Source organism: Vulpes lagopus, chromosome 23, assembly GCF_018345385.1.
Source record: "Vulpes lagopus strain Blue_001 chromosome 23, ASM1834538v1, whole genome shotgun sequence".
Classification (NCBI taxonomy): Eukaryota; Metazoa; Chordata; class Mammalia; order Carnivora; family Canidae; genus Vulpes; species Vulpes lagopus.
The window spans coordinates 35,906,881-35,978,969 of NC_054846.1; positions in this window are offsets into that span (position 1 = coordinate 35,906,881).

A 72,089-nucleotide genomic window follows, 5' to 3' on the forward strand; every position below is an offset into this window, starting at 1 on the left:
AGATCTTGTGCAAGTGAAAGTAATTACTTCTATTGTATCTTTGACCCTTTGTCCTGGTTAGTATTTGACTCTCCAGTAAATGAAGTGGTATATGTCTTGGAATAAACTGTAATAACTGGTATAATAATGCCTTTTTAATCTCGAGTTACACTTGTTCAGCAAGTGAAATTAATGGAATTTATCTAAAGGATTCAACTCAATTAGATACATCATAATCCATCATCCAAAGCAATCAACTCAAGACATTATTATAATTATGCAACTATAATATGAAATTGCTGAAAACTCATAGTTTGTGTATCCAACCGAAACTTTATGTAATAAGGACTCCTTCATTTTATACATTCACCATTTCTCTGTTAAAAGGACAATGACAGTGACCTTCTAGCAGTAGAACATACATACTTTTTTATTTTTTATTGGAGTAGTGGCCAATTTTCACTTTTTAAAAAAGATTTTATTTGAGAGAGAACATGAGCTGGGGAGGGGTGAGGGAAAAGCACACTCCCCACTGAGCAGGGAACCTGATGATGTGATGATATGGTACTCGATCCCAGGACCTTGGGATTATGATCCAGCCAAAGGCAGACGATTAACTGACTGAGCCACCCAGGTGCCTCATTCACTGCTTATTTATAACTATTGAGATAACAGAACTAGACGTGTATTCTTTCCAATGATGCTCTCTTTCTTCCTGCCGTAGGTTAAGTGAGCACTTTTCCTCCTTTCTAAATATCAATTCTGACCTGAGTAATACTGAGTTGTGATTTTTTCAATTAAAACAAGAATTCTGGCAAATAAATTGATGAGATATGACGAGCCTGCAAAGAGAGTAAGACTTAACTGAGCAGAAATAAGTCAACTTAAAATACATATTGTAAACAAAGCTGTTCAATGTGTAAAGCATGTTACAGAATTATGTTCTCTTTTGTGTTCAGGAAAAAAAAACTGTTAGCTTATAAAACATGTTATAATTCAGTGTTTTCCTTATATTCCCTTTTGGTAACTTCCAATTTTCTATAATTAGGTGAATGTTATGTAACAAATAGGTAGTAAAAGTAAAATTATCAAGTGCCATTTAAACCCAATATAATCAGAAAAAAAAGGAAGGAAAATTAGACCTTGATAATTCAGGAAAAATCTTTTAAGAAATATCTCTGTGTAGTCGTCTGAGGAAAGAAAGTTACCTGAAACCTGAATTGTCTCGTGCGAGTGCACAGGTACGAAAACTGCTGGATTTAGTGGTTACTGTAGAAATGTATAGAAGAAAATGTGGGGAATGAAATCAATGGATTCCAAGTGTGTTGGATAGTGTATTAGATAAGAGGGATGGCTCCTATTTACAATTATGTACTCATTACAAAAATGTAAAATACATTTGTTCACCTTATAAGATACAATTGTTCACATTGTAAGATAATGGTTTTAGCATTGTAAGAGAAATTGCCCTCCCTCAAGTCATTTGCTTCCCATTCTTTTCTGTATCTTCATTCTTTGCCTCTGTTTTCTTCTGCCTGAATAACATTCTTTTCAAGTGTCTTTTTGTTAAGAAGGTATTTTGATAATAAACTCAATTTTTTTGTTGTTTCAAACACTTGCATTTCACTTCCCTTTTTGAATCTTTAGCTGCATATCTAATGGTAGATAGATACTAATTTCCACCTAGTGCTTTTAAGTTATTATTACACTGTCTTTTGCCTTGTGGGTAATGAAGAATCCATATAGATCTTGCTTTGTGTGTAGTCTGTGGGGGTAATTTGCATAGGTCTTTCCTTTTATGTAATCTGTCTTTTTTCTCTCCTTATTTTAAATCTATTTTCATGATTAACTTTTTGTAATTACACCATGGTGGTAGATATCCTCAATAAGTATCCAGGAACGCAGTATTTGTTTTCAGCTCACAATTTTGTTATGCAATGTCAGGCAGATCCAGTGTGTTTCAACTTGGGTCTCCCTACAACAGTGACTTTATTCTATGTGTCTGAGAGCCAAATGTCCATTCAGCAAATTGCTTAGTAAGGTTATGTCCAACTGTGCATTCAAGAACTGAAGAAAAATCAAAGGGTGTGCTCACAGATCATTTGGACTCATTGTTTTTTTTGTTTTTGTTTGTTTTGTTTTGTTTTTTGGACTTGTTAAATGAATTCAGCTCACAACTCTATCAATCACTTGACCTTTATAATTTTCCTCTCTATCAACAGACCACCATGGTATTTGGGATGCTTAGGGATGGTTGTAAACGTATAGTTTGTGACCAGACATCCCAGTTGTGTCTTGGATTTTTCTCCCAGTACAGTCATCATGTTAAATGCTATAAATTCCAAGCACACACTTGTTACTGTGTCGCAAGAGCCTTCCTCTTCCTAAAGGGGCTTCATTCCTTATATCATTCAGGGGGGTCTGCCTGTATGAACTGGCTAAAGTCTAGAAATTCATTGCAGGACACTGATTTTCCATTATGGTATTTCATTTAGATCTCCTCTATTAGATCTAGATTTAGAATGTTTTAGTATACAGATGAAGTAATATTTGACTGGGCAGTTGACTGACAATGCAATAGGTGCTCTCACTGAATATCACAATTTGCTCTGCTATCCAATTATTGTAATTTGCCTGGTTTGTCTCTGGTTGATAAGTATCATCACTTGAACTTTGTGACTCCAGGGTCTCATCATCCCTCCCCCTGCCCCCCGCCCCCTGCCAGATCCCAGAAAACTCATTTCAGGGCTGTTATCTGCCACCAGGATCTTTAGCTTTTATAATATAGCCACTATAGAGTTTTCTACAAATGCTCAACCTCTCGTGTTGTGAGTACTCAAATTTGCATCATTAGGGTATGGCTGGGAGCCTGTCACATGTGACAAACACTCAAAGTCCTAGCCTATTAAGATTTTTAATAAACTTTTACATTATTGCTTTGTATCTCCATTTTTTCAAAACTACTATAGTAAGTTCTTCTTGATCCAGTGTTGTAGTATTTCTTCCCTGCACTAATACTAGAATACATTCTCATACGTAATCCCCAGATTTTACCACTTTTCTCCAAGGAAACTGTCACAAGTTGAGTTTTATTTGGTATGCAAATGTGGAGAGGCTAACCTCCACAAGCAGAGAAGGAAAACTTATTTGGTTGACAAAGGGACTCAGTGTCTTTTGAAAGTTCAAATTATTTAAAATCAGTATAATCCCAAATATTCTCATTCCAATGTTTAGTCTCCCATTTCCTCTAGAAAGTTCTGATTTTAAAAAAAACAAGGCCCAGGGATACTTTGAATTCAACATGTATTATATTTCTGCTAGCTGAAATGTCAACTTTGGGTCTGGTTTTCAGACCATTGGTTGGTACCATAGATCCCTAGTTACAAAGAAATTCTCTGGACTCTGATTTGTGTATTTAAAACCTTGAGTTTGTCATTTTCTTTCTGTGCTCTCCCTAGGGCAATGAGACTGGGCCACCAAACTTGTGCTTGTTTTCATTATATTCTCCATTGTATTCCAATGCAAAAGCCAGTTTGTCTTTCAAAATGCTGCCTTGAATGGTGATACATTAAATAATTTGTTTCATTATTGAAGCTGCATGCCATGAGCTACCACTATGCCAGTTATGTATTGGCAACATAGTATGCTTTCTAGTGCAGCCCCAATTAAATAAATAATCTCAGATTTTTATCTTGAGGTTAAGTTTCGAGGGAGCTATTTCTTATACTAAGTACTATATCATTTATGAATTAGGAAAACAAAGACCAATGTAGAGGTTTAAAACAGGTTTAAAACAAAAAGAGCTTTGTAAAAGCAAAGTAGAGGCTTTCACACAGGTTGGAAGGTCTAGAACCTGCTTCTTAGGATTTGAAATTGCTAAGAGGGTCCCAAAAAGTGTGGGAAAAGTTAACCTCCATCTTCCTGTCCCAAATTATCTCCTTTAATTGTGGGAATCTGTCTAGATCCCTGCTAGAAAGGGAATATGAGAAATGTGGTTCAGGTTTTCTAAATTTATGCTGGTATGAAGTGCTTTCAATGAATGGAAGAACACTGAGTACCAACAAATAGGGCAACAGGTATCTCTAGACTGCAGCTGCTGCTAACAGCTCACAGGGTAGCCATTAAATTAGTTCATGTTTTTACCACCATCCTTTCAAGTCCTTTTGTGATTCTGACCCCAGACCATTTTTCTTTCTTGGAAGACTATACACATAGACTCTCTTTCTGTCCATCTCTCTCCTTCTCTTCTTCCTCTCCCTTTTTCTCTCCCTCTGCCCTATCTCTCATCTATTTATTATTAAAATCAAAATGGGAGTATTTAAAAATTTTAAGACTATCTTTCAAGTATTGTGTCAGGTTTCAGCAGGGACAAACAGTAAATATACTTGGCAGGACAACCCTGTGGACAGAAGAGGCATCCCCAAAGAGGATGGAAAAGACACTACTCTCTCAAGATCCAGAGCCACTCCCAAAGATAACCAAAATAAGAAAGATTTAGACCACTGCCACGAGAGCTGGCAGTAGTTGGTAGGACCCTAGCTACAAATGGAGTGCAATCCACATTCCTGTCCAGCCACATTTTTGGGGTCCTCAATCTGACATTTGAGCTGTCTGCACACATATGAACCTGCATGTCCCAGGCAAGCAGAAAACCAAGTCAACTTTTCAGGGAAAAAAAAAAGAGAGAGAGAGAGAGAGACAAAACAGGAAGTCAGTAGTTGTTTCTGGAACAGAAATGATCAACAACTAATGGGTACTTGAAAGCAAATTCACGAGTCACAATTTGAAGATCAACTCTTACAAGTGTGGGTTTTGTGGTTTTTTTTGTGTGTGTGTTTTTTCCCCTACAATATGAAAGATAGGGACAATGTGAAATTTAACCTGTCTCTTGATCAAGCATCACAGAGCAATTTGAGAGAGCTGACTTTGGTAAGAATTCTTATCCTTTGCCAGCTTCTGCAGTTTTCCCAAGACTGTGTGCGAGCTCTGGAGTGAGCAAGGTGTCCTAGCAGATCTCACCCTGGTCACCAGAAACTGTAGAAGGGGAAAACAAAAACAAAAACAAAATCCCCTCTACCTTTAATCTTGAGACCTGCTTTCCCCTAGGTTGCCTCAGAAATGCATGAGCTTATTTTGATTAACATTTCTTCCATGTGGCCACTGTAATTCAAACTTAACTTTGACAAGGTTATCCTGCTTTTTCAGCCTTAAAACCAAATTTTATTTACCTGCCACGTCCCAGCAGACCCCCTGCAGCTTAAATCGCACCCAGTCCGACCCTGATCCCCGACCAATTTTTATGTTGTACCCAGTCTGATCTGGTGCTTAGTCCAGTTTCTAAGTCGGATCCAATTTCCAGATTTAGTCCAGAGAAAGAAATGCTGGAATAGTCTGAAAGTTCATAATGGAAATGCTTCAGAGGCTTCTATGAGGACTTTACCTGCAACCTCCGGAGGCAGCAAGAAAGCAGCAAGCTCCAGGGCTGCTGCAGGTACCCATCCGGTTGCTTGGTGGTCCTGGGGGCAGGGGGCACAGGGGTGGCCCCCTTTGGTTCTCTCTTCTCAGCGTTACTAACAGAACTGTTCAGTGATAAACTGAGGCGTGTTAAGATTTTAAAGGGTTTATGTGAGGAAAATCTATTTGAATTGGACAGTACCTAATATAGCAAATAGAAAGGAGCTCTAAGGAGCCATAGGAAAAAAGTCTTTTATGGGCAAAAGGGAGCCAGGAAAATAAGGTTAAACTAAGCTAAAAATAAATAAATAAAAAAACAAACAAATAAACAAAAAGCAGGCTAGTTATTGCAGTTACTTTCCCTTAGGGAATTACTTTCCAAATTCTGATCAGGTCATTCCTGATTGTGTAGATTCCACTTCTGGGAAAGCCAAAAACTGTAATAAAGTCTGTATTTGGTGACATGGGACTTAGCGTAGGCCCATCTGGGGACCATTACCTTGTTTTAACAGTATCAATATGTATTCAAGCATTTTTAACTAGGTGTAGCTATAAGTTTTCTCTATTATCTTAGTGTGGGATCTATATTCAGAAGTATTAATTTCCAGATTAATCAGTTAAAATGCTTATTAATATTCCTGCTTGTGGAAATTGTTTTGGATACAGTTCCAATCAATGACATTTTGTCAGTAAGTATCTAGTCTAGATCCATCATCTGGTTGGTTTGGGTTTTGTTTTTTGTTTTTTGTTTTTTGTTCTGTCCATCATTGGGTTCTAAGCCCAGGGCTCTTTTCATACCTCTGCAGCCACACTCAGGGCAATAGGGGTATCAGCTCTCTCCAGGCTTAAGCATATTCTGTTTGCATGCTTACATAAGGGAGGTAAAATCTACCACAGTTGTTTTTCTCGGCCACTGTTTTTGTTTTTTTTTTTTATATAACTTTGATTCCTTCCTTTAATAATATGTGCCAGTTTGCCTGATTCTGTGGAATGTAAAATAAAGGGGAAATAACTTCTGACCTCAGAAATGTTTACATGCAGTTATATGACATGAATAAGTAAATTATTATTTTAAAACAAAATAAAATATGAAGACAGGATCATGTACAGAGCCAAGAGAGGAAATATTCCTGAACTAGGCGATGTTGTCTGTGATAAGCGCAGTAAGTTCTCTAGTATTGTCCGCTTTTTGCCAGATGTGGAATTCCTGAAATGAACAAGATACGCACAAGGACTCCACAATGATTTGGCTGAGACATTTTTACAACCTTTCTGTAGTCTAAGTCACTTCCTGCCCAATCCTTTCTTTTTCTCTCTCCTTTTACAAGTGTCCTATTTATGCTGTGGTCTAAAGGCTCTCTACCATACTCATTTTCTTGTAGTTTATTCTTTATAGGCCTTTTCATCAAAACTATCCAGCTTACTTATTCCTGTATTGGTGTTGGCTTGCAGACAACCCAAAAGGACACAGGTGGTTCTGAGAATGTTTGAGAAAGAGGTATTAGGATTGGCTGAGTTATGTATGATGCAGTTGGCCATAACCCCAGGTAAGTATGGGACATGGATAGTCTCGGCCACAAGGTGGCAGCCTAATTGCTAAAGGTTTTAGCATTTGGTCAGGTGAAAAACATCTTGGTTGGAGGACACCCCCAGCGTTGGAAGCATGCGGGGGACAAAGCCTACAAGAAAGATGAATGCCTGTTGGAAGGAAATTGAAAAAAATGAGGTAGATTAGTAAACAGTTAAGGACTATGTATGAGATCCAGATGGGTTTTTTTGTAACTATTATGTTAATACGTATCTGTCTCTCAGATATCAGCTATGAGTACAAAGTACACAGACTTTATTATGTCCAATCAATAAAAAATATTCCTTGAGTATAAATACTTTGCATTGGAAGAGTCAATATTAAATGGCCTCATGAAAACCATTTTGTGGAATTGTTAGAATCTTTAATTATTTATTTTCCTTCTTAGTTGTGGACTCATCTGTATGTAGATGGTGTGTGTGTGTGTGTGAACATACATTCTCACATGCATGCACATAAATACAATCTTTTTCTTAAAATAGAATAAGCTCCCCAAATCTTGTGTAATTGGTTACACACCCAGCATGCTATATTACACAGTATAAGAAAATGTTTCTAGGTCCGAAACCAAAATCGACTTAAACCACTCATGCCCAATGTAACTCTTTTTTAGAACTTTCATCAGAGCATCAAGAGCACATGTTTAAAACCTCAGTTTCTCCACTTCTCTCTTAGCCTGAGAGAGAAACTGAATTCTGGTTTTTTGTTTTTTTTTTTTCCACTGTGAAGTCTTTTGGCTCTGTCTTAAACTTCGAGACAAGTTTACCTTGTCTCAACATTACCTCAAGTGGCAGGATTACCCAGAGTGTACTAAAGATTCAGGGTAATATGGCCTGTAACTTTCCTGTCAGAATTTGTTTGACCAAATGTCTCAACTTCTATGATAATGCTGTATTTTTATTGTTAGCCACATTATCAATTGTCCTCTGTGTAACACACTACTCAAGATTTAATGAATCACCACTTGCAATTAGACAGTTTGGATTCAGCTTAAGTGAGAGTTCTTTTGTTCTTGATGGACCAGGTTGATAGGTTGGATTGAGTTACCAGTTCACAACTGGCATGAGTAGGGCCTTTCTACACATGGTCTGTCATCCTCTGGCTGACTAATCTAGACTTGTTCACATAAATGTCATAAGGCTCCAACTGAACATGTGCAAGTTTTCTTGGTATAAAGGCTCAGAACCGACCCACAGTCTTTTATATCACATTCTATTTGCAAGATTCAAGGAATGCAAAAGGCAGGATTCCCTTCTTTCTTGTGGCTGGATAACTTACCACTATATGTATAGACCACATCTTCTTTCCATTCAACCATTCATCTGTTGATGGACATTTAGCTGTTTCCATGTTTTGGCTATTATGAATATTATCAGTGAACATGAGAGTGCAGAGATATCTTTGAGATTCCATTTTCATTTCCTTTGTGTATATTCCCAACAGTGGGATTGCTGAATCGTATGGTAGTTCTATTTTTAATTTTTTGAGGAACCTCAATACTGTTTTCATAGTGGGTACATCGATTTACATTTCCACCAACAGTGCTTGAGGGGTCCCTTTTCTCCACATACTTGCCAACACTTGTTACCTATTATCTTTAATAATAACCATTTCAACAGGTATGAAATAATATCTTTTCAGAAGTTTTCTTGGTGGTTTTGATATACATTTCCCTGATAATTAGTGATGTTGAGCACCTTTTAATATGCCTATTGGCTATTTGTATGTCTTCTTTGGAAAAGTACCTATTCAGTCCTTCTGCCAATTTCTTAATTGGTTCTTTTTTTTCTTTTCTTTTACTTTTTTTTTTTTTTTTGCTATTTAGTTGTATGAGTTCTTTATATATTTTTGACTATTAACCCCTATGTGATATATGATTTGTAAATATTTTCCTCCATTTAGTACATTACCTTTTCATTTTGTTGATTGTTTTAGTGGTCATAAGTAATATAAGGATTAGTAGAAGAAGTGAAAGTTTTCCAGATCTAAGATAGCACTGTTGAGGGACTGACACCTAAACTGGGGCTTAAAGAAGGAGAACATGCCACTGGAAATGGAAGGGGGGTTGGCATAATAATGAATGTTAATAGATAATGAGAAGACATTTTTTTCCAAGTGAGGCACTATACCTTCTTCATATTTGTATTCAATCTAATGTCTAGCCAATATTTAGTCATGATATTTTTTTCCTATAATTTAACTTTTAAGCTAAATCTGGTAAAGTAATATGAGGAAGTTTGTTCTGACAGAACAACATCTTGTATCCCTGAGGTAGACAGGGATAAAAAACAAAATTGTGCAGGGGTGTCTGGGTGGATCAGTTGGTTGAGAATCTGATTCTTGGTCTCAGTTCAGGTCTTAATCTCAGGGTTGTGTGTTTAGGCCGGTCTCACTATTAATGATTTCTCCCGTGAGAAGATGGATCTAACTGCAAAGGAACTGGCGGAAGAAAAAGAAACTGCCTTTGAGTTTCTTTCTTCTGCCTGACTAGCCCATCATTTTGATGTTACTAAAGGCTCCAAAGCTGAAGAATCTAAATGTCGTCTTTGACTCTAGTACCAAATGACAATAATGCTGTATTTAAATTCCTTGTGAAAAACAACATGTTTGTAAGATTATGTGCTTCTTGGTATAAATTTGTGACAGTTTATCATGCTATTAGTGCTGAATTCTAAATAAAATATATATTCAAATGAAAAAAAAACAAAACTGGGGCCTGGGGCCTACTTAAAAAAGGCACGGAGCCTACTTAAAAAAAAAAAAAAAAAGAACAAAATCATACAGAGAATCATCTGTGTAACAAATGCATGGTTATGGCAATGATTTCAGATACTTAGAGATAAAAAGAGATAAATGCCAGAAAGGCATACAATTTTTTTTTTACTTTATCTGTAAAATATTGAAGAGCTATCATCTACTTGAAATGAGGGAAGAGTGGTTAAAGAGAGGTTTTGTGTCAGATTAACAGCCTGTGAATATACTATACATGATGATCAAGTTGGGACTCAACAAGATAAGAAAAATAGTTGATATACCAGACTACCAGACTAGATAAATCACTGCCTAGGGACTCAGGGAATCTATATTTTAATTTATACTATAACAATTTACCTGTGAAAGTTATATATAACATTTAATTTATAAAATGTGTAAATTGGAATAGAGTAAAATATCTCCAATGCAATAAAAACATAGCTGGATATTTGAGGAATCTAACATGTTGTTTCTTAAAGTATGATGTACCGAAATCCTCTATCATGTTAGTGGAACCATATCAACCCTAATGATTTTTTGCACGCATGTTTGATAACTTTGGGTGTGATTTCATCAAATGTCTTAAAAAAATATTTCCAATGATGAGAATGTGTATAGTTACAATAGACTATTCTCTTTAGAATTAATTTAGAGGAATCATTTTAGTAGTCAAGATGAATATGTGAAGACTTCAAATTTTTTCAAAGTATTTTTGATGTAGTTAAAATATAATTTAACAATTAATGTAACTACTCTGGCCTCAATGAGGTAAAGCATAACTATTACTCAAGTTAGAGCTGCACATAGGGACTTCATTTTAAAAGGTATATTATGGAGCACCTTGGAGACTCAGAGAGTTGAGCCTCTGCCTTTGGCTCAGGTCACAATCTCAGAGTTCTGGGATTAAGTCCCACATCAGGCACCTTGCTCAGCAGGAGTCTGCTGCTCAGTGGGGAGTCTGCTTCTCCCTGCCCCCTGCTTGTGCTCTCTCTCCCTCTTAAATAAATAAATTAAATCTTTAAAGAAATACAAGGTATATTATGCAAAGGATAAAAATAGTAACTTTGCAGTTGGGAAACCTGACAAATTCTATTTCAATCAACTGTAAAAAGTTATGTGAAGATAGAATGTGAAGGAAATGATCCTTTACCTCCACGATGTTTCCCTTCCCCCCCCCCCCAAAAAAAAAAAAAAACAAAAACAAAAGCAAAACTCCAGTTCTAATCATACAAAACATCCAAGAAATCCCAGTACAAGGACATTCTACTGACAAGGAACCTCCAAAATAGTTGAGGTCATTCACCACAAATTCTGAAATACTATCACAGCCTAAGGAGCCTGAAGACATAATGAATAAACATGATACCTTGAATGGGATTAAGATATAGAAAAAAAAACATAAAAACTAAGGGAATATGAATGCAGTATAGGCTATAGTTAATTGTAATGTATCAGTTTCAAGTCATTATTTATAACAAGTGTACCATACTAAGATAAGAGGTTAACAATAGGAGAAATGGTGCAGGTAATTCAGTCATTCTCTGTTCTATCTTCACAACTTTTCTGTAAATCTAAAACTATTCTAAACTATTCTAAATTTATTTTAAAAACATAAAAAAAAACATTATTTATTGAGTTATTTAAATATGAATCTCTATAGCTGTAGCATAAATAGAACTATGATCTAGCTAGGATATAAAGTAGAATAAAGGTATTGTGATTAATTAGTTAATTTTAAATGAAGCCTGGTTATAAAGCTATAGAATCCAAAGATCTTTACATTCAGCAGAATGAATCAAAAAACATCACATTTTACAGATAGGAGTTAGGAAAGTCTGTCTTTATCACCTCCATACATATTTATGACCTAATCAGACACGTCCTAGGCACTGGCATTTATAACATGAGATAAAATATATTCATATAAAAAGTTCTGTTTATTTATTACATTTTAAAATAAGATGTAAATTGGTGATAAAAACATATTTAGCCCTTGGCTAAACAAGAAAACTTATAAAGTATATTTCATTGTATGTTTTTTTAAATTCATAATAGCCATAACATCAAAACCCTGTGGGAATATTTAGGCTTCCTATTCTAAGATTTCACTGGAAGATTAATTCTTGAGTTTTTAAGTGAAAAAAAAAAGTGAGAAAATCAGATTAGAAAATAGGAACCACCAAAATATCTAGCTTTAACTTTTGGTCTATGAACTATTCGTAAAGGCAGAGCTATCCACACTCCAATTGGAAACCCCCAAGAAAAGATGTAAAGTCAGCTTGTGCCTGTATATTTCCCCTGAAATAAAGCATATTCTGGAGACATTTAAACATTTCTATAAGGGCACAATTTCTTGAATGTGTTTATTACTGTGAATAAATGATATTAGGTTGTGTTATCCAGCTGCATTCAACTTCAGTTTCATGTGACACATCTACTACTAAACTCAGCTAATGACCCATGCCCTGTAATATGTAATCAACACATAGTTCAATGTTATCAAAAAAATGGTTGGGGAAACAACATCTTTTCATGCCATTTAAATCAACTCATCATTTTATTAAGGGACTGTTAATGTCTGCCTACCCTTAATTTTGAAAGCCTTCTCAATAATGAATATTGCATATAATACCAACTCTTAGAAAACTTTTAGGACTATTTTCTTATAGGTTATAATATATTTAAATCTATGTAGATTCTTTGTAATAATTTCCAAGATTTTTATATCATTTATAATGATATTAATATCATTTATTAAAAATGACAAAAGCATGCAGTAGAGGATAATCTATTTTAATAAAATAAACTATGTCCATTAAAATTTTAAGAATGAGTGACAGGCAATGCAATTTTCCATGCATAGCAAGTGATTATTGTTATTAATTTGTGACATAAATACCCTTCACACTATGTAACCTTATTTTCATCATAACAAAAATCTACTTAGTATTTGTATCAGTCAAAATGGTCTTCTTTGTGCTGAAATAACATAAAACTCTAAAATTTCGGTGGCTAAAAAAAAATAAAGATCCATTTCTTACATTGCAAATTCCATCTTGGGTCAGCTGAATGCTTTGCTCCAAGTCATCATCATTAACAGCCTCAGCTTTATAGGATCTTCACTCTCTGAAATATTGTTTGGAATCTAAGAGAGAAAGGAACAATGGAGTGCCCCACGCCAACAATTTAATTCTGCAGCCCAGAATGACATTTATCACTTCCACTAACTACGTGGTAGCCAGCCTAGTTACATGGCCTTACCCAAATGCAGGGGAGAATGTTAAGTTCCTCAAGATCACTCCTAGCCTTGAGGATTCCGTAGAAGGATGCATAGAACTCAATGTATAGTTGTACTTCAGGACTAATATTTATTATAGACAAAAGAAACCAAACAAAATCCACAAACAGAAAAAAAAATGCATGAGGTGAAGCCCAGAGGAAACCACACACGAGTTCCAAGGGTCCTTTCCCAGTAGATTGACACGAGACAGGTTTCATGTTTTTTTTTTTTTTTTAATTTTTATTTATTTATGATAGTCACACACACACACACACACACACACAGAGGCAGAGACACAGGCAGAGGGAGAAGCAGGCCCCATGCACCGGGAGACCGACGTGGGACTCGATCCCGGGTCTCCGGGATCGCACCCTGGGTCAAAGGCAGGCGCCAAACCGCTGCGCCATCGGGGATCCCACAGGTTTCATCCTTTAACAGCGAGTCATGACAACATAGGTGAAGTGTTTTCTACCAGAGGAGTTAGAGACTTGTGCTTGGATTTCACTTGGATTAATCCATATGCCTACTCTGTGCCTGGAAGGTACCAAACTTCCAAACTCATAAAAGAAAAATAGATGTTCAGCTTAAACAGTATTGTTTACTAGAAAGTCCAGGCACAGAAAATTATCCTTATCAGTTAACTGTTGATTGGGAACACCCTGAAAGCCAAATTCCCAGATGTCAGCCAGGGTTCAACCTTGCAAGCAAGCTGTTCTAAGGATAGTGGTCCCAGACCTGCTATGTTAGTTATTTTCTGTACAGGTGGTGAGAGAGTTTAATCTCCACTGTACCCAGAATAATGAGAGAACTGCATTCAGATAAGCATTAAAAATCTCTTCACTTTTACTAATTGTAACACTAGGGAGAGTTCAGATATAACTGTGTGAATTTTTAGTATTAAGATTTCTCTAAATGTTTTGCAAACTATCGTAGCATTTCCAAGAAAAAGTTAAAATATTTGGTAGAAAAGCCTTTTAAAGAACAAGATTTAGCTATATTACCCAAAGTATAAGTTCACAAAAGAAATTAACTTTCATAGTTCATGCTCTACAAGTAAAGAGGAAGAAGATAGAAAAAAAATCTCATGTGTTAAAAAAATCTTGATCAGTATTTGTGTATACACATGTATATACCTCTGAATACACACATAAAATTGCACACATATATATATATACACACTATTTTATGGAGGATACATATGAAAATAGAAATACTTAATCTTGTCAAGAAAAGAAAGAATTTTGATATGTAATGATAGAGAAATTACTTGCCAATATATGGTTTATTCTATCTGTTTTTTTTTTTTTACGCTCTTGATATATTTCTTTAAAAAATTAATTTTCTTTTTAAAAATTTATTTGGAAGGGTAAATGTGTGAAAATATCTTCTCTATTAAAAACCCTTTTTAAATACTAGCTGATACTGTTTTAATAATAGATGAATAAAAAGAACTGATCAGCAAGCCAAAAAAATGAGGAATATTAAATACATAACTCAGATGGGAAGATACAAAATACAGTATATACATGATATATGCATTTAAATTGTGGGGTATGACCATGTGGTTTCCGTGTGCTTAGAATGGTTAGAAGAATCTTTCTGTAACAGTTTTTCATTTATTATTTTTTTTCTGGGCCCCAAGAGTGCTTCCTTGTACTCTTAAAAAGATTTATGGGGCTAGGCCTAGATCAGTATTAGGAAAGGCATGTACTCCTCTCATCTCCATTTTCAGGCATTCTTCTTGACTAACCAGAACCATCCAGCATGCATGTTGCTCTGCAGATAGACTCTTAAGGACCGGTATGTCCAATCATTTCATTGAATTTATGTGTGTATGTGTAAATCTCAGAGGTGAAAATAATGCCAAGTAACACAAGCTGGTAATCTATATTAAAATATCATACCCCTATCCTATAAAATAAGCAGTTTTTTAAATTACAGTTTTCAATACTATCAGGCTGCATTGAAACAGAAGAACCTTAACACACAATTAGGATAAATCAGTTAATATTTCTAGAGATTAAGATGCTAATCTACATTTGAAGACATTCATCTCAAGATTAATAGCAAAAAAAAGAAACATGTAAATTAGTAAAAATATTGATTTTAAAGTACTTATGGGGGTATTTTGGGGGGGCAAACAATCTAACAAAAAATAGAATGGATAAGTGAATTAAAGTATAACCATATGTATGATGTATATTATATGGCAAATAAAAATTATGTTCTCCAGGTTCCTTACTGTCACAGCAAAATGACCAATACAATGTTTATTTTATTTTTTTAAGATTTATTTATTTATTTATTTATTTATTTATTTATTTATTTATGATAGACATAGAGAGAGAGAGAGAGGCAGAGACACAGGAGGAGGGAGAAGCAGGCTCCATGCCAGGAGCCCGACGCGGAACTCGATCCCGGGACTCCAGGATCAGCCCTGGGACAAAGGCAGGCGCTAAACCGCTGGGCCACCCAGGGATCCCTTACAATGTTAATTTTAAAAAGCAAATAATTATTTAATATACAACGTGTTCTCATTTAATTGTAAAAGATAAGTATACTGATATTAATATAGTAAATATTGAAAAACATAGTTAAGTGGAAAGTGATTTCTTCTAGACCTTAGGATTATTTTCTCTCCTATGTACCTTCCCATATTTTAAAAATTATTTATAGTGATAGCATATTACTTTCAAAATTGCAAAATAGAAGAGGATTGCAGTTTAAGAAATATGGAAAACTCAATAAAGTAATTAAAGATGAAAAGAAAAATTATGACAGCATGAAATGATACCTTGTATAATAGTAAGGAATAAAGTATAGCAATAAAGTTTATAAGGATAATGATGTTTAGAGAAAATATTTAACATAATGTGTGCTTCATTGGCAGTATTTTTATACACCACAGCGTAAATGATACTTTTATGTAAAGTCTTTCCTTTAGTTTTTCTCATGTTCTTTCACTTAGACCTGTCTGGTAACTTTGAAAATATAAATGAGGGATGACTGAGAGGTTCAGTTAAGCTTCTGACTCTGGGTTTTGGCTCAGGTAACAGGGGTCCTGGGATGGAGTCCCCACCAGGCTCCAACTCAGTAGGGAGTCTGAGGATTTTCTCCCTCTGCCCCTGCACGCCCCCCCCTTTCTTGCTAGCACACACACACACACACACACTCTCTCTAAAATAAATAAATATTAAAAAAATATATATATATATAAATGAACATTGACATTATTTTAAATTTACACTTTGATGCTAAAATGCCTCCAAATAGTTAAGGAACTAATTTAAAAAAAATTTTTTTTTTGCAGAAAGTATGCATGTTTGATTATTCTTCGTACCACACTCTAACCCCATGCAAATTAGGGATGCTGAATTACAGTAGCACACCTTCTTTTTTACAAAGACTGGATATATTTTAGAACTCTTTAATGGGGTATTTTATTGTATTCTACTTTATAATCTTTATAAGAGGATAAGATGCAAACATAAAACTTCTCCCTCCTACATTAGTTGTTGCAACCTTTTACTTCGTCTTGAGGGTCAAAGCCTTTCCTTGTAAAGGCTGAGGTCACTCCTGAATCTCAGCCCTCATTCATCAGGGATGGATAAAAATGACCACATTAAGGTAAATTAAATTCAGCATAACACATTTACCATAATCTAAAATGTCTTAACATATTTAGAAAATGCCAAACTTTTTGTCCTCCTACCCCATCCATTTGAATGTGTTCCATGTTTAAAAACATATATTCATGTGGAGTGGGAGAGAGACAGAGATAGAATCCATGTCATTTCTTAAGGCGTAAGAGAGGGCAAATTCAGCTAAACAGTTTAGAGAAGAGTAAAAACATGTTACATTGTGTTTGATAGCAGATACTTAGTTTGATGGAACACTTTGTAGCCACCGTGTTTAGGCCCTTCCATTAAGAAAAGAAAATGATGACACTGAACTGTGAACCTGGACCTGACATCTTCATCACTGATTTACAGTAAAGTCTTTGGAGGGGAAGGTCACCGTGCTGAATAAGCAGCTAATGTGGCTCAGGGACAAGGTCGTTTGTGTATGCTGTAAATTCTCATCATTTTAGAAGCATAGAAAATTTGGAAACCAGAACTTGACATTTTCAGAGAATTATTCCCATGCTAAAGAGTTCAAAGTGTTTATTCTTGATACCTGGAAAATAAAGTACCTCTTGCTCTGAGGTTTTCAAACAAGATTGCGATACTAAAGTTTAATCAGCATTCAGTCAACTACTCATGTGGAGGCTGAGGCTAGATAATTGAATATTAAGATTCCCCTCCTTAGGCTTTTGGAACAAAGGGAAATGAAAGTAGAATGTTAGAACCAGAAAGAACTGAAGTGTTTTCTTCTAAAGATTTTCTCTTCAGCCTGGCAAGCAGCGTGTTCCTTATTCCATTCTAGTGTCTTCATTATATTGATAGACTTCTAACTCTCAGGCGACTCAGTCAAAAGTTACGTACATACACACACACACACACACACACACACACAGAGATCAAATTAAAATTAAAACTATATTTTCTTTCCAGAATATAAGTAGTCACTTGCAGCTTTTCTGACTATAGATTTCAGCATAAAAATCAAAAACTAATGAAAAGGCAAAGAAAATAAAGAAAAAAAAGGAATATGGAAGTGATAGGAAGTACTATTTTTTTCCACTTTTCTGTGTTTTTCTTGACAGGTCTTCCAAGATGGAATTATTAATGACACTTTGTTTTTTTCCTGTATTCCTTTTAATAAATTTTTCCTAGGGTAAATTTTATGGTTTCTGGTTGACTCTAGTCCATGATATCCCCCTCCTGTTAGATATTTCAATATACTGTTTCTTTCATATAACAATGTATCTTATAGATTATATTCTGGGTTGTACCATATCAATGGATATAAATTGAATAAACGTCATTGTTTATTGACTGAATAAACAATGACGTTTATTCAGTTTGTAAACTGATTAATCAGGGGGCACCTAGATAGGTCATTCAGTTAAGTGTCTTACACTTGATTTCAGCTCAGATCATGATCCTATGGTTTTGGGATTGAGCCCCTCACTGGGCTCCACCCTCAGTGTGGAGACTGCTTGAGATTTTCTCCATCTCCCTCTTTCCCTCCCTCAGCTCATGCACTCTCTCTCTCTCTCTAAAATTAAAAAAAAAATCTTTAAAGCCATATATCAGATTTTTTTTCTGCATTAGCAGGAATTGTTTGAATGTCTAATATAAAACATTATAAATGAAGTAGTTTATTAACTCATATGACAAGACAGCCAAAGACCATGATATTGGGTTAGCTAAGTCAGTGCTTCATAGATGGATTCTCCCTTGATTGTGCTTTACTATACTTGCTGTTTTGAATTTTGCCATCAGACTTGACCCTAACAATCACATGGTAGCTATGTCATCTTCAAGCACTCCCAAAGTCCAAGGTCAAAGGAAAAATATATTTCTTCTTTGTATTCAGAGTCAAGAACATTTTTCCAGGAGCTCTCTGCAGAACTCATCTTATTTTGTAACAATTCCATTGATGCCTATTATAGAACGAATCACTGGCAAGTGAATTAATAAAAATTTACCTCTCAAGATGAGGAAGACTTTGGCTTTCACTAAAGCACAGAGCATCTCAGTGTCTGATGAAAGAAGGGTTTTTGCTTTTGATTTTGAGTCATTATTTTTTGTGAGAACCTGTAGATTCATCCAAAATCAGAGGAAGGTATATATATATATATATATATATATATATATATACCTCCTCCCTCCATACTTATGTAGCCTCTCCATTATCAATACCCCCACAAGAGTGGTACATTTGTTATAATTGATGAACCTACATAGATAAAGGTTTTTGTATGAACCTAAGTCTTCAACTCCTTTGGGTAAATAACAAGGAGTGGAATTGCTAGATTACATGCTAACAGTGTATTTAGTTTTGTGGGAAACTGCTGAACTGTCTTCCAAAGTGGCTGTACCATTTGCATTCCCTCTGGCAATTAATGAGAGTTCCTGTTGTTCTAGATTATTGTCTGCATTTGGAGTTGTTAGTGTTCAGGAACTTGGCCATTCTAATAGTTGTGTATTGATAGTTCATTGTCATTTAAATTATTATTTCCTTGATGACCTGTGATGTGGAACATCTTTTCATATGCTTATTTGGGTTTCTTTTTTCAAAAAAAGAAAGAGTGGACAGGTTGTTGGGTAGGTAAATAAGAGTTAGCCATACTTAACCTGGAAAGACTTGATTGATTTAATTTATTGAGACTTGATCTTTTTAAATTATCAAGTTTTTCTATCCAAAAACATTCCACTTATTCAAGTACTTATATAGACTATTATAGGTTCTTTTTTATTTTCTTCATATAGAAGCTGTACACTTCTTGGTGTATTTTTTCCCCAGAGGTTTATCTTCTTAAGTTGTTATTTTCAATGAGATCTTCCCTTCCATTCAATTTTCTTAGCTATTAAAACAAACACTGTTTTTTTTTTTTTAAGATTTTATTAATTTATTCATGAGAGACAGAGAGAGAGAGACGCAGAGACACAGGCAGAGGGAGAAGCAGGCTCCTTGCAGGGAACCTGACGTGGGACTTGATCCAGGGACTCCAGGATCACGCCCTGGGACAAAGGCAGGCCCTAAACCCCTGAGCCACCCAGGGATCCCCAAAACAAGCACTCTTTAAGAAATATTTCTCTCTTTCATTCTGTGTGCATATGTGTGTATTTTATACACATAGATCAGCCAAAAACATATGAAAACTTTCATTGTCCGTAATATGCTTTTCCATTGACCAAACATGCTTCTAAGATCAACTCTATCACTTTCTAATAAGACATTTAATACAGAGAACCTTCTTTTAGAGGTAAGTTTGCCTGTCTTTAAATTCTAGCTTCACAATTTACTAAGTGCTTAGTTTTTGGCAGGTTATTAAACATCTCTGTAAATCAGTTTCCTCATAAGTAAGATGGGGTTATAATAGTATCTACCCCATGGTAGAGGTTGGGAAGGGGATAGTTGTGAAGATTAATCCTTATAAAACTAGTGTACAATAAGTGTCAAGTAATTTTTCTCTTTTAATAATAATACTAACCCCTTTCCCACTTTTCTTTAGATCTGTCTTTTTTGTTTTTTTGGTACTCATGGAAAGGATGAAATGCATAATCACAGTGTTTGAGACAATTTTAAGATTATATATTCCAGATGATTATAATTAAATGCAACAATTGCTAAAACGGAATATTAACCAACTGATAGGGAGAGCCAAAGGAGGGACTATTTCACTTTTTGGAGGGTCAGGAAATACTAGATAAAAACCTGTGATATTTGTGTTACCACTTTAAAAATATAGATTTAAACAAAATAGATCAAACTGGAAGTTTTCTATTTTTCCCCCCTTTGGTTTAAAGCAGAAGTGCAATTTTCTGAAAATCTGAATATAATTGAGAAGAAACAATCCACATTCTCCACGAATGGATGTGAAACCCTTAAACTTGTCTATTAAAAGATATATATTAAAAGATATAATGGATATTCTTGAGATTGGAATGCAAGAATTTGAACTTTGGAATACTTTACATACAGTGTCAGGATTTTCTATTCTGTTTACAGAGAGCTTATAATGGGAGCTTTCACAAAGTGAAATGAGAGAAAAGAACAGCTTAATCAAGGACTACAGGTCAAGAACAAGTACTAGCTGAGAGGTATTCATGTTCAAATTGTGTTTCAGAGACCACATTTTATGCTACTAATGACTGACTGAAAAATAAAACAAGCAAAATAAACAGACTCCATTTCACAATTTCCTTCTACACACAGAAACTCTCATACCTGTCTTTCAGTGAGTCAGCCTGCCCAGAGATATCACAAGTGCTGCTGGTCTTGGATAAGAAATTTATGGGATATCTTAATGCTGTATTGTTAATCATCTCTGTGCTATATTCCAGGAACAGTAACCCCCTAAGGAAGTGTCAGTCAGGTTATGAGAAATGATTTCCATGCTGTGGAAAATATTATTTCAAAAGGACCCTAAAAGGACACCTGGGTGGCTCAGTGGTTGAGTGTCTGCCTTTGGCTCAAGCCATGATCCCGAGGTCCTAGGATTGAGCAAGCCCCACATTGGGATCCTGGTAGGGAGCCTGCTTCTCCCTCTGTCTTTTCTCTGCCTCTCTCTGTGTCTCTCATGAATAAATAAATAAAATCTTTAAACAAACAAACAAACAAAACAGAAAGTCAAAAGGAACCTAAAGGGGGGGAGGGGCAGGATGGTGGAAGAGCAGGGTCCCCAAGTCACCTGTCCTCAACAAATTACCTAGAAAACCATCCAATCATCCTGAAAATCTACGAATTCGGCCTGAGATTTAAAGAGAGACCAGCAAAAAAAAAAATAATAATAAAAAATAAAGAGAGACCAGCTGGAACGCTACAGTGAGAAGAGTTCGCGCTTCTATCAAGGTAGGAAGACGGGGAAAAAGAAATAAAGGAACAAAAGGCCTCCAAGGGGGAGGGGCCCGCGAGGAGCCGGGCTGAGGCCGGGGCGAGTGTCCCCCCAGGACAGGAGAGCCCCGTCCCGGAGGAGCAGGAGCTGCACCAACCTTCCCCGCGGAAAGGCCTCCCGGGGAATTGGAGCAGGATCCCCAGAAAGGCGGGGATGCCCTCGGGCTCCCTGGGACACTAACAGGCACCTGCGCCCGGGAGAGTGCGCCGAGCTCCCTAAGGGCTGCAGCGCTCGGCGGGACCCGGAGCAGCTCGGAGGGGCTCGGGCGGCGGCTCCGCGGAGGGGGCTGTGGGGCTCCGGGAACAGCTCGGCGGCGGCGGCTCGGGCGGAGGAAGAAGCTCCGCGGAGGGGGCGGCGCGGCTCCGGGAACAGCTCGGACGGGCTCGGGCGGCGGCTCCGCGGAGGGGGCTGCGGGGCGGGAGCGCGAATCCAACAGCGCAGGCCCCGGAGCACAGGGCGCCGGGACACAGCCCAGGATCCGGCCTCCCCCAGGACAGGCAGAGGCCGGGAGGGCCCAGGACAGCAAGGACGCTCCTGCCCCGAGCTGAGCAGATCAGCGGCCCCGCCCCGGAGCCCCCAGGCCCTGCAGACGGAGAGCCCCGGAGCTACTGCGGGAGCTGACTCCAGGGTCCCAGGGCTGCCCCCGCCACTGTGGCTTCCTCCCGGGGCCTCACGGGGTGAACACCCCCCACCGAGCCCTGCACCAGGCAGGGGCAGAGCAGCTCCCCCAAGTGCTAACACCTGAGAATCAGCACAGCAGGCCCCTCCCCCAGAGACCAGCGACACGGACCAGTTCCAGGGGAAGTCAAGGGACTTAAAGTATACAGAATCGGAAGATACTCCCCCGTGTTTTTTTGTTTTTGTTTTTTGTTTTTGTTTTGTTTTGTGCTTTTTTTTCTTTCTCTCTTTCTTCTTGATTTCTGATTGCTTCCCCCCCCCCCTTTGTTTTCTTTTTTCTCCTTTCTTTCTCTTTCTCTTTTTCTTCTCTTCCCCCCTTTTTTTTCTTATTTCTCTTTTTTCTTTTTCTCTTTTCTTTCCTTCTCTCTCTTTTTCTCCTTTTCCCAGTACAACTTGTTTTTGGCCACTCTGCACTGAGCAAAATGACTAGAAGGAAAACCTCACCTCAAAAAAAAGAATCAGAAACAGCCCTCTCTCCCACAGAGTTACAAAATATGGATTACAATTCAATGTCAGAAAGCCAATTCAGAAGCACTATTTTACAGCTACTGGTGGCTCTAGAAAAAACCATAAAGGACTCAAGAGACTTCATGACTGCAGAATTTAGATCCAATCAGGCAGAAATTAAAAATCAATTAAATGAGATACAATCCAAGCTAGAAGTCCTAACGACGAGGGTTAACGAGGTGGAAGAACGAGTGAGTGACATAGAAGACAAGTTGATGGCAAAGAGGGAAACTGAGGAAAAAAGAGACAAGCAATTAAAAGATCATGAGGATAGATTAAGGGAAATAAATGACAGCCTGAGGAAGAAAAACCTACGTTTAATTGGGGTTCCTGAGGGCGCCAAAAGGGACAGAGGGCCAGAATATGTATTTGGACAAATCCTAGCTGAAAACTTTCCGAATCTGGGAAGGGAAACAGGCATTCAGATCCAGGAAATAGAGAGATCCCCCCCTAAAATGAACAAAAACCGTTCAACACCTCGACATTTAATAGTGAAGCTTGCAAATTCCAAAGATAAGGAGAAGATCCTTAAAGCAGCAAGAGAAAAAAAGTCCCTGACTTTTATGGGGAGGAATATTAGGGTAACAGCAGACCTCTCCACAGAGACCTGGCAGGCCAGAAAGGGCTGGCAGGATATATTCAGGGTCCTAAATGAAAAAAAACATGCAACCAAGAATGCTTTACCCAGCAAGGCTTTCATTCAAAATGGAAGGAGAGATAAAGAGCTTCCAAGACAGGCAGGAACTGAAAGAATATGTAACCTCCAAACCAGCTCTGCAAGAAATTTTAAGGGGGACTCTTAAAATTCCCCTTTAAGAAGAAGTTCAGTGGAACACTCCACAAAAACAAGGACTGAATAGATATGAGGACACTAAACTCATATCTGTCAATATAACTCTGAACGTGAACGGGCTTAATGACCCCATCAAAAGGCGCAGGGTATCAGACTGGATAAAAAAGCAGGACCCATCTTTTTGCTGTCTACAAGAGACTCATTTTAGACAGAAGGACACCTACAACCTGAAAATAAAAGGTTGGAGAACCATTTACCATTCAAATGGTCCTCAAAAGAAAGCAGGGGTTGCCATCCTTATATCAGATAAATTAAAATTTACCCCAAAGACTATAGTGAGAGATGAAGAGGGACACTATCTCATACTCAAAGGATCTATCCAACAAGAGGACTTAACAGTCCTCAATATATATGCCCCGAATGTGGGAGCTGCCAAATATTTAAACCAATTAATAGCCAAACTCAAGAAATACCTTGATAATAATACACTTATACTTGGTGACTTCAATCTAGCTCTTTCTACCCTGGATAGGTCTTCTAAGCACAACATATCCAAAGAAACGAGAGCTTTAAATGATACACTGGGCCAGATGGATTTCACAGATATCTACAGAACTTTACATCCAAACTCAACTGAATACACATTCTTCTCAAGTGCACATGGAACTTTCTCCAGAATAGACCACATACTGGGTCACAAATCGGGTCTGAACCGATACCAAAAGATCGGGATAGTCCCCTGTATATTCTCAGACCATAATGCCTTGAAATTAGAACTTAATCACAACAAGAAGTATGGAAGGACCACAAACACGTGGAGGTTAAGGACCATCCTGCTAAAAGATGAAAAGGTCAACCAGGAAATTAAGGAAGAATTAAAAAGATTCATGGACACTAATGAGAATGAAGATACAACCGTTCAAAATCTTTGGGATGCAGCAAAAGCAGTCCTGAGGGGGAAATACATCGCAATACAAGCATCCATTCAAAAACTGGAAAGATCTCAAATTCAAAAGCTCACCTTACACATAAAGGAACTAGAGAAAAAGCAACAAATAGACCCCACCCCCAGCAGAAGAATACAGTTAATTAAAATTCGAGCAGAACTCAATGATATCGAGACCTAAAGAACTGTGGAACAGATCAACAGAACCAGGAGTTGGTTCTTTGAAAGAATTAATAAGATAGATAAACCATTAGCCAACCTTATTAAAAAGAAGAGAGAGAAGACTCAAATTAATAAAATCATGAATGAGAAAGGGGACATCACTACCAACACCAAGGAAATACAAACGATTTTAAAAACATATTATGAACAGCTGTACGCCAATAAATTAGGAAATCTAGAAGAAATGGACGCATTCCTGGAAAGCCACAAACTACCAAAACTGGAGCAGGAAGAAATAGAAAACCTGAACAGGCCAATAACCAGGGAGGAAATTGAAGCAGTCATCAAAAACCTCCCAAGACACAAGAGTCCAGGGCCAGATGGCTTCCCAGGGGAATTCTATCAAACGTTTAAAGAAGAAATCATACCTATTCTACTAAAGCTGTTTGGAAAGATAGAAAGAGATGGAGTACTTCCAAATTCGTTCTATGAGGCCAGCATCACCTTAATTCTGAAACCAGACAAAGACCCCACCAAAAAGGAGAATTACAGACCAATATCCCTGATGAACATGGATGCAAAAATTCTCAACAAGATACTAGCCAATAGGATCCAACCACACATCAAGAAAATTATTCACCATGACCAAGTAGGATTTATCCCTGGGACACAAGGCTGGTTCAACACTCATAAAACCATCAATGTGATTCACCATATCAGCAAGAGAAAAACCAAGAACCATATGATACTCTCATTAGATGCAGAGAAAGCATTTGACAAAATACAGCATCCATTCCTGATCAAAACCCTTCAGAGTGTTGGGATAGAGGGAACTTTCCTCGACATCTTAAAAGCCATTTACGAAAAGCCCAGAGCAAATATCATTCTCAATGGGGAAGCACTGGGAGCCTTTCCCCTAAGATCAGGAACAAGACAGGGATGTCCACTCTCACCACTGCTGTTCAACATAGTTCTGGAAGTCCTCGCCTCAGCAATCAGACAACAAAAAGACATTAAAGGCATTCAAATTGGCAAAGAAGAAGTCAAACTCTCCCTCTTCGCCGATGACATGATACTCTACATAGAAAACCCAAAAGCCTCCACCCCAAGATTGCTAGAACTCATACAGCAATTTGGTAGCGTGGCAGGATACAAAATCAATGCCCAGAAATCAATGGCATTTCTATACACTAACAATGAGACTGAAGAAAGAGAAATTAAGGAGTCAATCCCATTTACAATTGCACCCAAAAGCATAAGATACATAGGAATAAACCTAACCAAAGAGGTAAAAGATCTATACCCTAAAAACTATAGAACACTTCTGAAAGAAATTGAGGAAGACACAAAGAGATGGAAAAATATTCCATGCTCATGGATTGGCAGAATTAATATTGTGGAAATGTCAATGTTACCCAGGGCAATTTATACGTTTAATGCAATCCCTATCAAAATAACATGGACTTTCTTCAGAGAGTTAGAACAAATTATTTTAAGATTTGTGTGGAATCAGAAAAGACCCCGAATAGCCAGGGGAATTTTAAAAAAGAAAACCATAGCTGGGGGCATCACAATGCCACATTTCAGGTTGTACTACAAAGCTGTGGTCATCAAGACAGTGTGGTACTGGCACAAAAACAGACACATAGATCAATGGAACAGAATAGAGAACCCAGAAGTGGACCCTGAAATGTACGGTCATCTAATATTCGATAAAGGAGGAAAGACTATCCATTGGAAGAAAGACAGTCTCTTCAATAAATGGTGCTGGGAAAATTGGACATCCACATGCAGAAGAATGAAACTGGACCACTCTCTTTCACCATACACAAAGATAAACTCAAAATGGATGAGAGATCTAAATGTGAGACAAGATTCCATCAAAATCCTAGAGGAGAACACAGGCAACACCCTTTTTGAACTTGGCCACAGTAACTTCTTGCAAGATACATCCACGAAGGCAAAAGAAACAAAAGCAAAAATGAACTATTGGGACTTCATCAAGATAAGAAGCTTTTGCACAGCAAAGGATACAGTCAACAAAACTAAAAGACAACCTACAGAATGGGAGAAGATATTTGCAAATGACATATCAGATAAAGGGCTAGTTTCCAAAATCTATAAAGAACTTATTCAACTCCACACCAAAGAAACAAACAATCCAATCATGAAATGGGCAAAAGACATGAAGAGAAATCTCACAGAGGAAGACATGGACATGGCCAACATGCACATGAGAAAATGCTCTGCATCACTTGCCATCAGGGAAATACAAATCAAAACCACAATGAGATACCACCTCACACCAGTGAGAATGGGGAAAATTAACAAGGCAGGAAACAACAAATGTTGGAGAGGATGTGGAGAAAAGGGAACCCTCTTACACTGTTGGTGGGAATGTGAACTGGTGCAGCCACTCTGGAAAACTGTGTGGAGGTTCCTCAAAGAGTTAAAAATAGACCTGCCCTACGACCCAGCAATTGCACTGTTGGGGATTTACCCCAAAGATTCAGATGCAATGAAACGTCAGGACACCTGCACCCCGATGTTTATAGCAGCAATGGCCACAATAGCCAAACTGTGGAAGGAGCCTCGGTGTCCATCGAAAGATGAATGGATAAAGAAGATGTGGTTTATGTATACAATGGAATATTACTCAGCAATTAGAAACGACAAATACCCACCATTCGCTTCAACGTGGATGGAACTGGAGGGTATTATGCTGAGTGAAATAAGTCAATCGGAGAAGGACAAACAGTGTATGTTCTCATTCATTTGGGGAATATGAATAATAGTGAAAGGGAATATAAAGGAAGGGAAAAGAAATGTTGGGAAATATCAGGAAGGGAGACAGAACATAAAGACTCCTAAATCGGGGAAACGAACTAGGGGTGGTGGAAGGGGAGGAGGGCGGGTGTTGGAGGGGAATGGGTGACGGGCACTGAGGTGGACACTTGACAGGATGAGCACTGGGTGTTTTTCTGTATGTTGGTAAATTGAACACCAATAAAAGTTAATTAAAAAAAAAAAAACAAAAGGAACCTAAAAAGGGGAAATAGAAACAAAGTAAGAAGGCAACATGAAAGGGAAAAAGAAAAAGATATTGGAAAACGTCTTGTTCTTTTTCTGGTAAAATACCAATTGAAATAGAATTTAAAAAAAGTAGTATCCCTGCTATGCTTTTAATATCTATGAAAATTTGCTATTTTTCCTGTTTGTGATACATGTTAGTAAGGCAAAATGAAAAATAAAAGTCTTGGACCTTTCAGAATCCTAAAAAATGAAAGAAAAAAAACTCAAAAAAAAAAACCCATCTAGCCTCTGAGGGGAAATTCTTATTAAAAGACTCTAAGTGGGTATCACAAAAGTTTCACAATTTATTTTTTTTTAATTTTATCAAATATTGCCAGAAAATATTTAATGTCAGCAAAAGTATTCACTAGCAGAATCCATCACCAGATGGGGTACTACAAAATACAAAAATTCCAAAATATGGACACTGTGGAAAAAAAGACAATAGAAGATTCTCAAGCAAAAGAAATGAAAAGGATTAGTTTTCGAATTCTACTTCTATTATCAAAAGGTTTTAGAATGTGTCAACATAAATCTGAAGGTTCTATTAATATCATTGAACAGAGCATATGAAGATTGTAATTTTTTCATTTTAATATTTTATTAAATTTAAATGGCATACATAGTGTGCACATTTATTTTTAACAAAACCAATAATTTTAGAATAAAAACAAGCAAGAAACAGTTAAATGAGAGCAAATATACCCAGACTTTAATGATGGTCCAGTCTGAGTCATGGAAACTCATCTTCATCATGGGTCTTCAGTCTTGGGAATTATCATGTTCACCTTCTATTTTAAATATTTATTAAAAAGAAAATGTTTTAATGTGATGTGAGACATTCTTAGCAATGAAACAATCTTAATTATTGATTATTACAGTAAAAATATTTTGTAAAATTTTATAGTTGGCTATAATAATTTCCTCATGCCTACAGCCACATATATACGAATGTCTTTGAGCATCTCTAGTGTTGTGTCATGTAGAGAGAGCGTCATAGCATAAACCTACTACGTTAACCTCTTATTTACTTGGAAACAGAAGAAACATATAGTTGTTTTCTGAGCATTCCATAATAGAGTGTACCATAGGTATTATTTAACATACTAGACTGCATCTAAGGAAAGCTAATACCTTTACTTTCTTTCTCATTAGCTCTCATCCATGGCCCAGCAACGTGAAAAGTTTTAGTCCAATGCAGAAAGTTTAATCTATTAAAATAACTCTAGCAATACATTTAAGTTTAGTCATAAGCAATTGTTTGTTCATTTTTTATTTCCCCAATTCCTTTAGAGGAGGCATAGAAGAAGCTGAGGGCTTTTATACCCTTGTCATGTTGGAGGTGGGGGCTGGGGACCCTTTGGTGAAACCAATGGACTCTCTCTCTTCTAAATGTGCCTTTTCTCTTATGAATGTCAGAAGCTGTTACTAATTCTTCTTCATTTTGTTTTCACGCTCCAATTAAATTTATCCCTTAAAAGTAAATAGAACATTTTGGCTATCAGTATATGGGAATGCCCATTTTTTCAAGTTTTACTTATATGTTGCTTTATACATCTTTTATTGCAGCATAATTAACACACAGGTTATATTAGTTTCAGGTGTCAGCTTTATACTTTCTAGTGGAGCTTTCACCTCATTGTTTAACTGGAGTCTATTATCAGTATGGAAAAATAGAGTACAAAGGAACTGAGAAAGAAGTAAATGAATGTTATCTAGGTACTTATGATGTGATAGTGATGTTTCTACATGTAGAGCTAAAGAAAAACAATACACTAAAGGGGCAAAATAAAAATGTGGACAAAACTTACACAAAGCCTTATAGCTACAATGATAAGGTATACTGATCATTTAAGAGGTGCCTCTCAGTAAATTACATACTGATCATGGTGAGAAAATAATGAAAAGCATTATGGAAGAAATAAATTTCATTCATCAGTGAAATAAAAGAGCTAAAGTTTAAAAATTGGTCTCTTTACATCTAGACATTATACTTAATTCGCTCTTAAAATTTTGAATTATATTGTTTTAGTTTGGATTTTACCATATTAGTATTATTAACTTGTTTCCTTTCTAGACCTTAAAAATATTTTCTGGTTGATTGCTTTCAACAAATTGTTTATCTTTACATAGTCTTAAGTTTTCTTTTCTCTATAAAATTGGTACGTAACATATGAAAGTGAAATTACATGTGTACATTACAAATTATCTATTTATAAATGATATATTACATGTTTTTACATATATATGTTATATGCCTGAAAATCTGACACAAAAGGGATTCTTTATAAATATTAATTTTCCCCTGTCTTTACAAGTTTGAATTTTGAGTAGAAAAACAATAAATAAACTCATCTTTCTCTTTCTTTTTTTCTTTCTCTCTTTTTTCCTGTAATAATTCTTTTAAATGGAGTCTTAATGATAGTAATTATATAACCTAGTAAGATTTTTTTTTTACATTATGACTCAAAAATAACAGTACCATAGATATATGAATGTAAAAATATTAAAACATTCCACAATTATGAAGCTAATCATAATGGTTGTAATTTCTTCACTATCTCATAAAATTCTTGTCTTAGACATTTCATCTAAATACATGAATATTCCCAAAGACTTAAAATACGTGTGAAGAATAATTACAGTTCTGAAACTTGTAAAAAAAAAAAATCCAGTTAGTGACGACTATATATGCACTTACCATCATCAATATCATCAAAATCAGACCAAATGTGTTTATGTACATATATAGTGTTCGTTGTATATAGTGTGTGAGCACATGTATATGGGTATATCACATCCAGGAATGCTTCTTACTTATCTTCATATAGTACTTCCTTTAGTCCTTATAACAGCCTTATATGGTAGATAATATGGGTATTCTTCTTTTAGAGATGAGGACACTAAGATCCCAAAGGGTTCAATATTTGTTCAAGATAATGCAGCTATCAAATGGCAGCAGTTGATTTCAAGTCTTTACAAAAATTATGAAAACTGCATTCTGAGAAGGAAACTCTTCGTTATTATGAACTTGAAATCAATGTCATTGATAAATCACAAGTCTATATAGATTTTGGTTTTCTAATCTGTTAAATCAGAAAATTGCAATATATCCTTGTAAATATCCCCTCTTCCTATTATAAGTTGATAATTTAGTGCTTCTTAATTATTTTAACTTCTGGCTAATAAAACCTAACCTAAAACAAGTTGTCATACTGCTCTTTTGGTCTAAGGCTTTAGGGGCAGTAAAGTCAATAAATATACACTTGGTATCCTCAGTCATTTATGTATTCATACACTCATGCATTCATTCACTTATTTATATAGCTTTCACTGATTGTTTAAATACTCATCCTGGTCCAATATCTTTGCTATTCACTGAGGTATACTGACATGGCATTATCTCCTTGGGATCACGGTGTATGTAGGAGGCAAATAATAATGAAATAATCCCATCAGTAATTTCACAATTATAAATTAAAATAAGTGCTATAGGGGACATAATGCAGAATGCCAAGAAAACGTGCAAAAGCCTGAGATTAAAAATGTCTATGCTCACTCAAGATCAGTATATGAGCTATGCAGTGCCTGCTCTGAGGAGAATCATTACAATATGGTGATAACACTATACAGTAATATACATTTTATATCTAGAAAGTTTCTCTCTCTTTGAACCACTCATTTTGGTACCAAAGTCTTAAGAGTAGAGTGTTTGAACAATCATCTGGCAGGATAGGTTAGTGTATGCTGTGGTTAGGAATAACCCCCAAACTTATTGATATATGACCAAATGTTTATTATTCCCTCACACTGAGTGCCCATAAAGGAATGGTTGGGATCTGCTTATTATCACTGTCACTCAAAGACCCAGACTCTTTCTCAATATGTGTGTCCATGACCACCATGACAGATGGTAGAGAATGCACCAAATAATGCATTAGATTCAAAAGCATTTGCCTAAATATAACACATGCCACTTTCCTTGATCAGAGAGTTACTTGCTTAGAACTACCCTTAACAGAGGCAAGGGGGTAGCGGATGTGTGAAATATATGAAGGGGACTAAGAGGTACAAACTTTCAGGTATAAAATAAAATAAAATCAGATATAAAAAAGAGTGATGGAAAGTACAGCATAGGGAATACAGTCAGTAATATTGTAATAACATTGTATGGTGACAGATGGCAACTATAGTTACCATGGTAAGCATTATTTAATGTATAAAATTATGGAGTGACTATGTTGTACACTTGAAGCTAATATAACACGATAATAAAAAAATGTAAAGGGGCAAGAAAGTACAATCCTACTATGAATTCAGAAGTAAAATCTAAATGTTAATGAACTTCCTGACAACTACCACGAAACACAGTCTATGAAGGCGCTTTGAAGAGGGATCAAATAAACTTTAATGAGCCTTCAGATAACCCACAAATGACATTAGCATGGACTCTGTTAAGAACCATTGTTGAATTTTTTTTGGAGAAGGACAGTAAATCCCTTTCTTTGAGTACCTAAGTTCCATTATTTAAAATACTTTTTTATCTGCTTGGTGAATAGTTTATTCATTCTTCTGTCCCAAATCACATATCACTTCCTCTCCAAAGTCTCCCCTAACTCGCCCAAGTAGCAATATTCACTCATTCTCCATGCAGTCTATGATTTTCTTGCTTTACAATGATCATACTTAACTGTCATTTGTTGATTTATCTATATGAACATGACTTAATGACAAGTTCTTTGAGTGCAGAGATTTTCCCTATTCCTCTCTGAGTCCTCAGCATATATCACAATGAGTAGAATATAGAAAATTCCCAGTTCAGGTTGAATTCATTATTACATCCTGCAAGCCAGGTGTTTAATAATGAAACATATATAGTTGGTTGATGAGAAAAGGTCATTAAAGACTGGATTATGGTTGTGTCATAATAGGATCATAGCTCATTCAGGAACTTATTACAGATGAGTCCTAAAGGATACTATCAGATGTATTAATTATATAATCAAAGCCACAATACTTTTCATTGAGGGTGGTGTGTTGTTTTGGAGGAAAAGGCAACTATGTAAACATTTGGAAAACTAACTTGTGTTTTGGTGTGTAAGATTTGTTTTAATTAAGAGTACTCACTATTGAAGTAACTCTTCAAAATAAACTGTTTAATATCATAAATATAGGAAAAAAAAAAAAAAAACCAAACCTCTTCTTCATTACCTAAACAACACAACTAGTCCTAAGAAGAAAATAACTTTCTATGTATGTGTGGGTATGTGTGGGAGTAGGTGTGTATTCTTTATCTGCATATAAATATACTGAAATGTATGGTTTCTCTAGGCTTCTCTCTTAGATGAATTTTCAGTGCTTCTTAATTAATGTTACTTCAAATTAAAAATATGACAGTTTAGTTAGCCACTGATTGTAATTTGAAAATAGGAGTTTTAACTCAATCAGTGTTATATATGCAGAGCTGAGAAGAATAATGATGAAGCAACTTACCATAATTACTAAGTTGCATCAACAATCTTATTAAAAAGCAAGTTAAATAAATTTGAATTATTGGCTTCTAGGTTAAAGTAAAAATGGAGGGAAAAGGACATTTTCCTGCTCTGAGTTAAGATGGGATATGGGCAAATGTTCTATCACAAAGGTATATACAATTTATTTAGTTTTTATAAGAAATCAACTCCTCTTTTTCACTGTAAACAGTATGTAGCATGCCTTTGGCTCTGTTTTAAAAGACTTCCATGTAAAAATTAGAACTGGTGGAGGAAAACTTTATTTTTAAAACACATAAAAAACTATTGGGTCCATTTAGAGCACAGTTAAGGTATGCAATTAGGAAGTAGATTAGTCTGAAAAAAAGCTATATCCACTCTGAACTTAGTTATATTACATCTTCACTTAAATTGGTAGCACTTTAGAATATTGTTAAGGAAATAGTGATTAGTAAAATGCACTCAAATAAAACTTGAGTTTGAATCCTTTATTTTAGTGTTTTGGTAGAAAAAGCTAATATTCATTGGGCTTATTTAAAAATGAGCTAAATGTTTTATAAGACTTGCTCTCACTTTATGAAAAACTCTTGAATCATAGCTCACTAAAATAGTTATGTCAATCCTTTAGAAAATTGTTAGTAAAGGAGGGGAAGAAAACTAAACCATTCTTCATGAAAAAAAAATATTCGTTAGAAATTAAACTATGTTTTAATGTAGATAAAATAATTTTTCCTTAAAAAATAAGAAACTATTTTTCTTTAAAAAATAAGAAACTATCATTTAATAATTACCTAATGTGTGCTTTTTTTTTTTAAATCTTCTCAGCTCTGCATATATAACTCTGCATAGCCATGTTTGGTAAAAAAAAAAAAAAAAAAAAAAAAAAAGGAATGATGGATATGATGTGAAGTAAACCCATCTGCTTTGTGTAGGCACTCTTTTAGGTCCCTGAGGGAGACAGATGCCCCAGCATAGGACTAAGCCAATGTATTAACTTTATCAAAAGCCAAGCTTTAACCTCAAATGCTACTGTGGTTGCCTGAAATGGTGACTTTATATGAACCACAGATTAACTGGGTTTGCTAACATGTAGTTGAAATTAGAATTAGGTTGAGTAACTGTCTTGACCCATTTCTTGCAGATTTTCACCCCAATTGGCTCTCAAGATCTTAGAATTTTGCAGACAAAAAGATACAAAGAATGAGGATTTCTCAAGAAAAAAAGAAAAAAGAATCCTAGAGTTGAGGACAAAAAAACCCCTTAATATCTCTACAATGTATCTAGAGATACCTACTTATTAAGGATTACCAGATGGATATACACTACATCCATTCTTTTGCTGTGATATAAAATATCACTTGGATTAATGTAGGCTATTCTAGAATCACATATCTGGTCACTCATTCCCGATTTAATTATTGCCAAATTGCTCTTTGATGTGAACACCTTACTCTCTGGTGTTAGTTTAAGCATATAGTTAAAAAAATATTGTTCAAGATATTTTCTCTATGCAGGCAGGGGCAAATAATACTTGTTATCTCTTTACATAGATTATATGTGCTTTTGTAAGCACACATTATGTTATACTTAGTTTTATGATCCATCTGAATTAATTTTTACATATGGTGAGGATTTATGCTCTTATTTGTGTGTTTCTGGTAAGAGGACCAGAGAAACCTAGAGCTAATTTGTTGTATTGTTGAGCATCTTCTGAGTACAGTATCCCTGGTTGTATGAATTAAGGAACTTCTTTATTATGGCTTTTTCAATAGGGAGACAAGCTATTCATGTCCCTGTGGAAAATCCATTTACTGCTATTTATGTTCCCATTCCCCCCAAGCCTTAATTTCTTCATACATGTTGCTTGTTCTTTTCTCATCTGTAGATACAAGGTTGATTTTGCAAAGACCTCCAGAACTATCTTTGCAATACTCTCCTCTCTGGTATGCTGTCCGCCATATACTTTGGCCTCCTGGGAACCCCAACTCTTCTCTCTCCCCCTCAGGAAAACCACTAAACTCGACCTTGGTTTCACCTTCCTGTTCTGTGCGGTGGAGATAGTCTATAGGCAGTATGCTGAGAACATTCTCTTTAGTGCTAATTTTGTGATAAAACTTTGAAAGGAAACTCTCATCTCTAATTTGTTGTTTTACTTGTAGCATTTTCTTTTTTTTCTTTTTTTAATTTATTTATGATAGTCACAGAGAGAGAGAGAGAGAGAGGCAGAGACACAGGCAGAGGGAGAAGCAGGCTCCATGCACCGGGAGCCCGACGTGGGATTCGATCCCAGTTCTCCAGGATCGCGCCCTGGGCCAAAGGCAGGCGCTAAACCGCTGCGCCACCCAGGGATCCCTAGCATTTTCTTTATACTCTTTCCTTTTAGGTTTAAATGACTCCTAAATTTACCATTTTTCAAAGCATGACCTTTACCTGCTTCACTAGATCTTTTAAGATGTTGTTTATAGTTATTTTAATCTCAGATTGTTAGCTCCAAAATGTTTATTATTCCAAGGCTTGTTTCTTTTAGCTGTTTATTTCCCGAGTTGTTGCTGCTTATACTTCTTCTAGATCTAATCAGAATTCTGATTCTGATTGTTTTGATTTTTCCTCTTTTTATTTTTCTCTGGTGTTTAATATAATGTTGCTTAATATAATGTTTGCTGACCATGGAAAAAAAAACTGTAGAGAATGAGATAAACAGGATTTTGGTCAAGACATTAGTATGATCTCTTGCTTTTGTTGTTTTGTTTTTCTTGAAGCAAATAATGATAGACATTGCATCAAGAGATGCATTGCAACCATAGATGAACTGGTGCATCATTTTATGATTGGCATAGTCTATATTGGAATATATACGTTTAAATTTAAATTACTAGGTCTTAGGCTTCTTTTGGAAGTAGGGCAGATTCTTGGTTTCATAAGTTAGTAAAGATTGAATACAAATAAATGAAAGTTACACAAGATCTAATGCACTATTTTTCAACGAATTTGAAGGTCTAAACTTTAAAAATACTTGGAAAAATATAATGCCTAACCCTCCAGAGAATAATAGCTTCATAAACTTTAAGAGGTTTTAATTCAAGCATACCCAGTAGTCATTTGTCACATACAATCACAAAAAACTGGAAATACCAGTTCGTAAAGACGCTGAAGAATACATTAACTTATGGAGTCCATTATCTCTAAACTTTTTGTTTTTTGAATTATCAACTCCCTCTTTTTTTTCTTTTTTACATAGCCCATAATAGTTGATAATAACTGATCCAAAAGTGTTTTTCAAGACTAACTGACTAGAAGAATAAAATTATATTTATTAATTTATAATATACAATTTAATTCAGATTATATTAAGCAAACTTGTTGTAGTTAAGTTACATAAACATAAAAATAAGAGATTGCATTAAAAAAGAATATTATGAGAAATAGATGTTTCAAAATCCAGAAGCAGATGATACTGTTTTTCCTTAAAAAATAAGAAACTATCATTTAATAATTACCTATTGTGTGCAAGACATACTGTTTAGTAGGCGTTTAAAGGTTATAAAGATGAATAAGTAACATTTTGCTCCTAAAGGGATGAATAACTTTATTTCAATATCTTAGTGGATTATTGAACTTATCTGTAATGTTTGGTTGAAAATTTAAAACTAATTATTTTGTTTTTCTATTTTTTTTCTTTTCTTTTTTGTCCAACAGGCAAATTACATGTTTAGAAATATGCAGTTCTGCTTCTTTGTAACTAAATATACTTTTGTTATCATCTGAAAGGAAAAAAATAATTTGATACATTATTAAGTTGACATTATGTGCTTCAAGGGAAAAACAACTCTTATATTTAGTGAGTCATTTTATATCCCAATTGCTATTTCTATGAAGTACTTTTATCTGCTATTTTTGTTTTAAAAAATCTACATAATCACAGAAAAAGCATGTTACTCTCAGATTAACTAAAATATATTTTAATGCTCTTTTTAAACATTTGATTTCATTAAAATTACATAAGTATTTAAGATCAAAATATTTTAAGGACACTGTGCATTCAAATGTTGATTAATGATATTATTTATAATGGATTGTTTATCTTTGATCAGACAGCAACAATGTAGAAATTCTAATACCATCACTCAAAAATCAATGTTTATGATGTAATTAAATAACTACTGTATAACATCCTTAGCACAAAATTTGGGGTAATCCGGGTTTTCTCAAGGAGTAACTGAATGTATTTTGTGCTTCATTGAAATTACTTTGAAATTGCTCTCAAATGGATAGTAGATAATTAAAATGTAAGCCCACCTCATCCACCAAGATTTTAAGACTTTAGTAATAAAGTTATTGTATAAATGCCATGATACATTTAGATTCCTTCTACCTAACATCTATCCGGAATAATTTTAAATGAGAAAAATTTATTGCCAGTTATATTTTGGCCAGTTTGTTAACATCACTGAACATGACACAATATAAAGAGAGAAAAATTAATCTTCAAAAGAATAACAAAAATAGTGACAAATGATTTTTTTCAACAAAAACAGTGAAAGTCAACGTATATTATTTGCTGATATATATTTTAAGATGTTTTGCTTCTTCCTTCATCCATCCCTATGTTCTTATCTGCCATCTAAATCTTGATGAAAAATAATATATTAGCTAAGATGTCGTTATGGTGTATCATGTTGTATGTCCTCACAAAAATTTCAAACTTATTACCTCTGGCCCTAAACTCAGTTACTTATTCTCTCAATGCCTTATCTAGAATTTTAGCACAACAATGGGCTAGTAGAGTTGCTGTTGAATTCTAAATGAATTCCAGGTCTCCATAAAGTCTAGATTTTCAACTGCTAGATGAGTTTCTTATGATTTGTTTTCCTCATTAAATGTGTGAATTTTACCCTGACTTTTTCTGTCACAGGATTGTTAACTATGTGTGGAACTATAAGATATTAACTCTCTTTTACTAGAATAGAAACCCATAAACTCAAGGTTGGTTGTTGTTGTAGTTAACATATCCCTAGATCTTAGCACAGTGCCTGTTGCATTATTGATTGTCAATAATCATTAAGGAATGAATGTATTACTATTTATTTACCTCTGTGCATATTTTTTTAAAGATTTTATTTATTTACTCATGAGAGACACAGGGGGAGAGGCAGAGACATAGGCAGAGGGAGAAGCAGGCTCCGGTTGCAGGACTCGATCCACAGGCCATGGGATCAGGTCCTGAGCTCAAGGCAGACACTTAACCACTGAACCACCCAGGTGTCCCAACTTCTGTGCATATGCTTGCAATAAACTCCTATTAACTAAATTAACCTGGATCTGTGACTCCCTTCTGATGAGAAAAGGCTAACTACTTATTACTAGTTACCTGAAAATTTTCCCAGAATAATATTATCTCTTTCATCTCCAAGGCTTTGTCCTTACCATTTCTTTTCTTTGAAAGGTTTTCCATACTTTTTTTTTTTTTTTTGTATGTTTCCCTAACTTGTACATTCTCTAACCATACTTCAGGCTGCAAATTTTCCTTGTGGCATGCTTCAATTCTGCAAAAGACTGGCTCTCTTCAATCTTAGAAACCAAGTCATGACGACTAATATTAGCCCATTTCTCCTCTATCATAAACCATTGCCTATGAGATTATAAATATGGTAGAGGTCATTTCAATTATGTGGAGGGTATATAATTTATAGCCAATAAATATTTGTTATTTGTGGAATAAAAAAGGTAAATGACAAATTATGGCTTTGATTCAAGGAATCTCCTTCTACTATTCTTTTCACTGAAAAATAAATGCCAAGTGTTTCAGAAATCAAATTTCTCCCTAAGAGTTATATTTTAAAAATTTAATGTTATTAATTTAACCATTAATTTAATAGATGAATTAATACATTTTCAACATTGCATTATTAGACAATTGATTATACACCGAGCTCTGTAACCTAAAAGAAATTGGTATTGGTGGCTCTAAGGGGGAAAAAAAAAAAGTTGAAGAAAAAGAATGTTTACTAATCCCATAAGAGCTTTGACCTGGAAAAAATAATAATATGATATAATATCAGAAGTATGTGTCAGCTAGAGTGCTAAGACTATTGAGGGAATATTCAACTCTCCTGGGAAGGAGAGTTAAACAGAGGCTTCAGAGAAGATCAATGGTAAATTGAGAATCAAGGATTGGTTGTTTTCCAAATAAGGAAGAGAAGGGAATGATATGCATAGGGATTATATGCCTAAAGTAATGGACAAGAAAGAAGGTAGAAAGGTAAGGAGGAAGGGAAAATGGAAGGGAGGGAGGGAGGAAAACATTGCATTTAGAAAATTATAGCAGTCTCATTGTTAGAGTATAACATGTAATGTAGAAAAAATTACTGAGTGACTATGCAGCTACGATAAGCTACTCTTAGGGTCATGCATGAAAGTTTCTGACTTTTCTGTGAAGGGAATAGAATGTTTTTACTAGGTTTTAGGTAAGATAATGATACAATGACTGATACAGAAAGAGCACTCAGCAATGTCTACACTGTAAAGCAAAGGCTAGAAGCAGTTTTAAGGATGATGGATGAATGAACTGCAACAGGTGCAGTGTGAATGCAAAGGATGCTTTGAGTTTGAGAAAAAGAATAGAAAATAGAGTTAAGCAAGACATAGGTGCCTATGACATATGGTCAGCAGGAGCACATAAGTGTGAATAACAATGAACTGATTTCTACTTCTGACACCCAGCATAGTGTCACTAACAGCAATAGGACCAACAAGAGGAAATGGAATATGTTGATCTTATTTTTATGTAAAGAAATCATCTGCTAGTTTTAGTACACACTATCTAGGGAGTTAGCACTATACTAACTAGTATTAATACAACTATCATAGTTTCATAATATTGCTTATTATTGTATGTTGTATAGTTGGTTAGGCTCCTGTGACTTTTTTAAACCTCAAAGGCAAACTAAAAATGGATATGACTCATTATTAGACTCTAACAATGCTACCACTGCTCTTCATGAGATGCAGGTAGAAGTGTACAGCTTGTCAAAGTACATGAAATGACTACATGTGGTAAAGGAGTGACATTGTTGGTTTAGGTACCTGGTTTTAACTTTCATTTTGAATTGACCTATAGGAAATTTACTAAAGAGATAATTTCACAAGAATATAGTAGTGTTTACCATAAAATAGCATCAGAAAAAGAGGGGGAAATAATACCTTCACAGTAATTATGCTTAGAATTTGTTTTCCTTAAGTGGTAATGAAATCACTGGGTTTTCCCTCCCTCACTCCCTCACCTTCTTCCTCTTTCTCCAAGATCTTTTTTTATTGTGTTTTCACATAAAAGTTAATAAGTAAAATGATAACTACAAATGAAATTAGAAAGTGAACCAATATTATTCATGAGCTTTGAAGGGTAAGAATACCAAAAAGTTAAAGAATTTAATTTCCTAAGCCCTTATTCTTTAAGCACTGATGCAGATTTTTCTTTGACTGTAGGTTGCTAAGCAACAGCCTGAAAATATTTTTTATTATCCATAAATACAATTCTGTGTGGTCCCTAAAAGCATAGACATTTCCCCAATCTTGGTGTTTGTTTGTTTGAGCTCTCATATCATATTATCGAGCCAGGCTCCTTAAATGACAATGTTCTATATAAAATAAAATGAGACGTATGATACGCAAACACTTTCATTAATACCTTATAATTTCTTTCCAGTGAATAACTATTGTGGTGGCATAACTATAATTAAAAGTAAAAACATGGAATATATAATTAATTTGGATGGAGTTAGTAAAAAAAAGCTTATTTTTAATAAATGTGAAAACAATCAGAAATGTATTAAAACAATACAATCACATGATAAAGATAAGAATTATTATAGATTAGTCTTTAATTTATTCACAAATTAGAAGATACGACATGGTATTAATATGCACTTACCTTGGAATATTTTATGTGTTTCATGACTTACTGTGGCTAATACATAATATATGTATATTATATATATATATATAAATAATCATAATATCAATATGTGATTACCTGAGGAGAGGCAGAGGCAGAATCATAAAGAGAAAGATGCAAATTCTCATAGGAGAAATGAAAAAAGGTAATGATGGTTGTTTATTACATAATAAGATGCAAGATCACCAGATCAAAAGTTCAGGGTTACATATTGTAGCAATAGGATCTCGGGAGATTATATAAAAGATAAATTGCTGTTCTATAGATGAACTGTACTTGGTTCTCTGTACTTTTTCAAGGATGATAAAGGTGGCTCATATGTTTTCTTTCCTATAGTTTGATATTTTGATAAATAAGACTATAGCCTATGGGGGAATAAGAAATGATTATATTCATTCTTATTTTACCCACCTTTTGTGAAACTCAAGTCATGAAATTTGACTTGGGATTTAGATTCATATGTTCCTCAACTAATGGTAGATGTTTCTTCTAATTAAAATTTTTGAATATAATATGTCATCATTATGGCATATTTCTTGAAAGAATGGGTCCAAGAGTTATGTTGAATGACAAATTCAAGTTTATTTATGTATTGCAGTTAGTGAAATTTCTAAGATTTTTCTAATGCCTGTTAATATGTTTCACAAGCGGAACAAAAAATATACATGTTCTATCATTTGCTCAGAGAAGTAATACTGGACTAAAATTGAAAGTTACAAAAACACAGTCTCTTCCTCCCTGGCTGCTTGAAGCTTGGCTGTGATTATGAACAACATAGTAACCATCCAGACCAGGAAGTTCATGATCATCCAACTACTTTAGCAGAAACAGATGGTCATTAATGTCCTTCAATCTGGAAAGGCATTAGTGCCTAAGACAGAAATTTGGGAAAAACTATCCAAAATGTACAAAACCACACCAAATGCCACCTTCATATTTGGATTCAGAATCCATTTGGTGGTGGCAAAACAACTGGCTTTGGCATGATTTACAATTTCTTGGATTATGCAAGAAAAATGAACCCAAACATAGATTGCAACACATGCCCTGTATGATAAGAATTTTAAAAGTCTATGATTATACAGGAAAGAATATCCAATGGAAAAGACAATCTCTTCAACAAAAGGTATTGGGAAAATTAGATAGCTACATGCAAAAGAATGAAATTAAACCACTTTCTTACACCACACACAAAAAATAAATTCAAAATGGATGAAAGATCTAAATGTGAGACAGGAACACCTCAGAATCCTAGAAGAGAACACAGACTCAACCTCTTTGATGTCAGGCCCAGCACCTTCTTACACTAGACACTTCCAGAGGCAAGGGAAACAAAAGCAAAAATGAACTACTGGAACTTCATAAGGATAAAAAGCTTCTGCTCAGTAAAGGAAACAATCAACAAAACTAAAGGGAAACCTACAGAATGGGAGAAGATATTTGCAAATAACATATAATATAAAGGGTTAGTATCCAAAATTGGTAGAAAAATTATCAAACTCCACACTCAATAAACAAAAGATCTAGTTAAGAAGTGGGCAGAAGGCATGGACAGACATTTATCTGAAGAAGACATATAGATAGCTAACAGACACATAAAAAAATACTCAGCATCACTCATCATCAGGGCTATAAATCAAAGCCACAATTATATAACTGTCTAGGACAGATGAATGGATAGAGATGTGATATATATATTATATAATAAAATATATAATATATATAATGGAATATTACTCAGCCATCAAAAATTTAAATCTTACCATTTGCAATAACATGGATGGAACTAGAGGCTATTATACTAAGTGAAATAAGTCAATCAGAGAAAGACAATTACCATGATTTCACTCATATGTGGAATTTAAGAAACAAAACAGAGGAGAACAGAAATACGGAGAAAAAATAAGAGTAATCAGAGAGGAAGAAAGCCAGAAGAGAGTCTTAACTATAGAAAACAAACTGAGGGTTGCTGGAAGGGAGGGGGGGGTTGAGAGGATGGGGTAACAGGGCATTAAGGAGGGCACTTGATGTAATAAGCACTGGGTGTTATATACAACTATGAATCACTGAACCCCACCTCTGAAACTAATAATACATTATATGTTAATTAACTGAATTTAAATTAAAAGAATGATAATGATGTGTGCCACCTCACACCAGTCAGAAGGGCTAAAATTAACAACTCAGAAAACAATAGATGTTGGTGAGGATGCAGAGAAAGGGGAACCCACTTATATTGTTGGTGGGAATGCAAGCTGCTCTGGAAAACAGTATGGACGTTCCTCAACAAGGTAAATATAAAACGACCCTGTGACCCAACAATTGCACTACTAGATATTTATCCAAAGGATACAAAAATACCAATTTGAAGGGGCACATGCACCCCAGTGTTTATAGCAGCACTATCCAGGATAGCCAAAATATGGAAAAAGCTCAAATGTATATCGACTGATGAATGGATAAAGAAGATGTGGTATGTATATGTAATGGAATCTCACTTAGCCATCAAAAAAATGACATTTGCAACGGCATGGATGGAACAAGAGCGTACTCTGCTAAAGCAAAGTAAAGCAGAGAAAGACAAACACCATATCATTTCACTTCAGTGGAATTTAAGAAGCAAAACATGAACATAGGGGAAGAGAAGGAAAAATAAAATAAGATAAAAACAGAGAGGGAGGCAAACCATAAGAAATTCTTAACTAGAGAACTAACAGGGTTGCTGAAGGGGAGGTGAGTGGGGGGGGGGCTAAATGGGTGATGGGATTTAAGGAGGGCACTTGTAATGAGCACCAGGCATTATGTGCAAGTGACGAATCACTGAATTCTACTCCTGAAACTAATACCACACTATATGTTAACTAGCATTTAAATAAAATCTTAAAAGTTCTATTCTTATTCTCTAACTGAAGTAAAATATCCAGTATATACGTTGCAAGGTAATAGTAATAGAAAATTTGTAACATGGTACAACTTTTCAGCTTTATTCTGTATTTTTTATTTTAAAAATATGTTTGTTTTCTTGACCCTTTTGTCTTTTGTTTTATTTATTTATTTATTTTTAAAGTTAGCCTTAAGTTTACTAAACTATTTTTTTTAAGATTTTATTTATTTATTCATGAGAGACACAGAAAGAGAGAGAAGCAGACTCCACGCAGGGAGCCGGATGTGGGACTCAATCCCGGGTTTCCAGGATCAGCCCTGGGCCAGATGCAGGCACTAAACCGACGAGCCACCCAGGGATCCCCTTGCCTTTTGTTTTAATTATGTGATATAATCACAAGGCCTCTCTGTCCCTACCTTAGCATTCTTTGATGTACCCCCTTAATAAAAGCAAGGAGCTGGAGTACTAGGGTGAGATTATGTTAATGTGAGTTTATAATTTCAAGTCTTTGTGAAACTTTCTCTACTTCTTTGTCTCTTTTTCTTCATCCATAAAGTAGGTATAATAAAGTTACATATATTATAAGGTTATTGTGATAATTATAGAACATAACTTATGTAAAAGGAGATTGAACCATAACAATTATATAATAAATCTTAGCTATTATTTTTATTGTTACCCACAATATTAGTCATTGTTAATTATGTTTACTTATTTGGGATCCCAACTTTGTGTTTTTTTTTTTTTAATATTATTTTTATTTATTCATGAGCAACACAGAGAGAGAGAGAGAGAGAGAGAGAGAGAGACGCAGAGACACAGGCAGAGGGAGAAGCAGGCTCCATGCAGGGAGCCCAATGTGGGACTCCATCCGGGTCTCCAGGATCATGCCCTGGGCTGCAGGCGGTGCTAAACTGCTGTACCACTGGGCTGCCCAGGATCCCAACTTTGAAACAGTAAAAGAAACTATATGAATTAGGATAAGTCTACAGTATTAGAACAAAATATTAAGAAATAGAGACATTTCATTATTTCACCTAACAGGAAATTTATATATAAATAGTTTCAATTTTCATGCAATAATTCAGTGGTTAATAATAAGGCTCTTACTAAATCCTTCTAATAAATTATGTTGGTTTTTTTGTCTTTAGGTTTGTAACCTTATTACCTAAAGATGGCTTCCAAAGTTCTATTACATTTAAGGCAAAAAGAAGAAAGGGCAAAGTATTTTAGCATTGTGTCTTGTCTCTTTTTTCTTAGAATTAAGAATTAGATTTCTCAAAATTCTATTCATCAGATTTCTTATGAATCATTGATCAGACTCAGGTCATACTTTCCTAACCAATAGTAGAGGATATAGAATTACCATACTTGATTTAGACAAATAATAATCCATCCCTGGGATTAGTGAAGAGGCTTGTGTTAATTTAGCATATTGTTGCCCAACAAAATTTTGTCCTAATGCACCCAAGAAAAAACATTGTTATTAGCAAACAAATAGTATCTGACACCAGCAATGTATAATTGGTTTCTCTGATTTAACTGGCACTTGTTAACCAGGAGTGGGGAGAGGAAGAGTTAGCATTGTTTTTGCAATGAACAGATTCTGTAGGAGAGTTGAATGCTAATTATTTGATAATGTAGTATTGATAGTATTTCTGTGTAGCTTTCATTTGTAAATTAAGATTATAAAAAAATTTTTTTAAATTAAAAAAAAAGATTATATACTTTTAGGTGATGGGGATAAATGGGGAGTGTACTTTCTTTGATGAGCAGCCACTGTTCTATTTAAGTGTTGAATTATTAAATTATACACCTGAAGCTAATATTATACCATATGTTAACTAACTGGAATTTAAATAAAAACTTAACAAAAAAGATTATATGCTTTCACGTCTAATTAATTTAATGCTATAGGAATTGTAATCAATGTGGAAATATTTCTAATAGTTGATTGACATTTTAAGTGGAGAAAGAGCTAGAGAGTTTATAATAAAATGGTGACTTAAAAAACCAGAAAAAAAATCAAAGTGTTTAGAGTTCTGCATATGTTTAATATGGAGAAAAAAGATTGATCATTTAGAGTTAGAAATGCACATTTCTAAGAAAACAGTTTATGATGCTAATTCTATGTATGTTACTAGGTAAAAGCTTATAGAGCTTCTGCTTATAGGTCAAATTCATTACAGGTAGTATAAGTACATCCAAGCCCTAGAATAAATGCATGTGATTATGTTTAAAACATCCAAAGATGTTGAATAGATTAAATATATTAACATATAATACTGCAGAGAAGCACAGAGGGGCATGCCTAAATGCAAGCTATTCTGCTTGCTTAGATAAATAGAATTCTTAATGCAGTAGAACCACAGATGATTGCAAGAGTAAATTTTACATTTCTGCCTAGATATTAAAAAGTTTGCATGAAATGAAGTTTCTTTCCTGATTCATATCAATTTGTAAAGGTAGGCAATTCAGTTTGCTATACGAAATATATCCTTATGAAGCATAACAAAATCCAATTTACCAGTAAAATCCATTTAAATTAAAATCAAAGACTAATCTTCATATAATCCTTTACTTGTACCGTAATGATGAAAAATGAACAGATGCCTATAGTGAACACTTACTTATCCTGATTATTTTTATTTTTATTTGATAGAAATAACCTTCTACGGGGAAGAAAGAGCATATGGAAAGGTCACATTACCTTATTTTTGCAACAAGTAAACTTAATAAAGCTATACCAGAGAAATAAAAGATTATTTTCATTTTTTTTCAGTCATAGAGAATGGAACTCCATAATGATATTCTTGAAAACCAAGTCTTGAATATATAAAACCTTACAAAATCCAACAAAATTCTCCTAAACAACTATTGAAAATTGCCAAAAGGGCCACCCTTATGATGATCATATAAAATTTGATATATAGTGAAACTTGACAAGATCTTTCTTACATATATTGAAATATTGAAATGCAAATAAAAATAGTTAAGGAAATGTTGAAGAGCAAATATAGAATTATACCATTGAATATCGAATTTTATTATAGAGTTATGACATTTGATGGTTTTTAGTGGGAAATAAATTTATATATAACTATAAAAAGATCATTCTGCTCCTTGTTAAGAACAAATGGAAGGAGGGCTGGGGCATATCTAAACCAGTTAGGAGGTTTTAGGACAATCCAAGAAGATGCTGATTTCTTGCATGGTAATATCAGTGGAGTTGATTTTTTTTAATAGTGATATTCTGACTATACTTGAAGCTATAAACAATAAAATTATCAGATATATTGAATGTGCACTATTATAAAAATGAATAATAAAGGGTATCTTCAAGTAGCCAGAGCAATAGGGAGCATGTGAGAAATAGCTTTTTGTGTTGGATAAGTGGATTAGAGTTATCTAGTAGTGGAGACAGTGAGTTCCAAATGAGAGGTCTAGTTAGAATATATAAATTTTGTAGTTGGGGATCCCTGGGTGGCGCAGCGGTTTGGCACCTGCCTTTGGCCCAGGGTCCGATCCTGGAGACCCGGGATTGAATCCCACATTGGACTCCCGGTGCACAGAGCCTGCTTCTCTCTCTGCCTGTGTCTCTACCTCTCTCTCTCTCTCTCTCTGTGACTATCATAAATAAGTAAAAATAAAAACAAAATTTGTAGTCCTCACTGTATACATAACTACTATCAAATTACTTCCTTTTTTGAAATATCTGATTCTGATTTTTTAGTTCTATGTGGATATCTGAGACCAGTATGTACTCATAGATATCTGTTTTATACATTGGGTTATAATCCAATCCTGCTTCATTGATTTTATTGTCTAAATGCTTCCAGCTTTGGCCATTAGCATTTCTTCCAGTTGGCTTCTGTGCCCCTTTGACATAACCTCATCTTGTTTTTCTTTTCTTTTCTTTTCTTTTCTTTTCTTTTCTTTTCTTTTCTTTTCTTTTCTTTTCTTTTCTTTTTTTTCTTTTCTTTCTTTTCTTTTCTTTTCTTTCTTTTCTTTTCTTTTCTTTTCTTTTTTTCTTTTCTTTTCTTTTCTTCTTTTATTTCTTTTCTTTTCTTCTTTTCTCTTTTGTTATTTTCTTTTTTCCCCTCTGTGGGCACTTTCTTATTTTCTAGCACTATAGGATGCTCTAGATTCATCTTTATGCATTTCCTTCCTTAGTACTAGAGAGGAAGCCATTTTCCAAAAAATCATTGGTTAATTTATTGGAAAATTCTTTTAGGAACCAAGATCTGACTACTAGGTATGATCCTCATTTCAAAAGCGTCATTACTACTAAGATGATTTCAGCTGAAAGAGGAAGAAAATATATGGATGTATAGTAACCTGGGTAAGCATGTGCATACGCACACGTTAACACTTGTATCTATCTAGTGCTAAACATGAGTTCATACCACCGTTCCCACTTCTAATGTCTCATGGATAAGTCTAGCCTCTTGCTCCAGCTTATTGGCAAACTCCTCCTCCAAAAATAAACTTGGCTCTCATCATCACCATTTTTGTACTTGTTTAATCCTATAAAGCATATTATGGGATCCCTGGGTGGCGCAGCGGTTTAGTGCCTGCCTTTGGCCCAGGGCGCGATCCTGGAGACCCGGGATCGAATCCCACATCGGGCTTCCGGTGCATGGAGCCTGCTTCTCCCTCTGCCTGTGTCTGCCTCTCTCACTCTCTCTCTGTGTGACTATCATAAATTAAAAAAAAAAAAAAGAGAGAAAAAATATATAATGCATATTAGATCAGAATTGTTACCCCAGACCCTTCCAAGGAACAAATTTGTCAACCAGAGTATGGGGTTTATGTATAGTTTATGTTGTTGTTTATTTTGTTCCTTTTTTGCAATAAATAAATAAATAAATAAATAAATAAATAAATAAATAAAATAATAAAAAATCGGATTCTTTCTACTATTTGTACTATAAAATTACATAATTTTGGAAAATGCATGATGTCATGCATCTATACTATTCAGAATAGTTTTCACACTAAAAATTCTCTTTATATCACCTACTCATCATTCTCTTCTACCCACAACCCTCAAAACTACTGATCTTTTTTTACCATGTCTGTAGTTCTGCCTTTTCCTGGACATCATATAATTGGAATTACATAGTATTTAGTATTTTCACATTTGTTTCACTTCAGAATATGTATTTGATATTCATGCAGGTCATTATGTGACCTGATAGCTCATTTCCTTTTATCACTGAATAATATTCCAGTGTATAGATGTACAATGTTTATCTATGCACCTATTGAAAGGCATGTTGGTTGCTTCCAGTTTAGGTAATTATGAAGACAGTTGCTAAAAACACATCTGCAGACATTTTCTCATGGACATGAGGGTTTCCAAAATAATTGGATAAATACCTACGTGTATGATTGCTAGGTCATATGGCAAAACTGTTTACATTTATAAGAAGCTACCACAGATCTTCCATAGTGCCTGTATCTTTTTTATACTTTCACCAGGAATGAATGACAGTTTCTGTTGTTCTGCATTCTAGCTAGCAATTGGTATTATCTGGGCTTTTTTTTTTTTTTTTTAAATCTTAGTCTTTCTAATAGACATAGTAGTATTTTATTGTGGTTTCAATTTTAAATTCCATCTTGAAAAATGATGACAGCTATTTTATATTTATTTGACATCCGTATGTATTCTTTGGTGAGGTGTCTGTTCTAACATTTTCCCCATTATAATGGGTTTGTTTTGTTTTCTTATTTTTTACTTTTATTTGTTTTTTTATTTTTTACTTTTGTTTGTTTTTTTTTTATTTTTTACTTTTGTTTGTTTTTTTTATTTTTTACTTTTGTTTGTTTTTTTATATTTTACTTTTAAGACTTTTTTGTACATTTGGAGATAAATCCTTTATCAAATATCTGTTTTTTTAATTTTTTTTAAATTTTTGTATTTATTTATGATAGTCACAGAGAGAGGGAGGGAGAGAGGCAGAGACATAGGCAGAGGGAGAAGCAGGCTCCATGCACCAGGAGCCCGACGTGGGATTCGATCCCGGGTCTCCAGGATTGTGCCCTGGGCCAAAGGCAGGCGCTAAACCACTGCGCCACCCAGGGATCCCCTCAAATATGTGTTTTAAAAATATCTTCTCTTAGTCTGTGGCTTGTGACTTTCAATCTTTTAACAGTGTCTTTCACAGAGAAGAAGTCAAAATTCAGGAATCCCAAAACCTTCTTTCTGGCAGTGTTTCTGATGATATAACATTTCCAGAATACCTTATCTGTCTTCCATGTAATTCATAAAAGCCGAGGACATTATATAAGAATTTTCTATATATCCTTCCTGGATAAACTTGTCTCTAATCCTGGCTTCTGCTTAGATGATTGTCTAGATCCATGCATCGCACACCTAATCTTTTCAGTAAAAGATTTTCAAGCCACACCCTTGCCGTCTCTTCAGAGCATGTTTTTCCAAGGTCGGATTTCCTAATATAAGCTTCCTTTGCAATCCGGTTAGACTAAGAATTTCCCAAATCATCAAATGTTGGTTTCTTTCTGCTTAGCAATTTATCTCTATCCTCTCACATTTTACTAGAAGCAGCAAGGAGAAACCAGGCTGCTGCTTTAACATTTTGGTTGGCAATATCCTCAGCTAATTGCATCTATTTATTACAAATTCTGCTTTCCACTCAACAGTAGAATAAATTCAGCCAAGCTTAATGCCACTTGCTAACAAGAGCTGCTGCTGCTCCTGTCTCGAATATGCTCCTCGCTTCCTTCTGAACTCTTACCAGTCACCTTTAACAGCCATATTTCTACCCACTTCTTCAGTAGGGTTGAGGCTTTTTTTTTTTTTTTTATCATGTCCACCTAAATACTTACAGCCTATACACATTGCCCAGTTCTAAAGCCATATCCAATGTTGTAGGTATTTGCAACCATAGCACTCTACTTTTTAATACCAGAATGTATATAAATTTCCTAGTACAACCATAACACATTACTATAAACTTGGTGGCTTAAAACAACAGAAATTTATTCTTTCAATTTCGGAAGCCAAAAATCCAAAATCAAGGTGTCAGCAGGGGTGATTCCTCCTGGAGGCTTGGAGGAACAATCTGCCCAGTGCCTATGTCCTGGAATGTAGTGACTACCAGTGAGTCTCGGTTTTCTTTGGCTAGTAGATCCATCCTTGCCATCGTTGTCTCCTTTTGGTTATAAAGGATACAAGTCATTGGGTATAGGTCCCATACTTAATCCCCCATAATCTCATCTCAGCATCCTTAATAACATAAGCAAAAATTATATTTTCAAGTCAAGTCACATTCACATTGTACTGGATCCTAGGGTTTGGACACACCCTTTTGGGGGAGACTATTCAATTCACTGCATGAACCAATATAATTTTCTTTCTTGAATAAAGAGCTTTATAAAATATTTCTTACAGATCGTCTGATGGTAATAAGTTCCCTCATTTTTTGTTTATCTGAAAGAACATTTCTCCTGGTTTTTGTTTCTTTTTTTGCTTTTTTTTTTTTAAGATTTTAAAAATTTATTCATGATATACACAGAGAGAGGGAGAGAGAGGCAGAGACACAGGCAAAGGGAGAAGCAGGCCCCATGCAGGGAGCCCGATGCAGGACTCGATCCTGGGACTCCAGAATCACACTGTGGGCTGAAGGCAGGCGCCAAACCAGTGAGCCATCCAGGGATCCCCTGTTTTGTTTTATGAAGTGTATTTTGCCTGGTTAAGAAATTCTAGGTTAGTGAGAGTTTTGTTTTTAATTTTAACAGTTTAAATATTTCACTTCACACTCTTTCTGTTTACGTAATTTCTGCCAACAAGCTTTCTCAGATTCTTATCCTTGTCCTACTATAAGTTGGTGGGGTTTTTTCCTCTGAATTATGTCAAGATTATCTCATTGCTTTTGGTTTTTATATATATGATATACCTTGGTGCATACTTTTTTGTAATTTATCCTATCTGGTATTCTCTGAAATTCTTAAATCTGTCATTTGATTTCTGCCATTAATTTTGGAAAGTTCTCAGCCATTACTTCCAGTATTTCTTCCACTCTGTCTTCTTCTTATATTCCTATTATACATGTTATATCTTTTGACATTGTCTTTTAAGACCTAGATGATTTATTATTATTACCATCATAATCATTATTATTTTATTTTAATTTCAGTTTGGGAAGTTGATCCATCTTCAAACACATCCATTTTCAGTCATCTTATAACCCCATCAAAGACATTCTTCATTTTTGTCACCGTGTTTTTAATTTCCAGCATTTCTTTTTTATTCTCTTAGAGTTTCCATATCTCTGCTTATATTACCTCTCTATTCTTGCATGTTACCTACTTTTTCCAATAGAGCTCTTATTAATCATAGTTGATTTAAATTCCTGAGCTGATAATTCCTGTATCTTTACATATTTGGGTCTGATTCTGATGCTTTCTTTGCATCTTCAGACTTTTTTTCCCCTTTACTTAAAATTATGCTGAAAACTCAACGTGATGTATCAGGTATTACCATCTGACTTAAATAGGTGTTAGTGTGAGGTTTTATATTAATCTCTGTGGGTGTTAGGCTGGGTTTAATATTGTAGCTATGGATGCCAGAGGATTCAAATCCTTCTACTGATCTTGTTTTATCTTTTTCGCTATCTTTGCAGCTCCTTAGCTTCCCATCAAATAGAGTGTGCATCTTAATGACCTTTCAGCTGCAATCCTCTGCTGCTATAGTGCAGTCTTGTTGGTACAGTTGTTAGGTGTAAGGGAAGGGAAGCAGTTTGCAATCATACGATTAAATCTCTGTTTTTTAGTGGGCCTATGTCCATGGGTTTTGACTTTCACAAGTGTGTCCTAGAATTTTTTTTTCTCCCTTAGGTGAGACAGGAAGTGACCTGGAGTGGGAGAAATATCATTTTGTTTGGTAGGATATGGTTCTAGTAGTCTTTTCCCTGTACAGTGGGCCTTTGATACGGAAAACTCTCTCAGTGTATTTTACAATGTTTTTCATCCCCTACCTTTGCCAAAATCATGAGAGGATCTTTCTTGGCTTGCCACCATGAGAGCCTGGATGGGTTCCTGGAGGTAAAACCCATGAAAGTTATCTCTCTCCACAAAACTGCTTCTTCCAGGAATTTCTCACTCTGAGGCAAGTTTATACTCACCTTCCAGTATTTCATCAAAATTACCATTAAATGTACTTACCAGTTTATGAGTCCAGTGTATTGTACTTCAGGTAAAATCTCAGTTGTGACTTTCTGTATTTGTCTGTCTATCTAGACTTCATTATGCTGATTTTCCCACAGCTCCAGTCTTGGATGATCTATGGTAAGTGATTGATTTTCCATTTTTTAACTTTTTCTTATAAGATAGGAGTGACAACTTGTAAAATTTTTATATGTCAGAGCTTAAACCAGAATTTTCTCTATACTTTTAAAAGCCAAACTTCTTCAGATAACTGTTTCCAAATATTTTGTCTGTTTTTTTTTTACTTCTTTTTCACTTTTTCTAAAAATTGGTAATGAAAAATTAAACATATACAAATAGAATACTACCATGATTCCATGCAGTCATTATATTTCATTATATTTTATATATTAAATTATATATTTCATTACATTTCAACAATTATAAAACATACAAGAAGAACTTGTGATTTCTTTTCAAATGAGATAGAAAGTAAATGAAATATTATAAATTCTACTAGCATTCTCAAACACTTGAGAATCCAACTTAAAGAGGCTACCACTGGCCAAAAATAGGACAATATGAGCACCATGAAGGTTAAAATATCTCAAACATTTAAATTTATGAGTTTATAACAAAGATACAAACCTAATGATAATGAATAAACTCATTATGTTTAAAACTGATAAAATAAATAAAAGTTTGAATCATTTATCCTGTTTCCTAGTTATTGTCACCAAGTATGAAATGTATTTATTTTTTTAGAAAAAATTTCACTTGTAGGGATCCCTGGGTGGCGCAGCGGTTTGGCGCCTGCCTTTGGCCCAGGGCGCGATCCTGGAGACCCGGGATCGAATCCCACATCGGGCTCCCGGTGCATGGAGCCTGCTTCTCCCTCTGCCTGTGTCTCTGCCTCTCTCTCTCTCTCTCTCTCTCTCTCTCTCTCTGTGACTATCATAAATAAATAATAAAAAAAAGAAACTTGTTTAAAAAAAAAAAGAAAAAATTTCACTTGTAAATATAAAGAATAGAGCAAGATTAAAATATCACCATTTTGCAACTATTAATATTTTAATGAATCTTGGCATCAGCCATTATGGCTACTAACATTAGAAAAACTAATGGCATCTATCCATATTCCTTCCTGATGAAAGATCATTAACTTCCCTAGGAAGTAATCTTACCACAAATATATAATATGAATCTAATGCTCCATAGTTGTTATTATAAGTTATAGGAAATACAGAGCACAGAAGAACATATTACTGTACATTATGAGGGTAGAATTAGAATCAGCAATTCTCAGACTGGAAAACACTAAAGGCCAAATAACCCAGTTGCTTCCTCAACAATATTGCCAATATAAATGCAATGAAGGGGGCACCTGGGTGGCTCTGTGGTTGAGCATCTGTCTTTGATTTTTGTGGGGTTTTTTTTTTGTATATTTTTTTATTGGAGTTTGATTTGCCAACATATAGTATAACACCCAGTGTTCATCCCATCAAGTGCCCCCCTCAGTGCCCGTCATCCAGGCACCCCATCCCCTGCCCACCAACCCTTCTACTACCCCTTGTTCATTTCCCAGAGTTAGCATCCACCTTTGGCTCAGGTCGTGATCCTGAGGTCCTGGGATTGAGTCCCACATCAGGCTCCCCACAGGGAGGCTGCTTCTCCCTCTTCCTTTGTCTTGGCCTCTTTTCTCTGTGTGTCTCTCATGAATAAATAAATAAACTCTTTAAAAAATTCAATAAATGGAATCTTAATAAACTTAATAAATAAAGGATGAGAATGTACTAAATAAAAGATTGTTTTTCAGTTCTGTTTTTTAAAACCAAAAATTTGGAATATATTTTATGTTTCTTCTTCTTTTATTTTTGTTAATGTCATTGATTATGTCTTTTTCTAGGCAGTTCTGAGGCCCTATGGATAGACCTACTTAAGGCTATGTTGTACAGCTGTAATTCTCTAAAATTAGAACTATCATAAGATAACACTAAAATCTTACCCCAAATTAGGAGATAAATCAGTCAAATACTACAATTGAAAAATTATACTAAGAAGCATTTAGAGAATTAAAATCTAGTGTAACTTATACAATATTGACGGTGTTTGCTTTAAAAGAGCAAACTCTTGGAACATAAAAGTTCAATTGGATTATAGCTTATACCATTTTCAGTTCTATACATGCATTATGTTTAGATAATCCCCAAAACATAAATGTAAACACCTTTACATCTTTGGTATAGAACACACGGATATAGAAACCAAGTAATACAGTTAATAGAAAATTGTAAGAGAAATACAATGATAATGATGATGGTGATGATGATGATTATATGCTTTCTGAGGTAATGTCAAGAACATGACATTTAGAATATAAAGCCAATTAAAAAAAAAATTGAAACTCCCAGGGTACCTGGGTGGCTCAGTCAGTTGAGCTTTGAGTCTTGATTTCTGCTCAGGCCATGGTTTCATGGGTCATGAGATCCAGCTCTGTGTTGGGCTCTGTGCTCAGTGGGGAGCCTGCTTGAAGATTCTCTCTCTCTGCCCCTCCCCCCAGTCATGTGAATGCTCACTCGCCCTCTCTCTCTCTCCCTCTAAAGCAAATACATAAATTTTTAAAAAATATTGAAACTTCCCACAATCACCTATTTTACCAAAAAAGATTTCACTTCAAATCATAGTATCAGGTAAGAAAATCAAAGAACTAAATGAATTAAGTTCCTTAATTTAATGTTTTAAACTTTATAGACTTCCATTATTAACCTTTCACTTTAAAAAGTTTTAATATAGAATGTATCAAAAGGCAAATTATATTTATAAAAACATGGATTCTCTGGGCTCTCCTTCCCATCCATGGCCTAAAGCTAATTTTCTGAAATAACCCAGGAGGAAGGAAAGTTTTTCAAAGTGTTGAGTTCTGGGGAAAAACATTTTGATTAGTATTTGGTTCTATTAACATGGATAAAAGTGTCCTCTTTTTTCCATATTAGTTTAAGTCAAGAAAGTTCATTTTTCTCCAAAAGTTAGTTATGTCCCCAATAGAAATTTTATAGCTTGTAAAAGTATTAGCCAGCTATTTTTCAATAATTCTGCATAAAATACTTTCCAAAACAAAAAGGTAAATATCAGTGAGCATATGTTCTTACGTTCATGGTTCTAAATACATCTGCAGGTCAGTATTTTTAAGCCGGGTTCAGTTGTAAAGTTCTTTTGCAGACCACCCATTGGTAGGACTTGACTTCTTCCTACAAGTTTAGATAAGGTTCAAATGGCATATATTATTATTATTTTTTAAAGATTTTATTTATTTATTCATGAGAGACAGAGAGAGAGAAAGAGAGAGAGAGAGAGAGGCAGAGGCACAGGCAGAGGGAGAAGCAGGCTCCATACAGGGAGCCTGATGTGGGACTCAATTCTGGGACTCCAGGATCATGCCCTGGACCAAAGGGGCAAGCACTAAACCGCTGACCCACCCAGGGATCCCCAAATAGCATATATTAATATTAGCTAAAGGAGAAATAATAGTACATGAATGAAAGCTCATTCATGTAAGCATATTTGAACCCCTTACTCTATAATTCATATCCAGTAGGCCAAAGTGACATGATACATTGATTCAGGGACAGGTTAAGAATTGCAAAAAATAATTAAATCTGCCAATGTCTACTCCATTAGTCAGTTATTTATGATCCTTACACACACACAATTTACTCACTTAATCCCCAAGATTTACTAATTATTGATCAGTTTCTCAAAATCTGCATCAGGTCTGGAATCAATTATTTTTATGTGGAGACCTAATAACTAAAAAAAACCAAGTTATTCTCCATCCACATACCCAGTGTGATTGTGGAACATGAACAAGGTCAGTGCAAAAAAATGCTCTTTTTTGGTAAGAGGAGAAATGAGAGACTTATGGGAGCCACTGATTCCCAGGAATTCTGAAATCCTCCTTGGCAAACAGTATCATGTACTTCCAGTCTTGATACAGATAATTTTCTTGATTAGTCCCTGGTTCCACTTTCTGGCAGAAGCTGTGTTCTGTGGCTCTTTCTTTTGACACTCTAGTATTTTCTATTTATTCTCTGCTTGTAGTAGTGGAGGACTAGGGTTTTTTGTTTGTTTTTGTTTGTTTAACATCTTCAACAGACTGGCAACATTTGTACAAATGTAGATATCTCAAAATGTGTTTAAATGGGTGATGGATGTTAAGGAGGGCACTTGTGATGAGCACTGGGTGTATATGTAAGTGATGAATCACCAAATTCTACACCTGAAGCCAATTTTACCATATATGTTAACTAACTGGAATTTAAAGAAATACTTGAAATTTTTAAAAAGTGTTTTTTGAAAAATGTATTCAATTACAGTGAATGATAGATGCCAACAACCTCACCCATAAATATCTTATTTTATTGTGTTTTAAAATATTTTACGTATCTATTTGAGAGAGAGAGAGCCCTCACACGCAGGAGGAGGGGCAGAGGAACGAGTAGACCTCCCACTGAGTAGGGGTCCTGACTCAGGGCTTGATCCCAAGATTTCTAGGTTCTCCACAGTCCTTCTTAATTGTACTTGTACATGGGGCTATTCTCTTTGTTTCAAGCCCCTATATTAGTTTTTTTCAAAATGAGTAAATTAATTTATTGATTTTTGTTTCAAGTTTTTATTGAAATTCTAGTTGGTTAATATATAATGTTGGTTTCTGGAGTAGAATTTAGTGGTTCATCACTTACATACAACACCCAGTGCTCATCACAGGTGCCCTCCTTAATACCCATCACCCATTTAGCCCATCCTCCTGCCCGCCTCCCCTCTAGCAACCCTCAGTTTGTTCTCTGTAACGAAGAGTCTACTTTGTGGTTTGCTTCTCTCTTTTCCCCCTCTATGTCCATCTGTTTGTTTCTTAAATTTCACATGGGAGTAAAATCCTATGGTATTTGCATCGTCTGACTCGTTTCACTTAGCATAATACACTCTAGCTCCATCCAGGTGGTTGCAAATGGCAAGATATCATTCTTTTTGATTCAAGCCCCTATAATGGTTTACTCAGTTCATGCTACCCAATCCCAAAGCCCATGCCACATTTTCAGGTTTTGGTTTTGGCATCATCAATGTCTAGATGCCAATATCTTGATTTGCCAGCTATTGATAAATAATGCTTACTAAAAATCCACTCCAAACTTCAGTGACCTATAATAACAATAAAAAATTATTCCCATATTTACAGGTCCCCACTTCTTTGTGAATCAGTTAATTGAGGCTAGGCTTAGCGAAGTAAATCTCCCATGTGGATCTGGATGGACTTAACGCACCACTATTGACTGGACACAGGTAGGTCTCACAGGTATTCATTCTGAGGCTGAAGTTATTAAAAGTGTTCTTAGCTACTTGATGGAAATCCTTTTCATGTGGACGGCAGCAATGATAGGGTCCTAGCCCATCAACTCAGGCACACCTGAGGAAAGCTCCTCTTGCATCACATCTGAAACATCCTTTTGGTGAAAATAGTTCATATGGTAAAGGGTGTGGATGCATGAAAGCATGCATAATTGGGAAGCATAATGTAACCTGCAACAATAATACCTTTAAATTTATGGTAATTTTTTAATTGCTATAAGCTTATTTTATTTCACTAAGAAATTATAGACTGTTTTGGAAATAATAAAACTTAGTTAAAAAAATACAAAGAAGACCTCAAACACACAAAAAATGTTGTAATCTATTTTTTTAAAGATTATTTATTTATTCATGAGAGACACAGAGAGAGAGACAGAGAGAGAGGCAGAGACACAGGCAGAGGGAGAAGCAGGCTCCCTGCAGGGATCCCGACATGGGACTCGATCCCGGGTCTCTAGGATTGTGCCCTGGGCTGAAAGCAGGTGCTAAACCACTGAATCACCCAGGCTGCCCAAAACCTGTTATAATCTAACATCATAAATAACTTACCGACTTACTGGTGGGAATATTATATTCTCACTTACGTAAACTCTTTAACCTTTGAACACTAATTTTAACTCAATTCGTTCCTAATACACATGCACAAATAGAAGACTGCCAAGGTCAGTGCTTCCTTGCTTCAAGGAGATAAACACAGCACAGATTTTAAAACAGATTTACTCACAGTTATAAACCTTAGTTGAGAACCAGTTTCCCCCTTGGGCACTCTTTTGAGGAAGGTCAGTGAAGATATGGATTGTCTTATTTTTGCTAATAGTCTCTTTCCCATTCACTTTTTGGTAATTATTCTCTTACCCTTGTTTAATCGTCTCTTTCTCTTCTACTACTTACCTACAAAAATTCGTTCCACTTTCCCTTGAAGGCAGAGTCATGGCAAATTTGTAACATCTTTATCTGCCTCCCTTCTCTAAGTTTTCTAACATAAAAGACTGGTGTCCCTGTGACTACAGGACAGAGTGCAGACTATCTGAAAGAGATGTGACCTCAGGCTTCTGCAGTACTCTTCAGTTACAGCCTCTTGCTTTCCCAGGGACAGATGATAGAACTAATATGGGAGTAGTCATGGTAGATGACTATCTGTTTGGATCTTCTAGTTTGCACAGAAATAGAATGTTCAGTCATTTTCCCACCTACAAGTCAGAGAAAAACATTTCTGCTCACTCCATAAATTTACATGTTCCATGCTCCCTCCCCCACCCCCCTCCCAACATCTACAACTGACATAGCACTCACTCTGTTTAATGATGATGGCACTTGCCTTTTGTCTTCCATGGTAAGAACAAGCTGACAGCTTTTTTGCAGTAACTTTCTATCAAGTCTGGCAATCTGAATGGTTTGACCAGTACAGATCTTAGTCATAAGTGTAGTTAGTTGATTTTGTAGTCTTCCAGAACAAAAAGGCTGGGTCATAAACTAAGGCCTTGCTTGGACTATACAAGTGAAACATCATAATCATCAACAATAACAAAACAAAAATGATAACAAAAATGTTTTAATGTGACCGACAGAAGCTGAAGTGACCCACCTGTAGTTATCGTCCCTGACTAATTTTCAGACTTGAGTCAGTTCAAAGAACTAGAGTCTCTTCATTGATGGGGAGAAAGATACTTTGAGGGAGACCTGTTATATGAAGTAGATAGTGTATATTTTCCTCTTTGTCTCCCCTAAGAAAGCTCATAGATGTTAAACAAAGTAATGATGCATCAGGGAACATAAAATGCCAAGTCATTTCTCAGATTAAGGGACACTGGTCTTGAGCTATGACAAATCCCCGTTGAAAAAAAATGCCAAAAGGAGAATAGTGCTTTATGGGGATCAGATGATAAATGGAGTTTTGGTTCAAGTCCATTTCATTGTAGGAGAGCGCGTCAACGTAAATGTAACTTGGTCCTTTGCCCAGTTGTTAAGAGATTAATTGGAATAGAACTAAGTGACAACTGCAGAATACCAACCTTGGCTACCAAATTACATTATGAGAGATATTATTACAGGATGATCAAGTGTAAGACTATGGAATCTCACCCTCCCACATCAAAATTGCAAATTAAAACTGTACTGAAGACTTTGGTTTCTAAGTGGGCTCTAATAAGTAGTCGTAGGCCAATTCTTTCTGCTGAAAGAAACTAAGAAAATTTGTACAAATTACAAAAGGTACATTTTCAAAGGCAGGAAATAGCTACGGAAGAAATAAAATCTAGGTAGGCAAAAATTCCATTCAGGGGATAATTTTTCCTTGGTGAGCTGATAAACTAACAAAAACAGTCTTTTTTAGAGCCGTGTTGATACTTGCTAATTCTGGCCACAGGCTTTGGGTCAGACAGCTCAAGCAGACTCTGCTGGGGGAAGGAGAAACCCAGGAAATTATTAGTTGACATGCAGTTATAGAATAACAAAACAGAAAATGGAGGCACCTCAAACGCTTGACCAATTCTCTCCACAGGACATTTTCTGAGTTCTAGGACTATGTGGGAGTCTGGGGAGTTAAGATAAAAATTTCTGAAACCTAGACTGAAATGTCCTGCAAACCAAAGTGCTTAAGAAACGAAGTCCTGCTGGGGGAAGCAGCAGGACCCAAGTGCATGGCTGGAATCCTTTCAAGATATTTGCCAGAACCTTCATGAGAGAGAGAGAGACTATGAATGCTCGGCCGGTAAATTCTGAAGGCAGAGCTTGGTTTTAAAACAACAACAATAATAACAACTCAGTGTTATCGCCTTTCTTTCATTGCAAATACATCATTTTAATATTTCTAATGATGATGGAAGTAGACTTTAAATACTTTTCAGATATTTCAGAATTGTGAAATTCTGAAGCTCTGATGTGTAGAGATCATATGTATTGTGAAGCAGTCACCTTGCACCTAGCTTGGAAATTAGAAAAAGCACATGAGCCATAAACAGACAGGAATCTTCATTTCACACGAAGACAGGACTATTTACTTTGTCAGGTTCTCAGTGACTCCTGTTCACTTGGCCTAGAGTACTTGTCTCCCTACTTGGATATGTCTCAGTTCTTCTCATTCTTGAGGTATTGGCCTGCTTATCACCTCCTCAAAAACACTGACTGACCAGATCATCATCAAAGGTGGACATCATCAAAGATAGACAACTCCTCATTTTCTGCTCATCCTCATTGTTTATTTCTGTGTAATCACCTATAACAATTTACAGGTGACGTATATTTTCTGTATTTTGTTTTTTTTTTAATTTTTTAAAAATTATTTATTTATTTATTTATTTATGATAGTCACAGAGAGAGAGAGAGAGAGGCAGAGACACAGGCGGAGGAAGAAGCAGGCTCCATGCACCGGGAGCCTGATGTGGGATTCGATCCCAGGTCTCCAGGATCGCGCCCTGGGCCAAAGGCAGGCGCCAAACCGCTGCGCCACCCAGGGATCCCTATTTTCTGTATTTTGGATCATTTTTCTCTTGTAGTTTCCCTCTTAGAAAATCTGCTCCATGAAAGTGGAGACCATTTTTATGGCTTTCTTCTTTGCATGTGTCCATGGTCCTTGACACATGTGGTGTACATAGCAGTCACTGAATAAATATTGATTGGATTAATTGGAATACATCAGCAAATATTATTGTAAAGTATATATTATGGCAGCCCCTATGCTAATCTCCACTTTATTTTTGCCATAAACTTGGATGATTCTTAAATTTGTCCAGGGTACAAGTTTTATTACTCTGTCCATGAGAGAAAACACATATTCACAAGCACCATATATTATACAACTTCTAATATGATACTCTGTTAAATAATGATTCTAGAAATAAATAGGCCTTTCTCTGAATGTAAGTGGTTATTGAACATAACATCATTTTTGTAGTCTTATCATATAAGAAAACATATTCCTTATATATCATTTAAAATAATTTTAAGCTTAAAAATCTTATAATTATTTTCTTAATGTCCAATTTCACATCCTAAATGGGAAATAATAGTGCTTGGAATTCCAGTAGTGTTATTCATGACTAGATTTCTGTTTACAGCTATCCTTTTGATAAAACAGGTCAGTGTTAAGCTTCAGTAGGCTGAGAAATTTAATATGATTAGTTCTCATTAATGTCAGAGTTAAGCTTTTTCCTTATAATAAAGGCAGAACCATTCAAACAAGATTCTTGCAGAACCCAGATATCTGTCACATAGTGATTGTCCTTTCTTGCACCATTAATTTCAGATCAACTAACAGAATATTAAAGGAATAGTAGTACAAAAAATCAAGATCCTGAGGCTTAAAATTATATAAATTTAACATTTATGGAATAGATATATGTACAAAAACAATAATTCATCTATATGTATTTATTTATTTATTTTTAAATATTTTATTTATTTATTCATGAGAAACACACACAGAGAGAGGCAGACATAGGCAGAGGAAGAAGCAGGCTCCTTATGGTGAGCCCAATGCGGGACTTGATCCAGGACCCCAGGATCACGACCTGAGCTGAAGGCAGATGTTCAACCGCTGAGCCACCCAGGCACCTCGCATCTATATGTATTTAATAATACTTTTTAAATAGCATCATTTTGTTTCTTTCAATATTAGAAAACTGTATTCTGTTTTAAAAGATTGAGAAATATGTAAAAGAATATATGCTAAATAATAATCACCAACAAACCTAAAATCCAGTGAAAATAATCATGATCATGTTGGTCTATTTCTTTCTTGACCTCACTACTGGCTGCCTGAGGATGAGCAAAACTAAATCACACCCTTGGGATTCTCATAAGCATTTGTTGAAGGAAAGCCTACAGGAAAGTAGGAGTTCTGTGAAAAGGCAGACTGGAGGCCTGGCATTGTGATTTTCACATAAAAAATACTGTGACTCGCAGAAACTACTTCATAATTTATTTAAAATTTAATAAAAATACCATTTTCCATATTTAACTGTGATAGATTTCAATATCTAATTTATGTTTACATTTTCAGCATTATAATAAAAGTGAAATAAGGATATTTGAATTCAAGTCTTTCTGGGAATATTTGCTTGTTTCTAAAGGGAAAAAGATGCCAGTGAAAGAAGTATATATCAAGGCATAGAACAATGAAAATGTGATATTAATAAATTAGCTCCATGGAAGTTTTAATTTCATGATTAGGAATTTTGATAGGAAAATTTAAAAAGAATTTTTATCAGCACTGAGTGCCATTCTTCTTCAAAAGTTTTCCCTACTATGACCTAATTAAAATAGGAGGATTTGGTTTATATTAAATTTGGTAGCATTGATTTCAATTTATGTTAAATATGTTATTATTTTATCATCTTTGGTCACTTTGTTGTTTTGTTGGCACTTTCCATTGGAATGAGGAGACTAGCTCCAGACACAAACCCTTTTGCACTAAATTGGACTACATTGCCTCCTTTTTTATTTTTAATTTTTTTATTTATATTTTTATTTTTTTGCCTCCTTTTTTATAATACATCACAAAATAACATGCAGTTCTGGTCTGTTTACAGCTAAAGCAAAATCATGGGCATTACTCTTTGAAACACAGACACGATGAAGTGAGGAGTAGGAATGCTAAATATGAGAAAATGTAGTCCCATTTCAATTAGCATTAAATTGGGAAAAAGAAGATAACTTCATATTTATTACAGACATAATTCAGTATGAATATCTAGCAACCTATATGCAATAACTAATCTATTACTAATATATCAGATGCCTTTTAAGTCAGGAATATGTGACACAACATAATTGTTGTGCGCATGTGTGTGTGTGTGTGTGTGTGTGTGAATATATGTGTAATATATATATATATATCACAATAACATACACCACATCATAGTCTATTTGATCTCACATGGCAAGAGAAAGGAGATTATCCAATTTAACAGGTTCATGGTATCCACATGAGGTTTAGCCACCAGTAGAAGTTAGAAACCAATCAATTTTATGGAGTTGAACATTGTTTTTGTTTGGGACATGTTGAGTGTTGTATATCTCTAAGACAACCAAAGAAGTTGAATACACAATTGAATACACAGGCCTGTATTACAGAAGAGAACTCTGGACTTTGAAAAATAGTTGAGAAGTAGAAAATGATTGAAACAATGGCTGTGCTTGAGATAACCAAAGGAAAATATATAAAGCACTGTTCTGAAACTGGTGAGTTTTCTTTGGCCAATGTAATGTTTAAAAAAATTGCTAGTAAATTAAGAAAACCTCCTATGTTTTACCTAAAAGACAAGTTCCATTTATTCTTTCTCACCACTGTGCCTTTACTCTGTCACATTATCTGCTTATCTCTTGAAGTCACTTCAGTTCTCAAACTTTTTTATGATGAAAGAGAAAAGTTAGGCTTAGGATTCAGCATTGGGAAATTGCAATAGCATGCATTTGATTTGTGGGATATAATGTGCTTTACAAAATTCTCCATCAAAATATGTGTGGTAAAAGACCAGGCCTAATTTTATGTGTGTGTGTGTGTGTGTGTATATATATATATATATATATATATATATATATGAATATATATGAATATATATGTTGTGTGTATATATACATATGTAAATATATAATACACATATATATGTGTTTAATGTACAATAACACATAGTGTATATATATACACACAAAATATATAATACAATACAATATAAATAAATGTGTATATAGCAAATGTGTGTACATATGTGTATATATATATTTTAAATGTTAACACATTAAGGAGTGACACTTTTTTTTTAAAGATTTTATTTATTTATTCATGAGAGACACAGAGACAGAGGCAGAGGCACAGGGAGAGGGAGAAGCAGGTTCCCTGTGGGAAGCCGGATGTGGAACTCGATCCCAGGATCAAGACTGTAGCCAAAGGCAGACGCTCAACCACTGAGCACCACACTGATCCCAGGAGTCCCAGGAGTGACACTTTTATAAATATATTAGTTTTCTAAGGCTGCTATAGCAAAGTACCACTAACTGAGTGACTTAAACCACAGAAATTTTTGTCTCACAGTTCTGGAGGCTGAAAGTCTATCAAGGTTTTGACAGAGTTAGTTCCTTTAGAGAGCTGTGAGGGAGAATCTAATCTGTTCCATGCTTTTTCCCCTAACTTCAGGTGGTGGCTGCAACCTTTGTCCCTTGGTGTATAGAAATACAGCTTGATGTCTGTCTTCTCCCTGACTTGGTGTTGTCCCAGTGTGTATGCCCCTCTGTCCAATTTTCCCCTTCTTCTATGATTACAGTTATATTGTACGGGCCTACGGACCTCATCTTCACATTTTATATATGAATATATATGAATATATATGTGTGTGTATATATACATATGTAAATATATAAAAATATATATGTGTTTAATGTACAATAACACATATGTGTATATATTTACACACAAATATATAATACAATACAATATAAATAAATGTGTATATAGCAAATGTGTGTTGTGTACATATGTGTATATATATATTTTAAATGTTAACACATTAAGGAGTGACACTTTTTTTTTTAAAGATTTTATTTATTTATTCATGAGAGACACAGAGACAGAGGCAGAGGCACAGGGAGAGGGAGAAGCAGGTTCCCTGTGGGAAGCCGGATGTGGAACTCGATCCCAGGATCAAGACTGTAGCCAAAGGCAGACGCTCAACCACTGAGCCACCCAGGAGTCCCAGGAGTGACACTTTTATAAATATATTAGTTTTCTAAGGCTGCTATAGCAAAGTACCACTAACTGAGTGACTTAAACCACAGAAATTTTTTGTCTCACAGTTCTGGAGGCTGAAAGTCTATCAAGGTTTTGACAGAGTTAGTTCCTTTAGAGAGCTGTGAGGGAGAATCTAATCTGTTCCATGCTTTTCCCCTAACTTCAGGTGGTGGCTGGCAACCTTTGTCCCTTGGTGTATAGAAATACAGCTTGATGTCTGTCTTCTCCCTGACTTGGTGTTGTCCGAGTGTGTATGCCCCTCTGTCCAATTTTCCCCTTCTTCTATGATTACAGTTATATTGTACGGGGCCTACTGACCTCATCTTCACTTAAGTAAATACATCTGCAAAGACTTTATTAAAAAAAAAAAATCACAATCTGAGTTACTAGTGGTTAGAACTATATGAATTTTGGAGGCACATACTTCTTCAACCCATAAAAATAAGTATAATAACAATGTCATAGTAATGTTAATTTGTTATAAAATTTCTAAATGTTTCCTCTATTTCCTATACTCATATTCTTGACCCATGGTGAACAATGTACACAAAACACACTTAGTATAGCACTGCTTACAACAATGAGAGAGGAAAGAAAGAAAGAAAAGAAAGAAAGAAGTCAAAAATTAAGAAAGATAAGTTACAATAAATATACTTTAAAATAATTTTGGCTTTGAGATTTTCAGAATAGTTTTCTCATGACATGAATATCTTTCCTAAACAAGTGGTTGCCTCTAATTTTTGTCAGAGCAAGCATTGTACCCTGGTAATCTGGGGATTCTTCATTCCTTTTGGAACCATACTTCCAGACTTTTATTTTGTCTGCTCAACTAGCCCTAGAGAAATTCTGGCTGCATTAGTTTCCCACTTATTTCACTCTTTACCCCACACGGAAGTCATATACCGGGAAAACATTTTTGCATCTTTGCTTGCCTTCTTCTAATCTATTTCTGTATCTCTGTATAAGGAGATGTTAATGCAGCTTCTTCTGGATATACATCATTTTTCAGAAGTACTATTTTTCAAAATCAGATATATGAGTCATCCTGAAATACCTTTCAATCTGGTATAATCTCTAATCTCCATTCTAGCAAAAATTTGTTTGTAATACATGCATTATACTCTACTTTCTTTCCTGTTAGTTTTTTTTTCTGAGATTGTCTTTCCTATGAGACTTAGAAAAGAAAAAATAAATTAATATCTATGCTCATTTAACTCTTACAAAAGCAGATGATTAAAAAAAATCAATCTTATAATCAATAATTTCTTCTTTAAAAATTCCTTTACAAAAATGTAATCTGTGTCTCAGAAAAAATATATATCTCTCACATAAGTATAGTCTTTTTAGTACAGTGATTCAAAAGTATTACTTTAAACCTTGGAAGAGCCATTGTAAAAATTATAAGAATATTTTGGTGGTAGAGAATAAAATATCATACATAAAATGTAATGACCTAGTATTGAAGACATACAATAGTATTTCAGATCCATATTGAAATGACAAAATGAATAAAAAGTTACTTAAATTATATCATGAGTAGATACAATGAGTATTTTCATTATAGAAGTGTAGAACAGTAGAAATACTGTTTTATATAGTAAGGGTTCAAAAATATTTAAATATAGTTACAATATCATTAATAAAGTCACTGGGACCATGAAAGAATAAATCCTGTAACTTTGTGGAAAACAAAAACCACTTCATAGTACTAGATAAATTATTTAAAGAATATAAGTGAATGTAGTTTTTATAATATATCCAACTGTGCTTTATACTGTCCCTTTGGCATTTCAGTTTGCAGTTTTGAAAATTATTGTTGAGCTATATGATGACATGATAAGATATAAAGCGGGAATCCCTGGGTGGCTCAGTGGTTTAGAGCCTGCCTTTGGCCCAGGGCGTGATCCTGGAGTCCCGGAATCGAGTTCTGCATCGGGCTCCCTGCATGGAGCCTGCTTCTCCCTCTGCCTCCCTCTCTCTCTCTCTCTCTCTCTGTCTTTCGTGATAAATAATAAAATAAAATAAAAAGATATAATGCAACTTTATATTGTTTATAAATATTTTGAGAAATAAACTTTTTATAAGAATGTAAGTTGCAAAATATTATAGAATCTGCTAAGAGTGTGAAATCTGAGGACAAGTTGCCTAAACTTTCAAAGACTTTTGTGATCTTAAGCAAATTATGGAATATCTCTTTATTTTAGTTTTCTCAATATAAGAATAAAATAATCATTATGAGAATTAATAAGTTAATACTTATAAATGAGTTATATTTGTATTCCTTGCATGTTCACTATCTAAAAGTATTCTCGAGGGACCTCTGGGTGGCTCAGCAGTTTGGCACCTGCCTTCAGCCCAGGGCATGATCCTGGAGTCCCGGGATCAAGTCCCACGTTGGGCTCCCTGCATGGAGCCTGCTTCTCCCTCTGCCTGTGTCTCTGCCTCTCGCTCTCTGTGTCTCTCATGAATAAATGAATAAAATCTTTTAAAAGAAAGTATTTTCTGAAGATTCGTATTTTATAAAGCCCACTATATTTATAAATTTTAATAATGTATCAATTTACAAATTTTAATAATAAAAATTAAAAATTAAATTTTAATAATTTAAATACAATTTAATTTAATAAATATGAATTTTAACAAAGCCCCCTAACTTTATAAATTTCCCACTATTTATCAATTTTGAAAACTAGTTTTTAATATTGACATGTTACGGGACTTCAATTAAATCATAATTTCAACTGTTAATGAAAAAAGGATGTATACCAAAACATAAATTATATCTGAATTCATCAGTTATCTCCAGCACCAAACAAGGTGTCAGACAGATAATAGGCAACTATTTTTTTAAGTTAATTTGCAAGACTTTACTGAAGATATATTAGCATAGAAAGTTGGAAACATGGGTTGAGAACAGATAAATGATAAGACATCCACTTCTCTGGAATCTCAGTATTCTTTCTTTCCTTCTACCCATTCTTATAACAGTAGCATCTTCTTCATTATGTGATGCAGGCATCTCTCATAATCTAAAGATATTTGATTATCTTCCAACATGGAGATTTTAAAATACAGTGTATCAGTAGAAAATTTTAGGTATAGTAGGATGAACACATGAGGAGATTATTGCCATTGCAAAGATAGTTTATTATTCATAGTTCTCAAGATGAAAGGGCATGCCATGCCTTAGGCATAGGGCCACAGGAGAAGCCCCTGGGTTGGTCACAAGGCAGATGGAATGGACACACGGTAGGCAAGGGCCTTTATTGTGATTTCTGTGGGAAGGAATGGGCAAGGCAGGGTTAACAGGCAGGCTTAAAATTAGCCAGTTTCAGGCTCTGAGGAATAAAGTCTGTCCTTAATTGTCAGGTACTTGGTCCTGGGTGATTAAAGCAAGTTTCAGTGATAGAGAGGATGAAAGACCAATAAGGAAAGTAGTGTGGACTCTGGATTGGTTGGTGTGTGTTTGAAAAGTGCAACCCCAGGAGGAAGACTCCTCTTGACAAAGTGGGGTGGCACAAGGGAGTCCAACGGAGTCAGGAAAGTAGGCCAAGACACTGTGATACAGGTATATTATTAGGTTGTCCAAAACGAGGCCTCTTTAGCACAAGCAGGTAAGGCAGGTGTTAAAACATCAAGTTTATGGAAGTTAGAAACATGATTAATATATCTGGTTACACCAAAATCTTACCTCCTCATCCATTATATTCACATCCACACCTGGTTACTCTGTAAACTTAAACTAAGTTGCAAAAGTGGCTGTCACTACTCCTAATGTAAAATATTAGGACAAGGGTGGAAGGTAAAAAGGAATAATGTGCTAATACAATTGGTCATAAGGGAATAGTTCAAATTATTGCTGCAGTCTTCCTTTACTCATTTTTTATCCTTTTTCCTTGACCAAAATTTTTTATCGTCAGAGGTCTTTAGTTAGTCGGGAAACTCAAACCACATTCCCGAACACTTGATTCTCAATAGTTTTGCTATTATGGAGTTGGAGATATTTCATTAACTTTTGTGTCTGGACATGGATGATGTCCAGAGGATTACCCCAGAGGATTTTCTGAATTCTAAACATAGTTCTACCGAGCTTTGTGATTATTCATTGATATACCACAATGATAATTAATTTAATGGATACCAACAAAATATGGCATTGTACTTCTTAAATATAAGACATTGCCATAAGAAAACTAGTTCCTCATACCGGAGTTGATTATAAATATATAAAACCATTTCTGACTAATAGAGAGACATAATGACAATCATTAAGAACCACAAAGCCCATAGGGAAAGAACCGGAACTTTAAACAAAATTCAATATACACCAAAAGTATTTTCACATTTTAGAGAACAGCAAATGAATGAGGTCCTTTGGCTTTGAGGGATAGTCATGGTGTTCTAACTTTACTCATATTTGATCTTACTGACTCCAGAAAGGTAAGTTATAGGAGTGAAACGATAACACAGACACACATTCAATACTTATATATCTTCCTTATCTAGATTCACATATTCTACAGCAGAATTTTCAATAAGTATTTTATCAAGTCACAGAGGTATATAGCTATTCACAGAAATGAAGGAATCCGGTGATCAGGCTAGGTTCTAATGTCAAGTGTTTATGTCTTTGAAGGTTTTGAAGGGAGGAAACAGAGTAGAGGCTCCTCCTTCCCCAATAGTGAGAAGGGACAGTATACACATTTTTTTCTTCAAACTGCCAGCAGAAGCAAATACCTTGACAACAAAGTTCTCTTCTAGCGTATGAATATATACAGATTTTGTAAGCTACATGTATGGATTTTGTAAATTATTTTTTCTGAACTTTTTTTTTCAATTTTATCATCTAGAGATCTGCCTCAGCAATTATCAGGATAAAGACTGATAGGGCAAGCTTAGAAATGCAATAATAATAGAGAGTGCCCTTGGAGAACACCACTACAATTATTATTATATGGTAGTAATTATATAATTTTTAAATAGCTACCAAACACTGAAATGGCATGGCAAGAACTAGGTATGCTTTTTATGTTGTTTAATCTTCATGATAATATTTCTAAAATATTAATAGGGACCTTTTCAATAAAGATCTATGGGAGGTGCTAAATTATAGTTCTAGAGAAAATATTAGCATTTTGATATGTTTTTAGATCCTTATGGTAGTTTCAGTACTTGTGAATTAGTGGAAAACATATTTCTGCCTCTGCATGTTAGTGTTGTGTGAATCCTAACTTTCTCGAGTACCATAGAAAAGAAGATAACTCAATCCTTCTACTCAGTGTTACTCAAGGTGGCCAAAATCAGTGCCAGCATCATAATAGTGACACTGGTTACACAATGGTATAAATTTCATTCTGACTTCAAAGTCTTGAGTTTTTTCCATTGTAAACCTCTAAGAATAGGACAAAAGTTCCTCCCTAACATTCTGTTAGATGTCCAGCATCAAACCCCTTGGGGCTTATACCTATCCTGAAAGGTATAGGAAGGCAATGACTATCACAGTCAGCTGGGTACTAGACAGGGTTCTGGTGAACTGGGCTTCATCACTCTTGCTGGGCAGTGAAAGGTATGACTTTTATGGAAGAGAACTGGACTTCTCACCTTGAGGCAGGTGATGTGATAAACTGGCTGATAGCCAGGGCATGGGGTTGAGAGATAACAGTTACTACTCAGGTGTCCACTGGAGAGGACTCTACCCAATTTAAGTCCTGAGAACTCAAAATATTTAGTTACTTAGAGTGATACT